The following is a 72,089-nucleotide window of genomic DNA, read 5'->3' as shown; positions in this document are numbered from 1 at the left end:
ATGTGTTAATGTTCTACCTTGGCTAGGTAAAAACAACTTCCATTGGTGTAAGGCTCTAGAACACCAACATCAATGTTTAGAACCTATGGTCTTAATGTCATTTAAGGCTATAGATTCCCTAAAGTAAAATGGACAATGGAAATAAATGACTAGGAATCTAATTATGATAACTAAAGGGAGATTACTTAGGATACGTGGAAGTGATGCACACATCTAGACATTGCACAAGTAGCTCCTTAGGAAGTTATAGGAAAGTATTCTAAGTTGTATGATTGTGATTATGTCTTTATGCATAACATTGTAGTATTTCTTTATTTGTCTTAAAGATGTGCATGGTATTAGTCTATGTGATTTGTTCTTATTCTTATATGCACTATGTGAGTCTTAATGACTATAAGATGAAGGTTGTTCACCTGAATGAGTTGTCTTCACATAATATGATTATGTATGAATTGAATGATAAGGTATTTTGTCTCAGGAAGGGTTTACAAAGTATGTGTGTTGCTATAGGGATTCACATGCACATTGAACTAGTGCACTAAGATTAGGGTCATGAACAAGGTCTTATAATGATTTATGTGAAGTGAAGTCATTATATAAGCAAATTGATATAGCTTATTGTAAGGCCAATAGAGCGTTAACATAAATGTGTCTTTGATAGGTTATACTGGTATATGTTGGCTTGTATAGGTTGTATGTATGGTTTTCCTTGTTGTATTAAGGTGATGCATTGCACCAAGTATTACTAGAGGGTTACTTGGGGGTTAATAAATAAAAGAAAGGAAAGCTCACTGTGAAGAACAAAATAGTTCAGTGTAAAGTGACCTCAAAATGACTTAAATTCTATATATGATATTCTATGATGTTGGGACTTTGAATATGTATATATGAAGTATGTGAATGACTTAAATGCAATTGTATAAAGGTTTTATGAATATTTACTCAAAAATCCATGAAGTATGACTCCAAGAAAATCTCCCTGTTAAATGCATGTGTGTCCATGGTTGCCACACTTAGTTCATTCTTGTACTTATACCATTCTTCTCTACGTTTTACACAAAGTGTAGGTTATGGAATCTTAATGTATGTCATAAATGGTGAGGATCTTGATAGATGATTGTCAAGCTCAGGGAAAGGAATCCTTAAGTTTCAAGGATCTGCTAAACAATGGTTTACTCTAAACTATATAAATTAGAATGATATTAATGTTATATGTTTTAAGGGTCCTGTCCCGAATATACTCTAATATTATTGAGTCTAAGATGGCAAAGAGACATAGAGTCTATGTATGTAATATGATATTTGATATATATATAAAGTGAAGTTTCTAGCATATGATATGCTATGAAATGTTTTAAATTTTCCACTAAATATACTATGACAAATGCGATGAATGATAACTATAGGCTTGTATAGGACCTCCGAGAGGTCAATTACACCCTATTACTTCTAGAGTTTGCTAGCCGGATGTGACAAACATAGTATCAAAGAAAGATTTTTAAAAGTGGTTTAGGGTCCAAGAAGTCTCATATTGCCACGTCTAGTAGAGTCTTAAATCATTGGTGGTGAGTTGTGACACATCAAATGGCGCGAGAGGCTATAGGACGATAGAGTTTCTTTTCTCCATCAGTCTCATTTCTTGCCATAGAACTTAACTCTATCAGATCTTTCTCTTATATTTTCTTGTCATGTGGTCTTTTAGATGTGATTACTTGGATGATATTGTTCTCTATGCTTGAGGGAGAAAAGATGAGTTTAAATGCTTATCTTGGTTTTATGGTTGAATGAGGATGTGAAAAGGTGAATTTTTGGCATGTTTTGACGATGTAATGCCAATTATGGCTATATGTGAAATTTATGTGAAATAGTAAGTTATATTGAGAAATGTATGACATGATATAGTTAAAGCATGTTATAAGTTGTTATGATTAAAATGAGTTCTTTAGGAATGATGTGTTCCTATATGGTTTTACATGATGGCAGCCTAACACTATGATTTGAACTTTAAATGCTTAGTGACTTCCTATAGAAGCATGCTACCATAAGAATATATGTTTAAATGTGTTAACTGTTGCCTTTGTTATATGTGGGAAACTTCATGATTGCTTTATGTGGATTGTAGTTCTTGGTATAGACTTGATCCTAGATGTGATGATTGTATGCTTGTCTTGGTAAAGGTTTGTATCTCATGTTGTCATGCTTTTCCCATCAATTGCCTATATGTTGCATTTTTTGAAATTTGAAGCATGTTTACTGTAATGCTTGGCCGCTTACTGTATGATTTTTGAGAAACTGAAAAAATTGTTCTTTGATTGGAAGTTGATGAAATGTGTATAAAATTGATACATATGAGCATGATAATGAATGTCAAAAGGAGATTTGCTATTTTGAATGAAGAATGAGAATCTTATAGCACGATGAGTCGTAGATTTGTTTCTAACTTTTTGTTGTGTTATGAGTTCCTTGATGTTGTGGAATTGATGTTTCCCCTCAAATTGAGGGTAGTATTCTTGGCTTTGTAGGGTGATGATGTGGTTTTTATTGACCTAGAAGTTACCTTACTTTAATGTTAAGAGAAAAGAAAGAGTCCTTATGGCTATGTCTCCTTGTTGTTTTCCCGTGATGATGTATGACCTTGGTATCTATTGTATTGTTGAAGACTTATGTTTTTAAATATTGTGCCCTAGCTTGATAATGGGGGGATAATTTTCCTAGAATGACTAGGTTTAGAATGCCTTTCAAGCCTTATGGTAAGTTATTTTAACCTCTTTGGGGGTGGAAAGTCTAAGATCCTTTTATGGTTGGTTAAGCTGCTCTTAATTGGGTTTAACCTAAGTGGGGGATGGTGATGGTGTAGTAAGGTTATATATATTTTCTACCTTGTCCTTCTATTTTTACTTGATCTTGAAATTAATGAATTCTTAATAAACTTTTTCATAAATAAAGTGTTGCATTAAAGTATGAAATGCATGACCTTTATATGTTTGGTATGTATTGATTGACATTACCTTAAAGATATTGTGAATATTCCAAAATGCATGAAAGAAAATTTTTGATAAAATCAATGATTTGTCATGTTGATTTGCATCTTTATATGCTAATTACGGATTGGACTTCATGATATAAGCTAAGAAACATTGTTCTAATCACTTGTGAGGTGTAACATTTATCCTTATAATAGAAAGTTGAGTCTCTTTAAAAGGAAAAGTGTCGAGACTCTTGAAAATTATGTGACTTTTATGATTTGGAAAGCATAAATTGTAGGTTCCCTCTTGGAAACTGAAAAGCATGATTAGCTAAGCGTTCATGTGTGTGTCTATGAGTTTTGTTATGTTTTTCTCAAATGATGCTTACTGTGAAGGCTATTGTTATTTTAGAAATTGACAAATTTGTGCAATGACTTCTGATTTGTTGTGATGTGCTTGGTGTGACCTACCATTTTAAATTCTCTAAGAAAGAAACATGAGCATGCCTTGGTTTAAAAGTTGAGAATCTCTCATTTTAAAAATAATTGACCTTGTGCTTTGCTTTGGTGTGAAATCATGATACTGTTAGTGTGTGAGGAGAAGGACATTCCTCCATGGATACCACTAAGCATGGTATGGTTTACTATGACCTTTATGGCACTAGGTCTAACTAATAATGATTTTTGTCGATTCAATTCACTCAAGTCTATGTGCATTGAAGTATGACTGCATAAATGACTATTGAGTACTGTTGGAATCTACCTAGTGTGACCATACATGATAAGCTTAAAGAATTGAAATATAATGACCATGTTATAAATAGGAGAAGGATGTTCCTCCTATAAACATTATCAGAGCCCTTGTGTTTTATACATTAAAAAGTGAGTGAATTAATGTTTTGCTTGCTTGTGTGCATTGAGTGCTAAAATGATTTGAATTTGTGTTCCTTGTCACTTTTCTGCATTAAATTATGTATGATGATGTTATGAATGTGATGAACTTCTCTATGATGCACTGAAGTCCTTGTTTTGATAAAAGTATTCTAAGTGTCATTCAAGGATAAATATTCCAAAGTGGGGGATAATGCAAGAGCCTCAATATGAGTTAGGGTGTCTAGAGCATAACATGTTCGTCATAAGGGTCTAAGTTCCTAAAGTAACTTATAATATTTTTTAGAGTAAGTGTGTAAAGTTTGAGATGATTTGGAAGTCAAACGTTAAGGGTCGACTAAAAAGTTTGATGACTAGTCACCTATGTGCCACTTATGTCTATACATGAATAAATTTGTATTTCATGAGATTATGAAGCATTAAAATGAGTTATAATGATGTTTATAGGAATCTTATGGAGTTTCGTGATGTTTGAAGGTCAAACGTCTAAGACGTTCGAAAGATAGCCGTTGAGACGTTCAAGTATATCTTGATAGGGCCTAGTCTGCTTGGACATATTTTATGTGTGCATTTTGGGTTAAACTTGAATGGAATGTAATTGACTTGTAAATTTACATATTTACATTGAAAACTCCTGGGTACCACTTCCCGAGGGTACCCCAAAAAGGACCTAAGGTCTGTAGACACATTGCCTTGGCAGTGTCAATCGACTTAACCAAACGGTGCCGAGTTGGTTGACCAATTGATCGTTGGTTAGGTCTCGTCGATTGATACTTATATAGGTCAAGGCTCAACCCATGAACAGGACAAGGTCAAATCGACTGAAGCCACTAACAGCCCGTCGATGGACCTACTGGCCGTCGATGGTGGTCCGTCGATGTAGTTTGGTGCCACTTCCTGCGCATTGTTTCATAAAAGGGGTGAATGGGCTATCACCCCACGTCCTAACCTTACCCTACTTGAATTATATTTTTTGGCGTATATAAGTAATCAAAAACGTGATCAACTCATTCCCAATCCCATACACATAAAATAGACTTTCCCTCCAATATCAATTCACCCTAGAAACCTCCATTGTTGGTGAAGCTCAAGAACATCTTGGAGCTTAGATTTACATGGATTAATCATCATGTTTTAGAGGTTCTCAACTAGAAAAATTTATGGTGATCATTAATCTCTAAGTAAAATTTTACTTTGGAGAGTTAATTTCAATATTTTTCAAAGAGATTTCATGACCAAACTTCTTCTTCTTTAATCTAGCCATGGGTTCTTTCTAAAAATGTTTTTAATGGCTTAATAATAATTAATTAATGTTAATGTATTTTTTTAACATGATTATCAATCTAATTTCATTATGAATCTATGTCCCTTCGCAAAATCAATTTAGCCATTCCATAGGCATAGTGATAATGACTTGTTAGTGGTTAAACTGTAATTCTCTTATGTCGAATTGTCTATATATACATTTATTTATTTGAATTTATGATGAAGGATCCATGTGGATCACTATATAAAGATTTTAGCATGCTTAGTCTAGTTATAAAGGAGATTGCTCTAATATTGGTCCTTAATTATATGTAAGTGGAATTCTATTATGTTGAGAGGCTTATAGCTACTTCCTAAGGTTAATATTATGAGTGAATTTTGAGTATAAATAGTGTATGATCAAAGTGACGAAGGATTAAAATGAGTTGATCTAAATTCTTCTAGTCTACAAAGTGGTAACTTGTGATCTTGACGTTAGGTAGGTTGTCTTGTGACTCAATCATGCTCAAATGTCCTGAGCTACTGCCTATATGTATAATGTGATGATAGATAGTTATAATTTATATAATATGAATATATAACCATTTAATTTGTAAAGATTGATTTAGATTCTTCTAGCCTATAAAGTGGATGTTGTAATGTTATAACATGATCTAAATGTTAGGGTAGATGAAACATTATTCGTTTGAGTACGGATATCTTTATCCACTACCCTACATGTGCATTGTTTATATATAGTTATAAATGATCACTGCAAACTAATTGATTTAAAGATCTATGTCTTTCTACTTTCTAGTATATATGTGATGTATTGTATTAGATTGTAATATGATCTTGTAGGGACTTGTACATGGTTTCTTTTAGGATTAATATTGGTAAGAATTTCTCTACTCTTCTACTTCTCTACTTCTTTATAGTAATGTTGATGAAGCCTTGTATGGAATTTATGTTATGGTCAACTTATGGTGACGGTGTTTACTTTATTTTAATTATATATGTGTTGACCATTGCCTTGAAGTCAAATTGATGAATATATGAATGAGTGGTTATGATGATCACCTTATGTGTAACTTGTGCCTAGTTATCTTTATTTGTTGTAAAACTAGGTTATGTTACTATTGTTATGAGCATGTAAATGGTTAGGTTAAACTCATGTGTAGGTGCTTCAATTAATGAAGTGTGAAATATTGGTGACCCCTACCCATGTACCCCTATGTGAAGGTATGGATAGCTAATGTTAGAAGTCTTAAAGTGTAATATGATGTTACCTTGCCTCCTATGCTATCTTGTATTGTGTGGTCTATGCTTGAATATGTATTTTGGTTCTCAGAGGGTGGCTGCCTCAATATGTTATTGATAGACATTATGTGATCATATTGACCATTGTACACACACCTTCACTTTACATGCATTCTTACAAGTAGTATAGGTCATGGTGTCTAAATGAAAGGTAGTTCTAATATTCACTAGTGTCTACTACTATGCAAGTTAAGATTATGTCTATGAAAGTATTCATATTTGTTTCCTTAACTATGATGACTTTATAGGTGTACTAGTATGTTCAAGTGTATGGGACCTTGCCTATGCATTGCACATGTGTGCCTTGATAAGAGAGTTCCTAGTTTTGGTTTTTATGTGCATGATTACGAATGTATGGTTATGCGTGGTTTTAACATGTTTACGTGAAAGGTTTGCTCATATATAAGCACACACACATGAATGGTTATCTAGTCAATGGAGGAGCTTTGAAAGGTGTGCTCAAGTGTATCCTAAACTAGATAGTGCTAACGATATAAGGTATGCCTATTTGAAAGGGTTTCTCACATGATTTAGGTTGATGAATTGTTATATATGACCAGCTAAGCGTATGAGGGTATGATTCTCCTAAGCCTATATTTTTTTATAAACAAATTATAAGAAAGGATTTTCTATTAAGGGAACTTCGCTTAGCGCCGATTGAACATGAATATGAGTGGTGTCCCTTTCCAATGTAGGAAGGAACATCTACCATAAATCTCATAAGGTTGATAAACACAATCCCTCAATAGTCATAAATAGGGTTTCTATGAATAAGTGAAAAACCATAATGACCCATCTTGGCATAAAGAGTGTTTTCACATGTACTTCCAAGTTCCATAACTATGCATTCCACATAGGATCTAGCAAGTGAATTCACTTAGTATGCTAGGATGTTTTAATGTTCTACCTTGGCTAGGTAAGAACACCTTCCACTGTTGTAAGGCTCTACAAAAACAAGTGCCATGTTTAGCACACATGGTATTAGTGTTGGTTAAGGCTATATTTTCCCTATATTAAAATTGATAATGGAAGTAAATGACTAGGACCCTAAATAGGATAACATAAGGGAGGTTACTTAGTACAAGTGGAAGTAATGAACCCATCTAGACATTGCACAAGTAGCTCCTTACGATGTTCTAGGAAGGTCTTCTATGGTGTATGATAATGATTATGTCTTTATGCATGGCAAGGTAGTATTTTTTTTTATTGAAATGAAGATGTGCATGGTATGAGTCTATGTGATATGGTCTTATTATTATATGCACTATGTGAGTCTTAATGTGTTTATGATGAAGGTTGTTGAGATGAATGAGGTTGTCTTCAGTTAATATGTTGATGTATGAATTGAATGATAATGTTTGTTTTCTCACTAAGGGTTTACTAAGTATGTGTGGGGTTATGGGGCTTGACATGTACATTGGACTAGTAGACTATGATTGGTGCCATGAACAAGGTCTTATAATGATTTATGTGAACTGTAATCATTATATGTAAAAATTGATGTAGCTTATTGTAAAGCCAAAATAGCCTTGACCTAAATGTGTCTTTGATATGTTATACTTGTATGACGGTATGTGTTGCTTGAATAGGTTGTATGTATAGGTGTCCTTGTGGCCTTAAGGTGATTCATTGCACCAAGTATCACTAGAGGGTTACTTGGGAGGTTAATCAATAAAAGAAAAGAATGGTTATTGTAAAGAAGGAAATAGTTCACTGTAAAAGTGACCTCAAAAATGACTTAAATTCTATATGTGATTTTCTATGATTTTTGGTCTTTGAATATGTCTATATGAAGTATGTGAATGATATAACTCAATTGTATAATGGTTTTATTAATATTTACTCAAAAATGCATGAAGTATTATTACAACAAAATCTCCCTTTTGATGCATATTTTGATATGGTTGTCATACTTAGTTATTCTTGTATAATCACATTGTTCTCTAATTTTTACACAAAGTGTAGGCTATGGAAGCTTAAAGGATGTATTAAATGTTGAGGAGCTTGATAGATGATTCCAAAACTCAAGGAAAGGAATCCTTAAGTTCCAAGGACTCCTAAACTATGGTTAACTGTACACCTTATTGATTAGTATGATATTAACGTTTTATGTTTTGATGGTCGTGTCCCTAATATACTTTAATGTTTTTGAGTTTATAATAGCAAACAAACTTAGAGTCTTAGTACGTAATATGTAATTTTATATATATGAAGTGAAGTTTCTAGCATATGATGTGCTTTGAAAAATTTTAAATTTTCTGCAAAATATACTATGACAAATGCGATGTATGGTAAATATGGACTTGTATAAGACTTCTGAGAGGTCAAGAACGCCATGTTACTTGTTAGGGGTGCTCCTCGAATGTGAGAAAGGCAAACTATAGCTTTGTCAATGTTTCTTGAGTAAATTTTGTGTTAAAATGAGTTATTTTGACGTTATTAGGCTGTGTGTGAAGTTTAGTTATGCTTGGATATCTAACGTCCAAGAACGTCGATGATTTTTGGCAGGTGTGTCTTAGAACGTGTTCATGTGTTTTGATGTGTTTGAGTAAGTTTACGTGTTTGTTTTAATTGAAATATATGTGGGATGTTACTAGAACTAGAATAATATGATTAGGGGTTTAACATTCGTGTACGACCCCACCTAGGACCCACAAGGGGCCCAAGAGAAGGACCCAAAACTGCCTTGGCAGTGTCCATCAACGAGGGCAAACGACGGCCAGTGGTCCAACCAACGGCCTTTAGACTTTCCCCATTGTTTGGACCATCTAGGTAGGCTATCCATGACCCTAATTAATATAAGTGTCCACCAACAAAAACCCACCAACGGACCGTTGATGGAAAGATGGTCCATTGGTTACAACCGTCGTTTAAAGCCTGCCAAAAAGTTGCCTTTCCTGTAATGACTTGGATTTTTTTGTAAATTCACCCCAATTCTTTTATGAACCTAGGAATCAATTTTTTTACGGTAATTTAGTTATAATAAAGAGTTCCAAACCTAAATACCTAACTTTCGACCTCATTTCCTAAAACCCAAAACCCCTCTCTTTTAAAACTCTTTCTCAAGTATCCATGGATGCAAGAAGTCTAGAAGGGATAGACGGGGTTGGTGGTGGTAATGTTCCTCATCACAAATAATTGGAGTTTATTCAATGTGAGGTACGTTTTTTTTAACTCTCTTCAATTCAAGGAGTACCTTCTAATCGTGTTTGAAAGGGGTTTTGAACCCTAGTTTCCTCTATATTCAACTCCAAATAAGGGTCTTGCATGAAAACGTTTTGAATGATTTTAAAATGATGCTTCTAAAGTTAGTGGATGATTTTAATGCTAAAACTTCAATGAAAACATTTTATATCTTTTTATCAAATTTTGTCTTAATGAATTGGTTAAATAAGCGTGAATTGGTCGTCTTTGAGCTTCGGTTTCATATGGTTGATATTTTTGTTTAATTACTTCCTTAAGGTCTATATTATGATGAAATGTTGAGTAAAATTTTATAGGTGATGAAGCTAGGATAAAAGGTATGTTTGTTATGTTGTTTAGCATTACTTTCGAAATTCTTTTGAGTGGTATGGTCCACCTTCTTGGTTGTAGTGCATAATTGAATTGTATAAATGTGAAGTTACTTGTTTATTGTGAATGAGGCCATGAAGAGTTGATAAGTGAATTAATATGATAATAATGCCATTCTTGTTAAATATTCTTTATGAAGCTATTATGTTAATTTGGCTAGAGAGTACGCTTATATGAATTAATATGATTATGTGAAGCATGTAAAGTGTGTGATTTGATGAATGAAGGTCTAAGCATGTATAGAGGTTAAATTTAAATGAAATGATGCTTACGTGAAAGGTGTGGTCACATGTACACACACTCACACTTGAATGGATTAATGAACTAAATTAAGTCAAAAAGGGGAGTTTTAGGGTGAACACGCTTCATAAGTTTAGATGAAGTGTTTAGTAGCAACCTTATTACTTCCTAAAAGATTTCTAAGATAGGCTGCAGGATGAATGCCCTTTGTGCATTTAGATGTGGTGTTCACTAGTTATCCTTAACCTATAGTTTATAATCTTGCGAATCCATGGGTATGTCTAGCACCGAGATGATATGATTAAGCGGTGGTTACACTTCGTGAGGTGAGAATTTGTATTCCAATAACCTTTTGAGATGAGTACTACTCGTTAGTAGAGAATGATTTACTTAGTAGTAATCTTCTTATCTCTTAACTATGAGCCCGCATACGTGTAGCTATTGGAAAAGCCATGTAAAATCTAAAAAGTATGACCTCACGCTTTGCAAGTTAGGAGACCCTTCTCGAATAAGGGAAGTATCGAGATTCCATGTTTACCTCTCATGGTCTATGTCTGTTAATCTAACCCCCATAAAGTAATGAGAATTCTAATTCTTCTAAAATAGTGTACTACTTAGGGTAGGTAGTGGAATGGGACGCTATTTATCCATTGCACTAGGTAGTAATTTCGAAAGGGGATGCTTAATGAGCCTTACATGAATTGAATGAACTAAGTCTCCTAAAATAACGTACTACTTCCTGTAGGTAGTGGAATGGGACTATATCTATCCATTGCACTATGTAGAGCTTCCGAAAAGGGAGTTTTTGTGTTAAGCCTTCTAAAAGAGTGTACTACTTAGGGTGGTTGATGGTAAAGGACGCTATCTAGTCATTTTGACTAAGTAGGCATTCCGAAAGAGAACTCTTGGTGTATTACTTGAGTGTTCATCTAATGTTTTGTTATTTATAGGGGCTTGTTGTCCCGAGGTGAATAAGCCGAAAAGGGGTAGTCTTGAGGATCACTTTGGTGTGTATTGAAGGAGGTATATGTGCACCTTCATCATGTCTTACCTCTGTGAGTCTTAGGATAGCCTTAGTTAGGGAAACGTCTACGGAAATGTGTTCGCTTCTTCTTTGCTTGACCTTGGAAGTTCACTCTTTTGGAATACGGATTAGTTTACTATAATGTAAAAAAAAGTTCATTATAATATGAAAAACTTACTGTAAATAGCTTCTTTGTGGTAAATTACGGACATTCTTATGATAGTGTTAGTGATGATTCTTACGATGATTAACTTCTATATCATGATGTTTTACCTATTGGCATGAAAATATGTTTTTACTAAAATGTCCTTTTTTCATGTTTTTGCATATGACATACTTAGATTATTTGTCCTAACACCATTCTTTTCTATACTCTATAGGTTTTGAACCAAGATTGATGTTTAGAAGGAAATCTTGGGATTTGATTCTCTCAAGACAAGGTATGTCCTCACTTATTCGAGGGCATAGTTCTTTAATATTTAAGTTTTGTATAAGTTCCTATTATATATTTCTTTTAAATGTAAAGGGTCGTGTCCCTTAGTTATTATCTCGTGTGTTTAAGATTGGCTTGTGACAATGAGACTTCTATAGTATTTTATGAAAAATGTTTCCTTTATTAAATTATTTGTGAAAAGATTTACCTCCGCACTACTTTTCTTGTCTTTTTTAATGAACAATGGTTAAAGAGCTTGTACAAGACAAAAAAGGGTCAAGTACGCCCGGTCATGACCCAAGGGTGCTCCCTAACTTCTAGGGGGTGCTTGCGGGAGGTGACATTGTATATATGAAGGTATAATGTGAGGATTTTTATGTGAAGTGTGATGATCATGTAGAAGGTGTTATAGTTTATGTGACTATGTAAGGTGAAGTATGATGTGGTAGATGTGTGATTTTGTATAATGTGAAGATATGATGTGAAGTAACAGTGTAATGCTGATGTGATCTTCTATGAGTGGTAATGTTATGTTTCTTGTTTAAGTGATGGTATATGGTGATGGAAGACTAAGAAGTGTCTTATGTGATAATGTTGTATATATATGTGTTAGGTGGAAGCATGTTGTCCTTTAAATAATAATGATATACGTTACTATGCTATACTATGATGAGTTTCTATCTATGTTGATGTTGTATCTCGTGTGGTAGACTTAGTATCCCTACTTGGTACATGAATAATATTGTATAAGTTATATGATGAATGATTTGTCTTGATTTGGTAGACCTATGTCCCTCTTCTTGATACATGAAAGTTATGTGAATATGTGATTTGTTGACTTAGTACTCTTAAGAACAGTCGTCACGTATGTGCATGCATGATTGATGTAACTTGAAAGTGTTCTATATGTGATTGTTGACTTGAATTTTGTCTTTTAAATTGTTATTACAATGTTTTTTATCAAAATGTTATGAAAGAATATTTATATACTAAATGTTTCTTTTTCATGGTTTTTACATGGCTTCCATACTTAGTGCATTCAATGTGCTAACCCCTTTTTTCCCTTTTTGACTAAAGTTTAGGGAATTGGAAGTCTTGATATGCCATGGATGATGGATAGGTTTCTAAGAGTTGAAGATGAAGTATTTGTGAGTCTCATAGATTCAAGCACAAGACCCACATGTTTCTATATCTTTACTCTTTGTTTTATGTCTTTTATGAGATTAGTCCCTATGTTTTACATTCACTGTATTAGATTGTTAAATGAGACATTGGAAAGGCAAATGGTTTTGAAGGTCTTCCGCTTTCTTATTAATGATGGTATTCTTAGTGTGTGAAGAATGTTTTAATTTCTTACTTATTTTTGAGACTATATTATTCTATGATTGATGTGAGGCTTGTGTGGGAATTTTAAGTGTCTCATACACCGGCCACTTCAAGGGGGTACTTTAAAGGTCGTTACACCTAAGTCGATCATTCAACTAAAGAAGGATACCATTACGATCTTTCACTTCAAGGTTTCTCTTTACCTTTTTTTCTATGTTCAAGGTTCTATGTTCTTGACGTTCTTTACATGTTCAATGTCATTAATTCATACACATACATGACAAAGGTTCTTAAGCCTACTAAGTCAAGAGTTCACATTCACATAGCTTCCATGAATGAAGTATTTACCAATGAAGACACAACTTCATTATATCACGTTTTCAATAACATTCAAGTACTATATAGGGACAACTAAGTCTACCTAACAAAATACCCTATCAACACATATATGAACTCATCATAGTCTACCATAGTCATATATAATCATTTATAAGATATCACACTTTAACCTCACACATATATATACACATTATCATCCTTCACCTTGATCATCTACACAAGCTATAACATGATAAGAGCATCATTCACAGAATAATGTCAACAACGCCATGTTCATGACAACTATAAAACATAAGCACCGCCACCATAAGTGGACCATATACCAATCAAAACAATTAAAAACAATTCTACATAATATAGAGACTTTACTTGAACTCACCACCTTCCCATCATCATCATCAACATTCTTTAGACTTTTAAATCAAATTACATTACAAAGTTTCTTACCAATACTTATCTATACAATACTAGGCCAACAACTAATCCATATCAATGATCCACAAACATACATTATTAATATCATCATTATAAGGCAGGTTATAGACAATTCTATCATGATATATACATAATTAAATAGTCCAATACACTCTACAGATGAATTCAATAAGATCAAGCCAAGATCAATTCACCTACATTAAAGACAAAAAACTGAATTCATGTAATGCATGGGTTTATAGAGTTTTTGATTTTAAAACATTAAATTACATCAATTATATCATAAAACATTGATTCAAATCCTTTCATGCAAGAATCCATGGTTATAATTAAAAATAGGAAATTCTATGTTTATGAACATGTTTGAAAAGCCTTTGAAATTGCCTCCATGAATGGAAGAATAATGTCAGATGAAACACCATACCTTTATTGAATAAAGCCTGCGAAATTGGGTTGAAAAACATGAAGAATTTGTCTTATCCCTTGGAACTTCAAAGCTTCATCAATGGAGGTTTTGGAGAAAAGGAATGTAGAGTTTTTTTTCTTGAGTTGAGGGTTTAGCTTTATTGTTGAATTTTTGGGGTTTAAAAAATTCCATAAACGTCAATAAATAATCCTCAAAGTAACCAGAAAAATCTTGTAGTTAATGGATTTTTAATGAATTCTAATTTGACTTCAAAATGACGCATCAAAAACTAGGAAGTTACTACTCGTCGCAGGGACACTTCCATTCTTGGTTCTGGATTCTAATTTGATTAAAATTTTTTTGCATTGGCTAGGCATCGAATGGCAAAATTTTCCCTTTAAGTGTTGCATGTGCGACACACAGACATCTTTTAAATGGGGCTGTCTGGCATCTTCCTTGTCACATGTTTGGATCCTCATTGGGGACCCTTAGGGTGGTCCCTGTAGAGTCGTATCAAACATTTTGAACCTTTACATTTCAGTCAATGTGTTTGAACAATAGATACTCAATTTCACCCTCATATCATACCACAATACTCCACTACAAAACCCTACTACACAATAGTTCATCTTAGACTAGTTTCCGGACGGCATGGTCGTTCTTTAACTTTTGACATCCAAACTCTACAAACTTACTTATAATGATAATATTATACATTTTAATGCCTTATTAACTCACAGCACTAATGATAATCTCTAGCTTAACCTAGTTCATTTTTAGCGTTGTTACATGTCACATCCGGGGAGCACCCTATAAGTAACACGGCACACATGACCTCTCGGAGGTATTATACAAGTCCATAGTTTTTATTTATCACATTTTCATAGATAAATTTAGTGTAAAATTCAAAACATTCCACAGCACATCATATGGTAGAAACTTCACTTCATAGATACATAAAAAATCATATTATATACTTAGTCTCTAAGTCTCTTTGTCATATTAGCCTCAACAACATTAGAGTACTTTAGGGACACAACCCTTAAAACATAGCACATTAAAATAATACTAACTTATACACTTTACAGTAAACCATATTTTAGGAGATCCTTGGAACTTAAGGATTCCTTTCCTTGATCTTTGGAATTATCTATCAAGATCCTCACCATTTAAGAAATCCTTTAAGAATCCATAACCTACACTTTGTATAAAAAGTAGAGAATAATGTCATTAGTACATGTATTCACAAAGTATGACAACCATGCAAAAACATGCATTCAAAAGGGACATTTTCTTGAAATTCATACATGATGCCATTTTGTTAAATCTTTATAAAACCTTAGTACATTAGCCTTTATATCATTCACATACCTCTTATATTCAAATTTAAAGGCCAAACATCATAGAAAATCATATATAGAATTTAAGTCATTTTTGAGGTCACTTTAAAGTGAGCTGTTTTACTTTACAGTGAATACTTTTCTTTTAGGTCATCAACATCCTGAGTAAGCCTTTAGTGAATACTTGTTTCAATGCATCACCTTAAGCCACAAATAAAGACAACATACAACCTATACAAGCCAACACATACCATCTTACGAGTAGAACCTACCAAAGACACATTAAAGTCAAGGATCTATTGGCTTTACAGTAAGCTACATCGACTTGCACATATATTGGCTTCACTTCACATAAATCATTATAAGACTTTCTTCATGACCCCAATCTTAGTCTACTAGTGTAATGTACATGTGAATACCGATAACCCCACACATACTTAGTAAACCCTTCATGAGATCACACCCATAACCCCACACATACCTAGTAAACCCTTAATGAGATCACAAGCCTTATCATTCAATTCATACATCAACATGTTAAGTTAAGAAAACCTCATTAATGTCAACAACATTCATCATATAGTCATTAAGACTCACATAGTGCATATGAGAATAAGACCTCATCAAATAGACTCATACCATGCACATCTTCACGACAAATAGACAAATATTACCATGCTATGCATAAACACATAATAATAATCATACACATTAGGACACCGTCCTATAACTTCCTAATGAGCTAAATCTGCAATGTATAGATGGTTCATTACTTCCACCTATCATAAGTAGCCTCCCATAAGTAATCCTAGTTAGGGTCTTTGTCATTTACTTACATTGTCCCTTTTTCTTTAGGGAAACAATAGTCATAACCAATACTAAGTCCATGTGAGCTAAACATGAAATTTGGCGTTGTAGAGCCTTACACCAACGGAAGGTGTTCTTGCCTAGCCAAGGTAGAACACTAAAACATGATAGCATTTTAGTTGATATCACGTTGCTATATCCTATATGGCAAGCATAATTTATGGAACTCGGGTGCATCATAGAAACATCAGTTTAACACCCTTTTGGGTCACGAGGCTATGCACCCCATGAGTTCTATGGTGATTAACTTAGTACAATGGGAAGGGACACCCCTCATCTTAAAGTTCACTTGGTGCTAAGCTAAGTTCCCCTTATTGAAAATCCATTGATACATTACTTTTATAAAATTAGGCTTTAGGAGATTGACTCCCTATATACATAGCTCATAGGTCATGATGAGAGTTCATCATCGTAAATTATTTGAGAAACCCCTTCACATGAACATAGCATATATCATAGCACTATTTAGTTTAGGATATGCTTGATCAGACATTTCAAGGCTTCTATAAGTACTAGATCATCATTTGTATGTGTATGTATACTTATTTTTGAGCAAAGTCTTCACATAACAAATTAAGGTCAAACATGTTCATACATTCATATTCATACACATCTAAACCAAAACAAGAAAATATCCTATCAAGGCACACATGTGCAAAGCATAGGCAAAGTTCCATAACCTTTCCCATACTAGTACTCCTATAAAGTCATCCTAGTTAAGGAAACACATATCATACTTTCATAACAATCATAGTAGTAGACACTAGTTAATGTTAGAAGTAGAAAAGTATAGAAATTAATACCAATCCCTTAGCCATTGGTCATCATTGAACATTTCTATTTTTTCATGAACAATTCAAATATAAGACAGTATCTAAAGTACCATAGTCATAAAATAAACCATGTATATGTTGATAGAAAATCATACTATAACCTAGTACAATGGATTACATGAACATTAGAAAGTATAGAGTCATAAATCACTTGCTAATATTCTTTACTTTTTTTACCATAATTAACCTTGACAAAATACAAGTAAAGCAAACCTAGGACTGTACATAAAGAATAATAATCATATATGAAGTTATGCATAAGCTAATACAAGGTTATGCTAAAAAATTAGTAGAACACCTCATTAATATGCTAGAATGTAGATGGACATAGACCATTAAAAAATTTTACTTGCATGGATTATAGATCATATTTCATCAATAATATCATGTAGGGAAGCAGCTAAAGAGATCATTACTCAAACGAAATCATTTTTTATCCACCCTAACATTCAGATCATGTCATATACACTACAACATTCACTTTACAAGCTAGGAGAATGTAAATCAATCTTTACCAATTTCATGGTTATCTATTAATATAAGATCAATTATACCTAATTATCATCAACATTGCATATATAGGCAGTAGCTAAGGACAATTAACCATAATGTACTTTTTGTTTCTAGTTTTGATAACATCTATGTATACACACACACATGAATGATGATCTAGTCAAAAGAAGAGCCTTGAATGGTGTGCTCAACTGTATCCTAAACTAGATAGTGCTAATACATATTCTATGTCCATGTTAAAGGATCTTCTCACATAATTTAGGTTGATGAACTTTCATCTATGACATATGAGCTAACAAAATAAAAGGATGACTCTCCTAAGCCTATATTTTACAAAGTAATGTTAATGAAGGCTTTCCAATAAAGGGAACTTAGCTTAGCACCGAGTGAACTTGAATATGAGTGTGTGTCCCTTCCGAATGTGGGAAGGTAGGTCACCATAAATCTCATGAGGTGGATAACCGCAATTCCTCAATAGGCATAAATAGGGTTTCCATAGCTGACCATAATGCACCATCATGGCATAAAAAGGGTTTTCACATGTACCTCCATGTTCAATAACTACACTTGCCACGTAGGATCTAGCAATGTCATATCACTTAATATGCTAGTATGTGTTAATGTTACACCTTAGCTAGGTAGGAACACCTTCCATTGCTGTAAGGCTTTACAACATCAAACTCCATGTTTAGCACCCATGGTCTTAGTGTCGGTTATGGCTATAGTTTCGCCAAAGTAAAATAGACAATGAAAGTGAATGAATAGTATCCTAACTAGGAGGACATAAGGTAAGTTACTTAGGATAGGTGGAAGTCATTAAAACATGTAGACATTGCACAAGTAGCTACTTAGGATGTCCTATGAAGGTAACCTAATGTTTATGTTTAAGCTTATGTCCATATGCATGGTATGATGGTATTTATATACTTATTAGGAAGATATGCATGGTATGAATACATTAGATGTGATATTATCCTTATATGCACTATGTTCGTCTTAATTACTATATGATGTAGGTCTTTTATTGAAATGAATGAAGTTTCCATCACTTACTTGTTGATGTATGAATTGAATGTTAAGGTTTGTGGTCTCGTGAAGTGTTTACTAAAAATCTTATGGGTTATGGGGCTCTATATGTTCATTGCACTAGTAAACTAAGATTGGGGTCATGAACAAGGTCTAATAATGATGTATATGCAAAGAAGTAAATGTATGTGTGACCTGATGTAGCTTACTGTATTGTTTATAAGGCCTTAACCAAAATGTGTCTTTGATAGGTTGTACTATGATGATATGTGATGACTTATGTATGTTGTATGTATGCTTTATTTGTGACATTAAGTTGATGCATTGCACCAAGTATCAATAGATGATTACTTGGGAAGTTAATAAAATAATAGGAAATAATTCTCACTATTAAGGGAAAAAGAGCTCATCGTATTGTTACTCAAAAATGTAATAAATTCAATGTGCGATCTTATGTACTGTTTGAACTTTGAATATGTTTATATGAAGTATACGAATCATATAAATGCTATTGTTTAAAGGTTTTATAATGATTTACTCAAAAAGGCTTGAAGGATGATTTCAAGATAATGTTCCTTTTAAATACATGGTTTTGCATGGTTACCATACTTAGTGCATTCTTGTACTAATCACATTCTTCACTTCTCTTTATACAAAGTATAGGTTATGGATTCACAACGGATGTCTATGACTGATGAGCATGATATGTGATTCCCAAGCTCAAGGAAAGGGGTCCTTATGTTACAAGGATTCTCTAGTCATGTCTTAAGGAAAGGGGTCCTTAAGTTCCAAGGATCAACTAATGTATTCTAAGGTTGTTGAGTCTAAGATTTCAATGAGAATTAGGGTCTAAATACATATTATGACTTATATTTTATTTATATATGAAGTGATATTACTAGAATATGATGTACTACGAAAAGTTCTAAATTCTTCGCTAAATTTACTATGTCAATGCGATGAATGATAACTATGGGCTTGTATAAGACCTTCAAAAGGTCAATTACGCCACACTACATCTTGGGTGTTCTCCTCGGTTGTGTCAAATGTGGAATCATATCAACAATTTTTAGAAGTGGTTTAGGGTCCAAGAAGTCTAATATTGCCACGTTTAGTAGAGTCTTGTATCATTGGTGGTGAGTCGCGACACATTAAATGGTACGAGATGATATAGTATGATAGAGTTTCCCTTCTTCATCATTCTCATTATCGTGCCGTAGAACTTAATACTATGAAATATCTCTCTTATATTTCTTGTACGGTGGTCTCTTAGATGTTATTGCTTGGATGAGATTTTTTTCTATTCTTGCGGGAGAAAAGGCGAGTTTAAATGATTTTTTTGTTTGATGAATTTATGTGAATGGGAATTTTGTTATGTTTTGATGATGTAATGCCATTTATGGCTATGTATGATACTTATGTGAAATAGCATGTTCTGTGGAGAAATGTATTTCATTGTATAGTTAAAGCATGTTAGAAGTTATTATGGTTAAAACGAGTCCCTTTTGGAATAATGTGCTACTATATGGTTGTGCATGATGGTAGCCTTATATTACGATTTGAACTTGAGACACTTAGTGACTACCTATAGAAGCATGCTACCCTAAGAATATGTGCGTAAAAGTGTTCAATATTTTCCATTTGTCGATGTGGTCTTTTATAAGTTTCCTAGTATGGAATGGAGTCCTTTGTTTAGACTTGGTCCTAGGTGTGATGATAGTATGCTTGCATTTGTAATGTTTTGTATCTCATATTGTCATGATTTGACCATCAATTGCCTAAGTGTTGCATTTTTAGAATGTTGAGCTATGATTACTGGAAATCTAGGCAGCTTACTGTAATATTTTTAGGAAACTAACTAAATAGTTCTTTGATTAGAAATTTTATGCATATGAACATGATATGAATATAAAAAACATATTTACTATTTGGAATAAAAAATGAGAGTCTTATGGCATGATGACTTGTAGAATAGTTTCTATTTTCTTAATGTGTTGTGAGTCCCTTGATGATTGCGGAATTCATGTTTCCCTAGAATTTAGGGTAGTACTCTTAGCTTTGTAAGTCGATAATGTGGGTTTGATTTACCTAGAAGTTACCTTACTTTAATGTTGAAAGAAAAGAAACAATCCTTAAGGCTAAGACTCCTCTATTGATTCCCCTAATGATGTATGACCTTGATATCCATTGTATTGTATGAAAACCTTATGTGGTTAAATAGTATGACCTAACTTCATAATTGCAGGATAATTTTCCTAAAATAATAGGTTTAGAATACCTTAGTGTGCCTATGTTAACTTACTATAAATTCCTTCTAAAGTTGTAATCATTTTTAAGTGGTGAAATGAAGGTTGTTTAGTTAAGATCCTCTTAAGGTTGGTTTAAGTTGCTCTTAATTGGGTCTACCTTAAGTGGGGGATGGTGATGGAGTAGTAAGGTTGTATATATTATTCCACCTTGACCTTCTATTTTATTTGTTCTTGAAACTAATAAATTTTAGTAACCTTGTTCATGAATAAGAGTTTTGCATAAAGTATAAATTGCATGACCTTATATGTTTGGTATGTGTTGATTGACATTACCTTAAAGATATTGTGAAGATTTCAAAATGCGCGAAAGAAATTTTTTTAATACTATCCATATTTTCTCTTGTTAAATTGCATCTTAAAGATATGCTAGTTGTGCATTTTACTTCATGAGATAGAAACATAGTAATAGTCACTTGTGAGGTGAAATGCTTAGCCTTATAATGAGAAGTTCACTCTGTTTAAAATGAAATATGTTGAATCTCTTGAAAACTATGTGACCTTTAGGATTTGGAATGGATGCTTGTAGTTTCACTTTTGATAGGCTAAAGCATGTTTAGCTAAGTGTTAATGTGTGTTCCTATGATTTGTGTTATTCTCCTCAAATGATGCTTACGGTGAAGGTGAGTACTATGTTATAAATTGATTTTTTGTGAAATTTCTTCCTAATTGATGTGGTTTACTTTGTGTGACTTACCATTTAGACTTCACTAGGAAGAAGACATGATTATACCTTGTTTAAAAAGTTGTGAATTTATCAATTTAGGAGGAAATTGTTCTTATACTTTCCTTAGGTCTGAACTCATGATACATGTAAGTGTGTTGAGGAGAAGGACATTTCTCCATGGACACCACTAAGCATGGTATGGTTGAGTATGTATTCATTTCACTAGGTCTTACTAATGAAGATCTTTGTGATTCAATTAACTCAAATATATTTGCATTGAGGTATGAGTGCCTAATTGCTTCTCGAGTGTTGTTGAAATCGTCCTAAGTGTGACATAAAGAATAGTTGCAACATGAATTCATAATGAATTGAGGTGTAATGATCATGTTATGATTAGGAGAAGGATGTTCCTCCAATGAACATGATAAAAGCCTATGTGCTTGATGCATTAAAGAGTAAGTGAGTAATGGTTTTGCTTGCTTGTGTGCATTGAATGACAAAATGATTTGATTATGTTATAAATGATATGAACTTGCTCTATGATGAATTGAAATCCTTGTGGTTATTAAAGTATTTTAAGTGTTATTCGAGGACGAATGTTCCCGATTGGGGGACATTGTAAGACCCCAAAATGAGTTAGAGTGTCTAGAGACTATCATATTTGTTTTATGGTTGTAATGTTTTCAAATGACTTATAATATGGTATAAAGGCAATGTGTAAAATTTGAAGTGATTTGGAAGTCGAACGTCAAGGGACGACCTAAACGATTGACGATTAGTCTCCTATGTGGCTCATGTATCTATACATGTTTATATATTGTATGTCATGATCTTATAAAGTTTTAAAATAATTATAATGATGTTTGAAGACGATGTATGGAATTTCGAGAATTTCGGATGAGTTGCGTGCATATGTTTTGGGTAAAACTCATTTGGGAGGTCTAAAACTTGTTAAGGGTTTTATTTATTTTGGTAACATCTGGGTACGACTTCTAAAGGGCCCCGTAAAAGGCCCCATAAGAAGGAGCCAAGGCTGGTCGAGACACTACCATGGCAGTGTCAATCGACATACAGAAGGACGACTAGTAGGTTAAGCAACGGCCCGCTGGCGAGGTATCCTTGATGGGCACTTATCTTGGTCGGGTATAAACCGAAAAATTGGTGAAGGACTAATCAATGTAAGCAAAAGTTTTGCAAGTCGATTGACCAACAACCAGTCGATTGGGTCCGACGATGGTGGCCCGTAACAAATGTTGCCTTGCGTCTGTTTTATTTAAAGAGTGAATGGGAAATTCACCCCAAGTCCTAACATAACAATAATAGGTTTATTTAGATACTTTTGGTTGTATATAAGTAATCTAATACGTGAAAAACCCATTCAAAAATCCCTCTACACGAATTAAACCTTTTCCTCATAAAATAATATCCCTAGAAACCACTATTGTTGGTGAATCTTAACAACTGCTTGGAGAATGGATTTATATGGATGAATCATCAAGTATTGAAGGTTTTCATGTAGAAAAATATATGGTGATCCTTCATCTCTAGTTATTATTCCTTCTACTGAGTTAATCTCAATGTTTTCAAAAAGAAAAACATGATCAAGTTCTTCTTCTTCTTCAATCTATCCATGGGTTCTTGCTCAAAACATTTTCAATGGTTAAATCATTATTAATTGATTTTAATTTATTGTTTTGAACATGATTTTAATCCAATTGCATGGTGACCCATGTTCCCTCCCTAAATCGATTTAGTCCTTGCATGGGCTTTGTGATCTTAACTTTTTATCGATTGAATTATGATATTATTAAGTTGAATTGCTTATACCTAATGTTATTCACGCGAATTAATGTTGAATTGTATGTAATGGATCCATGAGGATGAATGTGTGAAGATTTGAACATGCGTAGCCTAGTTTTCCATGATTCACTTTAACATTGGCGTTTTAATGAAAATAGTGGAATTCAATTAAGTTGTGGTTCTTGTAGTTAATGACTATGATGAAATGATATCATGAATTATAAATAAGTGATTCATGTTGATCTATGTCGATTAGCCTATGATTCTTCTACTTCCCATTGATGTCAAAAATAGCATGTTCACTGTGCTGTAGTGGATATAGAAATTGTAGTAGGATTTCGTGTAGATTATACTTTCCTTACCTACTGCCTTATATTGATGATATTAATGATTTGTTGGTATGAATTCCTGATAATCAAAGGAAAGGAGTCTTGGCATGAATTGATCTAGTTTCTTCTAGCCTACAATTTGAATGTTGTAATGAACATAATTTGATCTTAATTCAAGGGTAGATGAAGCATGTTTTAGATTTGATTTATATTTATTTTGCTACTGCCCTTAACTTTTATTATTAAAACATTATCATTGATGATCAAAACTAGGGAAGTTACTTGATAATCTATAACTCTCTACTTTCTACCATATATGTAATATAGTGCAATAGTTGTATCATGCTCTTGTGACGACTTGTACATGGTTTCATTCATTATTTAAGAACTTATATCTACTGCTATATAATGTATAAATGATGATAAAGGAGTATTGAACAAAGATGATCAAAGTTTGATTAATTGGTATGAATGTCTCATCCCTCTAATTTTTTATATCAATGTAGTTTATGAAGCCTTATATGGCATTGTGTGGTATGGTCTACTTATGGTGGAGGTGTTTAGTTTATTGTCATTATATATGTGTTGACCATGGACTTGAAGGAAAATTGATGAACATAAGGACATGTGCTTATGATGATACTATGAGAGGTTTATGCATACTTTCCTATTCTAGTTGTGATCTAGGTTGTATGGCTATTGTATAAGCATGTGTATATCAATGTTAGGGTAAAGTATGGGTTCTTCCATTGATGAGTTAAAATTTTTAATAATCCCTTACCTATGGGCCACTACGTCAATGCATGATTAGCACAAGTTAGGAGTCTTAAGTTTAAAATGAAGTTGGCTTGTGTAAATACTATTAGGTGTTGTGTGGTGTATGCTTGAAAGAGTATTATGGTCTAAGTGGGTGGCTTTCCTCAATATGTTGTTGATCACCATTATATGATAATGTTTATCAATTTGCGCACACATTCACTTTACATACATTTTACAAGTAGTATAGGTCATGGTGTATAAATGAAAGGTAGTTCTTATATTCACTAGTGTCTACTTCTATGAAAGTCACGACCCAAAAGTACCCCCTAGAAGTTAGAAGGAACCCTCATTTGGTGGCCGGGCGTACTTGACCCTTTGGGGTCTTGTACAAGCCCTTCAACTAGTATTCATTACATAAAACATGAAAAGTAGTGCGTAATTATAACTTTTCACGAAAATTTAATAAAAAGGAAATCTTTCATAAATACATAAGAAATTTTATCGTCACAAGCCAAACTTAAGAGAAGACATATAATATCTTAGAGACACAACCTTTTACATTTAAATAAAATACATAATAAGTCTTTTAAGAAAACTAAGAAAAGCACCATTCCCTCGAATATATGAGGACAGTGGCTTGGGAGAAACTTTCCCAAGCTCTTCCTTCTAGCCTAAAACCTTTAAAAGCTTTTAACCTATACTTATATAGTATAGAAAAGTATGGGGTAAGTACAAAACAATGTACTAAGTATGGCATATGCAAAAACATGTAAAAATGGACATTTTAGTAAAATAACTTTTCATGCAATTTAAGTAAAACATTCATGAATACAAAGGAAAAACATCACATTAACCATCATTGACAACTTAGATAAGAATTACCATAATTTTAAGCCAACAAAAAATATTTACAGTAAACTTGCAAAACATACAGTGTACAAACTTGACCTTTACAGTGAACTCCTTAAGCATTTACAGTAAACTTCCATGGCCATGTGAAAGAGAAAGTGAACTCATTTTCCTTAAGAGTTTCCCCTACCTAGGAATTATCCTATGACTCACTAAGGTAATATATGAAGGAAGAATTCATATGCCTCCTCCAATACACACCAAAGCCACCCTCAAGACTACCTCTTTCAGCTTATCAACTCAGGAGAAACAACCCCTCAATCAATGGCAAGACAATAAAAGACACCAAACAAACCACCAAAGAATCCCCTTTTGGAATTCCTACTTAGTGCAATGATTACATAGTGTTCCAAACCACCACCTACCCTAGGAAGTACATTCTTTTAGAAGGTTTGACACCAAGTCTTCCCTTTCGGAAGGTCCTACCTAGTGCAATGAGTAGATATCAACCCATACCACCGCCTACCCTAAGTAGTACGTTCATTTACAAGAATTAGTTCAATCAATTCTTTGTGGTGGATTATATTAACCGACATAGACAATGAGAACTAGACATGGAATCTCGATATTAACCCCTATAGTATGAGGGATCCTCACTTGTCTAGAGTAATATCATGCTTCTTAGCTTTCACATGGCTTTCTTAATAGTTACACCTATGTGGACACATAGTTAAGGGATAAGGAGATTTCTACTAAGTAACTCATTCTCTACTAACGAGGAGTACTCATCTCAAGAGGTACTTTAGAAATACAACATCTCAACTCACCAAGTGTAATCCACCTCTCCTTCATATCCTCTGGGTGCTAGGCATATCTCCCCATGGATTTCTTAACATTCAAACCTTGAGGTTAAGGATCCACATCTAAACTAACGAAGGGCATTCATTCTCCAACCTATATTTCAAAGCTCATTAGGAAAAACAGGGTTTCTACTAGACACATCATCTCAACTCATGAAGAGTTCCAACCCAATACTCACCTTTTCTCAACAAAGCATCGTACATTCTTTTATGTGTGAGTGTGTGTGTACATGTGAGAAAACCTTGCACATAAACATCAATTCATTCTTATTAAATTCAATACATTCTTCAGACCTTCATTAATCAATTCATACACCTTATATACTTTAAATATTCATGTACTTCACTTAGACATAGTTAAGGTCAAACTTACTATTCAACTTCACAAAACCCAAGACAAGACTCATCTTCAATATTAATCCATTTAATCTATTAGACATTCAAAACCACATTCACAATACATACTAAATAACATCAAAATAATCAAGTAAACACCGCCACCAAGAAGGTGGACCATACCACTCAAAATTAATTACAATGAGAACTATACATTGCAAGCAACTTGCCGCTTAACCATGCCATAACAGTCGATAATAATTTTATCAATATTACATTAAAATAATATCCTTAAGAAATAGCTAAATCATCACATTACCACATGAAAACACTGGTTTATACCTTACCTAAACATGCTCATATAACCCATTTTCCTTAAGCTAAAAGTTGAAATATGCATAAACATAAGTTCAATAGGTTTATAACATGAAAATAATAAATTCATACTAGAATAAACACATTTAAAACATTAGAACACATTTACAACAAGACCCATACTTAAAAATCAAAGATTGAAAAATTTTTGAGTTTGAGAACCCTTTTGGAAATCTTTTGGAAATGACTCCTTGAATGGAAGGGGCTTTAAGGATGGATAACATACCTCAAATAGAAACAAAACCACTAATTTTGGTGAATAAACACATCCAAATTAGCCCTTCTTGCACTCCTTGAGTCATAGCTTCAATGGTGACTTTGGAAGAGTTTTCTTTAGAGAGGGAGTTTGAATATTTGAAGTGAGGTGTCTTGTCTAGGTCTAGGGTTAAAAATCAATTTGATATAACCTAAAAACAATAAAATTATCAACATACTGTCTTAAAAGACTTGGGGTGTATTTACAAAAAACACCCCAAGTTGGCAGCAACTTCACAGACATGGCAGGCCCTCACAGACAAGACCTTCACCAACGAACCGTCTGTGCATCAACGGACCGTTGGTAGGGTCTTGTGGTTTGGTACTTAGCTCCAAATGGATCATGTACACCATGACCTTCTGGTAAAATCTATGCCCTTGTTCGAAAGACCGTTGATGGACTAATGGACCGTCCTTAGGTTATCGATGGCCACTACTTTTTGGAAGTTTTGCCAAAGTTTTGTGCCCTTCATCTAGGGCCCATCGTGGGTCCTAGGTGGGGTAATTCCCGTACCTTTAGCCTCTAAGCTATTCCATATAGGTCATAGGAACATCCAACCTTAGTTTCAAAGAAAACGAACATGTAAAACAAATCAAGACACACATGTACATTCTAAGAGACACCTTCCGAACGTCATGGACGTTCTTTGTCGATTGAACTCCAAACTTAACCAAAATTCACACACTTCCTAAGAACACTAGAGTAACTCATTTTATTATAAGTTCAAATCATGAAAGGATCAAGAGTCTCTAGTTCACCTTAATTCATTTTGGTGCATTACATTCTCCCCAGTTGGAATAACATTCTTCCTCGAATGACACTTAAACATTAAGAACAACAAGGACTAACTTATATTCAAATAACACACTTAAATCATGATAAAATACTAAAAAATTAAAGCATCAACTGACAAAGAGCATCCTTTCACACTTTCAAACACTTAGCAATTAAAACTCTTTAATTAAGACCTCAAGAAGTCAAAATTCACTATTAGTCTTCATTTATGGAGGAACTACCTTCACAAAAATTAAACATGATCATACACAATACTTTACACACATTGAAACTTCAATTCATGAAAATACAATTTTTCTCAAAAATCAAAATTCTTAGAGTGAATTTCACTGTGTTCATTTCCAAGTTTACCAAAATTTGTTAAAATTCATTCCTTAAGCAATTCATCAGCATGAAATGATCATATTAACTATAAAACAACATAAGCTCACTTAAAAAGCAATAATAACAGAGAGTTAAGACTTACAAAAACCATCAAATCCGAATTAATTATCCTTCGTAGCCCACATCCATAGGAAGGATTCTTCTTGGGATCATTAGGATCTAGGGAAGTTTGATTGACATCTTTTCCCCATGATATGAGTTTCATGTAGTACCTCATCTTGCGGCCCTTATAACCACTTGAAAAACAACCATCCATACCGGAAAGAAACTACCCTATGTTGCTTCCCACAAGTATGGCACCTTACCCTTTCATAAGTGTGGACACCACCTTGAGAATGTTGGTTTGGAGCCTTATTCTTGTCTCCCATAGAAAAATCTTTGTCATAGAACCTCTTCATAGGCATTTGGTGAGTAGAATCATATGAACTAGGCCTCTTACCCTCTTGTCTTTTGTCCCTAATTTTGGACTGGTCAATTTGTTGTGCATAGACCATGAGCCTAGAGATATACATGTCATTAAGAAGCATTGTCCTACAACACTCTTTCTCCACCAAGCTAGACACACCCATCACAAACTTTTTCATCCCAGCCCCAGGGTTGGATACAATGTTTGGGGCATACTTAGAGAGCTGGATGAATTTTAGAGAGTACTCTTGCACACTGATTCCCCCTTGATGAAGGTTCATGAATTCAACCATCTTCTCCTTCCTCCACTCTAAAAGAAATAACCTATAAATAAAATCCTCTTTGGTTCGTCCCAATTAACCAGACCTCTTTCTAAGGGTCTCTTAACCCTCCATTACATTTACCACACTTAAGCCACCTATTTAAGTTAATAAACGACTCACTCCGCTTTATCCCTACGGGTAACACCCATATCATCTAACACTTTGAAAACTTCATTTATGAAGCCTTGGGGATCTTCATCAACCTTAGTTCCATGGATAATACTAAGAGGGTTCATCCTCATGAAATACCGAATTCTAGAAGCGGGAGTACTAACATTAGGCTGGGGTCCAACTTCTTGGTTAGTTTGGGAAACAAAGTGATTGTTGACGACATGAGCTAGAGCCGTCATGAGTTGGGTTAAGTTCATTAGGGCATCCCTCAACTCCGCATTAGTCATATCTCTTTCAACAAAAGGAGCTTGATGCAGAGGAGGCACTTGAGGCTCCGCAGGAATTTGAGGTTCTTGAAGGGGAACCTTATAATTCTCTTCCTCTAGACCAATAATAGGAACTTGGTTAACATAGGGAGGGACCCTCTATTTAGCTACACCTCCCTTTTCACTTCTAGCGGCTGATCTCCTAATTTTCATGTCTTATAAACACAAAGAGAAGAGGTTAAGAGAAGACACCTTATATGACTCAACTCTATGGTACGATATTAGAATAAACAAGAAAGTTAAACTTCTATCATCCTATAGACTCTTGTACATGCATGTTTCGCGACTCATACAATTGAACAAGATACTACTAGATGTGGCTTGTTAGACTTTTAGAACTTAAACAATTTCCCCTAACCTTATGCCATGATACCAAGTCTATCACGACTCGAAAGTACCCCCTTGAAGTTACGAGGAACCCTCATTTTGTGGCCGGGTGTACTTTACCCTTTGGGGTCTGGTACAAGCCCTTCAACTAGAATTCATTACATAATATTGCAAAATTAATACTTTTCACGTATAATTTAATAAAAAAGAAATCTTACATAAATACTTAAAAAATATTATCGTCACAAGCCAAACATAAAACACGACATGTAATATCATAGGGACACGACCCTTTACATTGAAATCAAATACATAATAAGTCTTTTAAGAAAACTAAGAAAAGGACAATGCCCTAGAATATATGAGGACATACTTTGGCTTGAGAGAAAAATTCCAACGCTCTTCCTTCTAGATTTTAAACCTTCAAAAGCTTCCAACCTATACTTATATAGTATAGAAAAGTATGGGGTTAATACAAAACAATGCACGAAGTATGGCATATGCAAAAACATGTAAAAAGGGACATTATAGTAAAAATATTTTCATGCAATTTGAGTAAAATATTCATGAATACAAAGGCAAAATATCATACTAACCATCATTTACAACTTACATAAGAATTCCCATAATTTAAAGCCAACAAACAATATTTACAGTAAACTTGCAAAACCTTACAGTAAACAAACTTGACCTTAACAGTGAACTCCTTAAGCATTTACAGTAAATACATTTGAAAATTTAAAATGATTCATTTAAAGCATTAACAATAAAATAAACTTGAGCAATTATAATGAACTATCCTACACTAAATGAGTGAACTTCCAAGGCGAAGAGAAAGAGAAAGTGAACTCATTTTCCTTAAGAGTTTCTGTACCTCGGAATTATCCTAAGACTCACTAATGTAAGATATGAAGGAAGTATGCATATGGCTCCTCCAATATACACCAAAGAAACCCTCAAGACTACCCCGTTCGGCTTACTCAAATCGGGAGAAACGAGCCCCTCAATCAATGGCAAGACATTAAAAGACATCCACCAAACAACCAATGTCTTCCCTTTCATAATACCTACTTAGTGCAATGAGTAGATAGCGTCCCAAACCATCACCTATACTAAGTAGTATATTCTTTTTGAAGTTTTAGCACCATGTCTTCCTTTTCAGAAGGTCCTACAGAGTGCAATGAGTAGATAGCGTCGCATACCACCACCTACCCTAAGTATTACGTTCGTTTAGAAGAGTTAGTTCAATCAATTCTTTGTTAGGGATTAGCTTAACCGACATAAACCATTAGAGATAGACATGGAATGCCAATATAAACCATAATAGCTACACTTATGTGGACACATAGTTAAGGGATAAGGAGATTGCTACTAAGTAAATCATTTTGTACTAATGAGGAGTACTCATCTCAAGAGGTCACTCAGGAAGTGTAATCCATCTGCTGTTCATATCCTCTCGCTGCTAGGCATATCTCCCCACGAATTTCTCAACATTCAAACCTATAGGTTAAGGACTAGTGAACACCACATCTCAACTCAAAAAGGGCATTCATTCTACAATCTATATTGGAAATCTCATTAGGAATAACGGGGTTGTTATTAGACACATCATCTCAACTCAGGAAGAGTGTCAACTTTAATACTCCCCTTATTCAACTTAGCATCATACATTCTTCTAAGTGTGTATGTGTGTGTACATGTGAGAAAACCTTCCACATAAACATTAGTTCATTCTTATTAATTTCTAAAAATGTTTTATACCTTAGTTCATCAATCAAACTTCTTATAAACTTCACATATTCATGTACCAGACTTACACATAATACAAGTCAAACATGCTCTTCAACTTCACAAAACACAGACAAGACTCATCTTCAATATTAATCCATTTAATATATTAGACCTTCAAAACCACATTCACAGTACATACTAAATAACATCAAATTCATCAAGTAAACACCGCCACCAAGAAGGTGAGGATACAACTTAAAAGTAATTATAATGAAAACTATACATTGTAAGAAACTTCCCATATAACATAGACATAAGAATATATAAACGTTTTATAAGCATTTAATTAAATTAATATCCTTAGGAAGTAGCTAAATAATCATATTAACACAAGAAAACACAACTTCATACCTTACCTAAACATGCTCATATAACCCATTTTCCTTAAGCTAAAACTTGAAATATGCATAAACATAAGTTAATTAGGTTTTTAAATAAAAATGATCAATTAATAAAAGAATAAACATTAAAAACATTATAAGACTTTTACAAGAAGACCCATACTTAAAATCAAAGATAGAAGAATTTTGAGTTTGAAAACCCTTTTGGAAATCTTTTGGAAATGACTCCTTGAATAGAAGGGGGTTCAAGAATGGATACCTAACCTAAAAGAGAAAGAAACCCACTAATTTTGGTGAATACACATATCCAAAGCATCCCATATTTCCCTCCTTGAGTCTTTGCTTCAATGGTGACTTTGGGAGAGTTTTCTTTAGAGAGGGAGTTTTAATATTTGAAGTGAGGGGTCTTGTCTAGGTCTAGAATTTAAAAATAAATTAATCTAACCTAAAAAAATAAAATAAACCACCTAGGGTCTTAAAATACTTGAGGTGTATTCATATAAAAAACCCCAAGTTGGCAGCAACTTCACAGACTTGGCAGTCCCTTATAGACGAGACTTTCACCAACGGACCATGTGTGCATCAATGGACCGTTGGTAGGGTCTAATTCTTTCGGACATAGATACAATTGGATCCTGGCACAATTACCTTCTGGTCCAATCGCCTCCCTAGGTCTACGGCCAGTTTATGGACCAACGGACCGTACTTAGGGTGGTCGTCGTCAATGGCCACTGGCTTTTGGAAGTTTTGCCCAACTTTTGGTCCCTTCATCTAGGACCCTTGTGGGTCCTAGGTAGGGTTGTCCCAAGTCGTTAAACCCCTTAACTAAGCCGTGTAGGTCTTAGGAACATCCCACCTTAGTTTTATGGAAAACTAACACGTAAAACTCATCCAAACACATCAAGACGCACAAGTACATTTTAAGGCACACCTTCCCAACGTCATGGACGTTCTTGGTCGATTGAACTACAAACTTAACAAATATTCACACACTGGCTAAGAAACTAAAGTAACTCATTTTAACCTAAATTCAACTCAAGAAAGAATTACGAGCCTCTAGTCGACCTTAATTCATTTCGGAGAGTTACAATGCTTGTTAAGATGATGTTTATGAAAGTATGATATGTGTTTCCTTAAAAAGGATGACTTAAATGGTGTACTAGTATGGCCAAGGGTATGAGAATTTGCCTATGCATTGCACATGTGTACCTTGATAGGATAACTCTAATTTTGGTTTCTATATGTATGAATAACAATGTATGAACATGTGTGACTTAAGGTTTTAGTGAAAGTTTTGCTCACATATATGTATACACACACACATGAATGATGATCTAGTCAAGAGGAGCCTTGAGAGGTGTTCTCAAGTGTTTTCTATACTAGGTAGTGATAATACATATGTTGTGTCCATGTGAAAGAATCATCTCACATGATTCAGGTTGATGAACTTTCATCTATGACCTATGATCTAAACATATAGGGGATAACTCTCCTAAGCCTACATTTTATAATGTAATGTTGATGAAGGCTTTTAAAAAAAAGGAACTTATCTTAAAACCGAGTGAACTTGAATATGAGTGTGTGTCCCTTCCTAATGTGGGAAGGTAGATCACCATAAATCTCATGAGGTGGATAACCACAATGTCTCAATAGGCCTAAATAGGGGTTGCATAAGTGAATTACCTTAATTCCCCATCTTGGCATAAAGAGTTTTCTTACATGTACATCAAAGTTCCATAACTATGCTTGACACATAGGATTTAGCGATGTGATGTCACTTAGTATGCTAGCATGTGTTAATGTTCTACCTTTGCTAGGTAGGAACACCTTCTATTGGTGTAAGGCTCTAAAACACCAAATTTCATGTTTAGTACCCATGGTTTTAGAGTCGGTTATGGCTATAGTATTCCTAAAGTAAAATAGACAATGGAAGTAAATGAATAGGATCCTAACTAGGAGAACTTAAGGTAAGATACATAGGATAGGTGGAAGTAATGAACCAATCTAGACATTGCACTAGTAGCTCCTTAGGACGTTCTAGGAAGGTGACTTACTGTGTATCTTTATTCTTCATAATCATACACATTAGAACATCGTCCTTCAACTTCCTAAGGAGCTACTTGTGCAATGTCTAGATGGGTTCATTAATTCCACCTATACTAAGTAACTCACCTTAAGTGTTCCTAGTTAGGATCCTATTCATTTACTTCAATTGTCCATTTTACTTTAGGGAAACTATAACCATAACCGACACTAATACTATGGGGGCTAAACATGAAATTTGGTGTTGTAGAACCTTACACCAATGGAAGGTGTTCCTACCTAGCCAAGGTAGAACATTAACACATGCTAGCATACTAAATAATATCACACTGATAAATCCTCTGTGCCAAGAATAGTTATGGAACTTGGATGTACATTTGAAAACCCTCTTTATGCGAAGATGGGGCATTATGGTTATTCAGTTATAGAAACTCTATTTATGCCTATTGAGGTATTCTGGTTAGCCACCTCATGAGATTTATGGTGAAACACCTTACCACATTGGGAAGGTACACACACTCATATACAAGTTCACTCGGTGCTAAGATAAGTTCTCTTTATTGAAAATTCCTTCATTAACATTACTTTATAAAATATAGGCTTAGCAGAGTCATCTCCTCATATGCTTAGCTCATAGGTCATAGATTAAATTTCATCAACCTAAATCATGTGAGAGAAGATCATTTCACATGGACATAGCATATGTATTAGCACTATCTAATTTAGGATACACTTGAGCACACCTTTCACATAACACATTAAGGTCACGCATGTTCATAAATACATATTCATACACATAGAAACCAAAAAAAGAAACTATCCTATCAAGTCACACATGTGCAATGCATAGGCAAAGTCCCTTTCCCATACTAGTACACCTATCAAGTCATCCTAGTTAAGGAAACATATAACATACTTTCATAAGCATAAGCCTAACATTCATAATAGTTGACACTACTGAGTATGAGAACTACCTTTCATTTAGACACCATGACCTATACTCATTGCAAGCATGCATGATGTGTGAGTGTGTGTGCAATAAACATGATCACATAATGGATATCAACAACATATTGAAGAATCCACCAGGTTAGAGAACATTAATCATTCAAGCATAGACCACACAACACCATTTAGCTTAGGATGCAAGACAATCTTGACATTACATTCAAGACTCTTAACCTTACCTATTAACACATTCCCATAGGGATACATGGGTAGGGGTCATCAATCTTTAACACTTCATTAATTGTCGCACCTACATAAGATTTTAACCAAACCATTTACATGTTCATAACAATAATAGCATAATCTAGATTCACAACTAAAGTAGAAGACTAGGCATAAGTTACACCAAAGGTTATTATCGTAACAACTCATTCATATATTCATCAATTTGCCTTAAAGGCAATGTTCAACATTTATATAATGACAATAAAATAAAACCGCCACCATAAGTGGACCATACCGCACAAAGCCATAGAAGGCTTCATCAACATAGAGAAGTAGAAAAGTAGAAAAGTATAGCAATTTTTACCAATCCCTTAGCATTTGGTGATCACTGACCATTTCTATTCTTTCATCAACGATTCCAATATAAGGCAGTTTCTAAAGTACTATAGTCATAAAAGAAACCATGTACAAGTCGCTACAAGATCATACTATAACATAATACAAGACATTACATGAACATAAGAAAGTAGAGAGTCATAAATCACTTGCTAATATTCTTTACTTTGATTACCATGATTAAAATTCATAATATACCAATATAAACAAACCCAGGGGAGTACCTAAAGCATATTACCGTCTATGAAATCTTGCATAAGCTACTAAAATTTATGGTACTAACTTGTACAACACCTCATTAACATGGTAGAATGTAGAAGGACATAGACCATTAACCAATTTAAAATGTATGTAATATAGATCATATTTCATAAATAATATCATTTAGGGCAGTAGCTAAAGATATAACTACTCAAATGAAATCATGCTTCATCTACCCTAACATTTAGATCATGTCATATACACTATAACATTAACATTATAGGCTAGAAGAATCTAAATCAATCTTTACCAATTCCATGATTATCTATTCATATTAGATCAATTATAAGTAATTATCATCACATTAAAAATATACGCAGTCGCTAAGGGCAATTAACCTTGATCGAGTCACAAGTCAACCAACCTAACTTCAAGATCACTAGTTACCACTTGATAGACTAGAAGAACTAAGATCTACTCATATTAATCCTTTTTCACCTTGATCATACACGATTTATGATTACAATTCAATCGTAATACTAAATAATGTAGTAGCTACGAGCAAATAAACATAATCCAAAACATTAAAACAATTAACATGAAACCAAACTTACATTGAATATCCAGAAAGTAGGCTAGTTTTGTTTAAAATTCCATGTGTTGATCCACATGGATACTTCAAATATCAATTCATCATTAATTCATGTATATAACATTTGATATAGAGATTTCAACATAAGATAATAACAGTTCAACCACTAACAATCCATGATCACAATGCCCACGCAAGGGCTAAATCGATTTTGGGAAGGGACATGGGTTCATAATGCAATTGGATTGAAAATAACATTAAAACCAATAAATTATCATTAATTCGTCCTGATTAAGCCATTAAATTTTATTTGAAGGAACTCATGTCTAGATTGAAGAAGAAGAGATTTGATCATGAAACTTCATTGAAAAACATTGAGATTAACTCTCCAAGTGAAAGGTTAATTAGAGATGAAGGATTAAAATACCTTTATATTCATGAAAACAAAAAAAAACTTGATAAAGAAACCATAGGAATCCATGCTCCAACCTATTCTTGAGCTTCATCAACAATGGAGGTTTCTAGGGAGAAGATTTTTGGAGGGAAAGTCTATTTTGGGTAGAAGGGAATGAAAAAGGGTTATTCACGTGTTTGATCCGTTAAATACACCCAAAAATATCTAAATAAACCTATTAGGGTCAGGTAAGGACGTGGGATTATTTTACCGTTCACCCCTTTAATTAAAAAGTGTGTAGGCAATGATGCATTAACCTGCATCGACAGACCTAAAAATGGAGTGTTAGTCCATCGACGGGCCATTTAGTGCCCACCCTCGGTTGTGTGTTGGACCTTCATGTGGCCAAGAATTCCCCAGGATAAGTGCGCATCACCGCCTCCCCATAGAAAGGGCGTCAGTCAACAAATGGGGCATCATTTTGGCTTGTCGGTTGACACTGCCAAGGAAGTATCTCGACAACCCTTGGGTCTCTTCTTATGGGCCCTTTTGCGGGGCCTTAAGTCGTACCCTAATTTTTCCAACGTAAATATACACATGGACAAGTCAAGGACCTTCCATGTAAGTTTCACCCAAAATGCACACATAAAACACCTCAAAACATGCTAGGCCTATCAAGACATACTTGAACTTCTCAAGGGCTATCTATTGAACGTCTTAGATGTTCTTGGATGTTTGACCCCCAAACATCACGAAAATCCATATACTGCCTATAAGAATCATCATAACTCATTTAAGAATTCATAAGCTCATGAAACATTCAAAAATACATAAAATTATCTAAGTCCCCTTTTGCAACTAGTCGTCGAACGTCTTGGTTGTCCATTGATGTTTGACTTAAAAATTACCTCCAAATTTACACAATGCCTCTATACAATATTATAAGTCATTATAGGACCTTATAAGCTTGATTCAAATATGTTAGGCTCTAGATACCAAAACTCATTTTGGGGATCTTTCATTACATTCTCCCCCACTTCGATAACATTTGTCATTGAATAACACTAAACCTCTTTCAACACTTTCAACTGCTGAAATTCAAGACTATATGATCATAATCATAACACACCATACACAAAACACATAGAAAGGATGAAAATCCACTACACATAATCAAGAGACTCATAACACAACAATAAAGTAGGAACCACATATACAACATATCATGAAAGAAGACTCTAACTTTGTATTTCACATAGGATGAACTTCCTTCTCCACATAAGATCATCCTCATCTACATTTTTTCTAAACATAAAATACCAACTTCTCATGATTCACATCTGGAAGCACCTATTAGAAGTAACCTAAGTCGTCTACCTCGGAGAGAATTTAGACTATCCTCTTAGATTCGTCATAACATATCATAGAGCTTAAATTGCAAAAAATTTAAATAATTTCACACACACACACACACACACACACACACACACATATATATATACACACACACACACACACACACACATATATATATATATATATAATTAGATCTACATAGACCTCTATCTTACACGTCATGTATACATAGGGAGTTCACATAACCTCCTAACATAGGAAGCACTACATAGGATTCTACTTTATTTCAAATTCATAATATATAAAGATATTCTAATAGGAAATTGCCGCACATTCAAACAATCTAGATAGAGTACAACATTCGGGCATAGCCGTTCCTTCATTACAACAAAAGCCACATATAGTGATATACAATAATAGTCTTCAAATGTAACAGAATGAACTGAATTGTTTTTAAGACAAAAATAATATCCAATAGCTAGATAGTGGCATCATCCTTAGAAGGTGAGGACCTACCAAACATGTAGAATGAAAATTAAAGTTATCTTCAATGGACCTGTAAAAACTCAACGTTCGAAACCTACATAATAGTAGAAACATAGAAATATGGGTTAATATACACATGTACTATGGAAATATGCACGTAAAACATTTGACTTCATGCTAAAGCGGATGTTTGTTCAAAACTATGCTAAGTTACTTTGAAAAGCCTTATGAAAAACCAAGTACCCATATAAGCCAATTATCACATATTCATTAAGAGAAAACCATATACAACTCAACAACAACATCATCAATTTATAACCTGGTAAGCATGTATATTAGTGTACTTGAGTAAATAATAAAGCAAACTATAACATCATGTTATAACTACAAAGCGTGTATAAGAGTTCATAACATTGAAACATATGCAAGACCCTTACTCATAACCCACCATTAAGTATACAAGTGCAATGACCAAGTAAAGCCCCATATCCTTGCTCAACCAAGTAAACCCCACAAAGGATAACAACAAATGTCTAACCTTACATAACATAGCATCAAGAGTAACGATCACCATATTTAGCAATATAAACCAATAGCACGTTCATTCGTGAAACTAACCTCATATAGTATCATCAACATGAAATGTCAACATATACATAACATTTTCTTTATAGGACATATGAACAACCTTCTAGGACTTCCTTCAAGGACAACTAGTGCAATGTAGAGGTAGTTTCCCTTAACCCTACCTAGACTAAGTCCTTAAGTCACCCTGGTAAGTGTTCACTTCATTAGTTCATTTTACTTCAGACATAGACCACAACAGCTAACCTTGGAATCTGCTTTTATGAAACCCCAAACCGAAAGAAGGTGGATTACTGGCCAAGGTAGTACGAAAACAGGATCATAGCATTCTGGATTCACTAGCTAGTATTTCTATGGGGGAAATATAGTTTAATAACTAGGAAATATGCTTGGGTCCCATCTTAAGACTTTATTATTAATCATATCTTACATTAGGTAATAGGAGACTAACCCCATGTATATCATAGTAATTAGGTCAATAGGAATTGCATGAGAACATCCTTTCAATACAACCCTCATATTAGAGATCAACACATTATCATAATCAACTCATAACAAGTCCAATAGGTAATTCATAACCCGCCTTATATAATTACATATTAAACATAATCTCACACCTTCACATAATAAAGACATTTAAATTAGATCTTCATACCAACACCTACTTAATTAATTCAGAAGACATGCTTCAATTGAATTTCATCACCAAGTATAAGCCACGACAAATGAAGTAAATGTTCAAGATCACAATGTCTTACCAATTCTCCATGAAAAACAACCACCATTGGTCTTACAATCCACCAATCCAATTTCATCCATCAATAGGTATATTAACATAATATAATAGTGATTAACACAAGAATTAAGTCAATTGCATCAATACTAGTCAATTAAATAGGAGTTCATAACCTAGTGTTAGGTAATTTGGGTAAATTCACAATATATTCAACATACTTGGTTGAACATCAAGAAGTACAATAATTAAACAAATAATACATCATAATATAACCATAATAATCATTACAAATCAAGGACAATACACTTTAAAAGATCTATTTCGGATTGGGAAGAAACCCATTCCTTGAAGAAAACCCTAAGATTTGGGTAATTTGAAAATCAACTTTGAGAGGAACTCGTGCGGAAAGGAAACCCAAGAGTAAAGAACTAATGACTTAATGAAGCTTTATCCACGAAATTAAAGTGAAACCTTATAGAATTTGGTCTTCTTCTTCAAGTTTTCTTGTTCCTTCAATGGAGGTTGAATAGAGAGGCAAACTAAGAGATGTGGGAGCAATTTGGTTTTCAAATCGAGCTTCTGTTTTTTAGTGGAAATGAACGATTTTTGACCTAAAGTCAATATATAGTCCACCCCGAAAAAACCCAAACTACCCCTCAATATGTAGGACTTCCAAAAGTGAAGTCCAAGTAAACTTCACCGTGAGCCCCCATCCACCTTCACGCCCCACTTCATGGTCCATGAAGTGCATGATGGACCGTGGTGGTGTTCGTGGAGGTGAGGCATTAGATCCCTAAACAGGCCACCTCCCTTTTCATTTAAGTTATATTCACGAGCAAACTCTTCCTTCTGTAAAAATGCACCACGGACCGTTATGACGCTCGTGGTTCTCTTAGGCAGTAGTCTCCAAAGACTATACCCTTTCCCCGCAATATGTGTATGGAATTTTCACGGTAGCCTACCCCCTTAAGATAGGTGCACCACGAGTCGTGAAGGGGCTCATGGTGTCTTAGAGAGTAGCTAGCTCTCAAGACTTCTTTCCCACATGTCTTAAGTAATCTTCATGAGTTTCCCACCTTGTCTATTCTTATTACCACAAGCCGTGGTCATGCTCGTGAATAGTGACGCAGTAGCCTCCCTTCTTGGGCAACCTTGGTCTTTTTAGAGTGGCTTGCCCTTGAAGAATGACATTCCTCACTGGGCTTAGCTTCCATTTACCCCCTCTTAATCACCTATGTCCACTCTTATCACCTCACCATGATTAATCATTTAGACACCTCCTTAAAACCATCAAGACATCACACTAGTCCAAGTTACAAGTACACCGGACGTTGTGGACGTTCTTTGACGTTTTAACTCACTACCTCCTAAATATTTTATGTAAATTATTTTAGATTTTAAAAAACGCTACAAGTATTAGATCATCATGTGAGGATCTATGTTTGGTCATAGATTTTCGCAGTGTTACCTTATCTCCCATTAGGGACATTCATTCCCAAATGACACTAAAATGTTTTGTAAGGAAAGGATATACTCTATAATAGTAGCCCAACCAACAACAACAAATCAAAGCATGAGTTACAACTAATTAAATATAACTACGTGGCATTTACACATACCAACTCAAAACACCAATTACCACATATGAGAGCTCAACATCACTACATGAGGAATTTCCTTCTAAACAACAACATGATGTCAACACAATACAAAGAGTCACTTATGCAAAAAATTCATTTAAAAAATAAATCCACATGCTAAATATAAGTTTATTAAGGGAATAACATACAAAATACACAATTTTGTCCAAATCAATCAAAAGAACATTTTTCATGAAAATTCATTTTTGCATAAACTTTTACCTTAATTATTTATATCTTTTAAAAACAAGTCAAAACTAATTAACTGATTATCTTAATTATTAATAGGAACAATTAACCTTAATTAGAAAAGAGATTAGGATAAAGGGTCTTCATGTTGGCCTCGGCCTCCTATGTTGCTCGCTCAACTAGGTGGTTCCTACATAATAGGTTTACGGAGGCCACCTTCTTGTTCCTTAACTTCTTCACTTGACGATCAAGGATTTCCACCGCAACCTCACAATAGGAGAGGTTCTCGTCCACACTCAGACCCTCAATAGGAAGAATGGACTCAGGGATGTGTAATGCAGTTCTTAAGAATGGAGACATGGAAAACTGAGTGAACCAAAGCTAGCTCACTAGGTAGTCTCAACTCGTATGCAACCTTACCAACCCTTTGTAAAATTTTATAGGGACCTACTTAGTGAGGACTTGACTTCCCTTACTTTCCAAATATCACCACGCCTTTCATGGGTGAAATTTTCAAATAATTGTTGTCACCTTCTTAAAACTCTAACTCTTTTCTTCTATTGTGGATATAAAATATTTGCTGGCTATAAGTTGTTTTAAATCGGTTACTTATCACATCAACTTTCTCTAAAGTCTTATAGATCAATTTAAGACGAAAGAGTGAGTCTAGCAAACTTCAAACCAACCAACCGGAGATCTACATATCCTACCATATAAAGCTTCAAAAGTAGCCATGTATATAGTCGAATAGTAACTATTATTATAAGATACCTCAACCAAATGAAAGTGTTCATACCAACTTCCCTTAAAATCAATTACACCAGCTCTAAGCATATCCTCAACGGTTTGAATAGCACGCTCTGCTTGACCATCCGTTTGTGGATGACAACTAGTGCTTAACTTCACTTGAGTACCCAATCCTTTTTGGAATGACATCCAAAATTGAGAAGTAAATTCAGCACCTCTATCCTAAATAATGGATAAAAGGATCGAAGAAAACTAACAATCGCCTTGATAAATATCTTTTCATACTCTTCTACTAAATAAGTAGGATTAACGGGGATAATGTTATCCGATTTCGTCAACCTATCGACAACAACCCATAAAGAGTCATTTTGTCTTCGTGTTTGAGACAAACCCACTATGAAGTCTATATTAATGTCTTCCCATTTCAAAGTGCGAACTTGTATTTCTTGAAGTAACCCACTCGGCTTTTGGTGCTCGTCTTTCACTTGTTTGAAATTTTGACACTTAGCAACAAATTCCGCTATGTACCTTATCAATTTATCCCAAGAAAATACTTCTCTAAGGTCATGATACATCATAGAAGAACCCAGATGAATTAAATAACGAGAACCATGAACTTTCTCTAGGATCTGGTAGGTCAAATTATCCACGTTAGGCATACACAACATCCCTTGGTACCTCAAACACCCCCGTACTGAGAATAACTCATTAAGCTTACCAAGAACTGATTCCTTTCACTCCATCAATGATGGATAAAGGTGTTGCTTAAACTTCACCTCAACTACGAAAGACCACTAAGGGTTATGATGGACCATAAAATCACCATTAGTAGAATCTTCCTATCGTACACCTAAATAAGCGAACCTATGGCCATATCTCACTAGGTCTTTCTTGCCCTCTTCAACATGAGACACACTACCCACCGTCATACGATTAGAGGAACCGAAACCACGTTTGCCTTGTCGGGATGGTAGAGAACAACCATTGTCACATCCGGGTTTACCTACTAGACGTCACCAGCATCGTCATCCTCTTCGAGGACTAAGACTAGACTCTTGGTCTCATGTCATTGCATTGATAGGTTGAAAAATGCAGAAAAATTTAAAACTTTCATTACATCTACTTAGAGGTTTACATAGACCTCTACATACACATAATATATAGTCGTATCGAGTTTAGATAGACCCTTTGAATAGGAAGGTTAAATAGCATTCTACTTTTATTGAAGATACATATATTAGAATATAAAAACAGTCTTAAATGTGAAGAAGCCACATATAGTTTTATCCAAATATACACAATGAATGTGCAATGAACATAAAAGTCTTAAAAAAAATAAAGAAACTTTATATGAAAGATTTTGGCATTGACCTCGGAAAGTGAGGACCTACCAACTTGGATAATAGAGAATATCAAAGCCTTCTTCAAGTCGTCTCGAATAAGACTTCAACGACCGGAACCTGAAATATTTGGGAAAAGGGAAGAAAATGGGGTTAGTGCTCCATATGTAATAAGTATGAGACATATGCACATATAATATCAAAATATGCTAAAAAGGGACATTTAGTAAAAACATGCAATTTTATACTTTTAAAAGTCTAATGCGAAGTGAAGCAAATCATACCAACCAACCAAACAAGCTTACTAACTCAAAGAAGTACTATGTATTCCAACATACTTGTACCCATGATTTACTACAACCTTACAATAAAGGAATACCTTCACAAGAATTAATAAGAGTCCATTATACCATAATAAGAAAGACAACTACTCATTAATCCTTATCAAGTCAAAAAGTCAAATGACCACGCAAAGCCACATAAAGTTACTCAATCAAGTATCCTCAACAAGAAGCCATAACCAATGTTTAATTTCATATAATATAACATTTAGATATACATTTCATGTTATGTGAACAATATAACCCAATACATACTCTGAAGTTTACTATCCAACATATAGTATCAACAATGTGCAAGTTCATGATGTACATATCATATATCATCATAACATAAACATGTATAATAATATCCTCCTAAGACTGCCCTCAAGTCTAACTAGTGAAATGCTTATGTAGAGCCCCATACCCCTACCTAGACTAAGCTAGACCCCTTAGGTTATCCAAGTTAGAGTTCAAGTCCTTTAATTAATTTTACCTTTTTGGAACATCTTGACCTATCAAACATAGACCACATGAGCTAGTATGGAATCAGGCGTCATAAAACCCTACATCGAAAGAAGGCGGACTACTTGCCAAGGTAGTACAAAAATATGAAACATAGCAACTACGTGGATCCACTAGTTAGTATTCCAATGGAGGCAACATAGTTAAAGAACTAGGAGATATAGTTGGGACCCTTATTATGCACCTTGTATTATAGTCTCCAATCTCAAGAGTTATGTAGTTCTCCTACATTCCCTATGTGGGAAGGAACACTCCTCAATCTAGTTCACTCGGTTCTACGGTAGAGTCCCCTTTTGTAAATGTCTTTAGGCCTTCAATTATAAACCATTGCTTAGATTAGGTCATTAAGCTTTATATAATCATCATCATCAATAGCTAAATAAGAATTGTATGAGTATAAGTCCATTCATCACAATTCATATAAGTGAGGTTAACACATTACTTATCATTCCATAATAAGGAATATTGGCATACATTACCACCATTATAACCTTTACATCATAACAACCTCACAACCATAGTCAAGACATTTCAATTCAACAGCATACAACCCTATTAATCCTAATACAATGCATACTCCAATATAACATCATGACTTAACCCTCATTAATTACAATTGGAAGTAAAGGTAGAGATTGAAAGACATACCATGTCTCCATCATAGTTCATCATCAAATCCTTACCATAATCCCTCAATTTAATCTAATTCAGATGCTCAAAATCATAATTCAATATTCATAATGATAGCAAGACTAGAATAAACACTATAACACAGTTGAATACTGGATCATAACTTAAAAAAAGATGCCTAGGTCAACTCACCTTCTAACCTAGATCATATTCTCAAAAATAGCATGAAATACTAAAATTTACTCCAATTTGTTCATTATCATTGTAACTACATCATTTCATAGTGATGTAACCCATAAGCAAGACAATTGAATCAATCACAACCCAATTTACATAAAGATCAAACTTAGGGTTAGGGGTTAAAGATCACATTCTTCAATTTGAACCAACGAATTACAATTAATCATAATCAAGTTCAATTACATGTTAATATATTCATTATGTCCTAAAGATACCATAAAAAACTCAATTCACAACATCAATTTCATAATTGGATGAAACTCACATGAAAACTCAACTTTTGAAATCTATTTTGAAAGAACCATGTGAAGAAAGAGTATCAAAGGTGAATTAGATCCCATACCTTAATGTTTGATGAAAGTGATGGTGAATTCTTCCGTTTCAAGACCCGAAATCTAATTCCTTGCTAGTCGTCAATGGTGAGTTCAAGTAGAGAGAGAAAGAAGAGAGAAGAAAGAGAGTTTGTATTTGAGAGTTATAATTAGATTAGTTGGGGTTGGGATATTTATATGGGAGTTAAATTTGTTAATTAGTACTCCATTAATCCCTAACTAAAAAGTAAACCACATAATTAATTAAATAAACTTAATTAATAATGTGCCGGAAACTCAAGACCCTAACAGATGGAACCCCTCCAATTGGCCATCTGTGAGTCAACAGAGTACGCCCCTCCCCCTCCGTCCTGCTCTTCGTAGGTAACTTCATAGATTGTGCAAGCGAGGGGCTTCCTTAAATTGGCTATGTTTTGGAGAACGGTTGCATCAACGCGTTGTTAGTCCACACACAGAGTGTAGCCTGTGGCGTCGATGCGCTGCTCAGGCAGTGTTGCCTCAAATTATTGGACGTTTTGGTTCTAAAACTTCCTAAATGACCTATATTCATTAAAATTTCTTTAAACACAGTACATAGACCTCATGAAACCTATGTTAGGTTTTACGACACGTCATGGATTTTAAAGTGTTATATTATTCCCCCCTTAGGAACATTCGTCCTCGAATGACACTAAAATTTTTTGAAGGGAAGAATAGATTCAATACTAGGAACCCAAACAATAAACAATATCAAATCAACATAAATCATATCATTTCAACAAGGTAATTTTAAATTCCTTACCACACTTAACACTCAAAACACTTCATCATGAGGTATTTCCTTCTCACAACACACAAGATCTCAACATACATTACGTGTGTCAATTAGGACAAGTTCAACTAATCAACATGCTATAAATAATTTCATAAAGACTCACCATATAAAAATGCATAACATAACTCAAAACAAGAAAAAGCAAAATTTCAAGTCCAATGGCATTATTCACATTAAGTGCACTGTGAAGTATTCAAAAATGCATATTTGGCAAAAGTTCACCTAGAATCAAGAAACATCAATACTTAGTCAAATTTATATTATTAAAAAAAATTACAAACCTAATTATTAAAAAGATAAGGATAACAGGACTTAATATCATCCTCGGAATCCCATGTAGCACCCTCAACTAAATGATTTTTCCATACCAATTTTACGAAAACCACATGTTCATTATTAACCTCTTGACTTGACAATCAAGAATTTGAACTGGAACTTCCTCATAAGAGATATTATCCTTGCAACCAAGACCTTCAATCGGAAGAATGGACTCAAGATCACCGATACAGTTCTTCAACATAGAAACATGGAAAACCGAATGAACCTAAGCCAATTCATAAGGAAGTTTCAATTCATAGGCAACCTTACCAAACCTTTGCCAGATTTCTTAGGGAGCCACATAACCAGGATTCAAATTCCCTTTCTTGCCAAATCTAACCACCCCTTTCATTGGTGAGATTTTCAAATACACCTTATCACCTTCTTCAAACTCCAAATCGATTTTCCTATGATTTGCATAAGACTTTTACCGTCTATAGTACGCTTGCAACTGGTTTCTTATGATATGAACCTTTTTCAAAGTCTTATAGACAAAATTTTGATCAAGAACAGAAGTCTCACCCACTTCACACCATCCAATAGGAGACCTACACCTCCTACCATACAAGGCTTCGTAGGGATCCATGGAGTAGGATGAATGAAAACTATTATTATAAACAAACTCTACCAAAGAAAAATGCTTATCCTAATTCTCTTTAAAGTCAATAATACAAGCCAGAAGCATATCCTCAAGGGTTTGAATAGTGCATTCCGCTTGACCATCTGTTTGGGAATGAAAAGCAATACTCAACATCATCTTTGTACCCAATCCTTTTTGGAATTATCTTCAAAAAACCTAGATGTAAATTGTGCAACCCGATCCTATATGATGGATAAAGTAATACCATGGCGACACACAATCTCATCTATGAAGATCCTTGCATAATATACTGTCGAGTAGACTTGACGGGAATAAAGCGAGCGGAGTTAGTCTATCTACCAAAACCATCCATATGGAATCATATGACCTTTGAGTCTGACGTAAACGCACTACAAAGTCCATATTGATTTCATCCCACTTGAAAGTAGGAATTTGGATCTCTTGTAGTAAGCCACCCGGCTTTTGATGTTCGGCCTTTACTTGTTGGCAATTTGGACACTTAGTGACAAACTCCGCTATGTCCCTTTTCAAACCTTCCAACCAATATATTTCCCTTAAGTCATGTAAATTTTTGTCGAACCCAGATGAATGGAGTAGCGGAACTGATGGGTTTATTCAAGGATCTGGTCCCTCAACCCATCCACATTAGGAACACATAGTCTCCCTTGGCAAATCAAAATACCATACACCCAGGGGAAAATGTTTTATTAATCTTGCCGAGGATAGATTCTATGAACTCCATCAATGATTTGTCGAGGTGTTGTTTGGACTTCAGCTCCACTACTAATGATGACTCGGAGAATATTCCAACCTCACTCCCATCCTAGACAACCTATGTACCTCCTTCGCTAGGTCCTTTTTTGCTTCGTCAATGTGGGATACACTACACATAGTCATAAGACTTAGGGCATGTTCCACCACATTAGCCTTGCCGGGGTGATTGAGGACACTCATATCATAATCATTCAACAACTCTAACAACCTCCTTTATCGAAGGTTCAACTCTTTTTGGGTAAACACATATTGGAGACTCTTATGGTAGGTAAAGACATCAACATGAACCCCATAGAAGTAATGCCTCCATATCTTCAAAGCAAACACCACGGCCACTTATTCAAGTTTATGAGTGGGATAGTTTTTCTAGTGTATCTTAAGTTGCCTACAAGCATAAGCTACCACCTTCCCATTTTGCATTAGCACACATCCTAAACCCACACGGGATGCATCACAACACACAACAAACCCCTTTGTACCCTTCGGTAAGGTAAACACCGTAGCGGAATTAAGCCTATCTTTCAATAATTAGAAGGTTTTCTCACATGCCTCCGTCCACTCAAACTTCTTATTCTTTTGTGTCAAAGTAGTCAATGGAGATGCAATGGACGCAAAGCAATCCATGAACCTCCGATAATAACTTGCTAAACTTATGAAACTGCTAATGTTGGTAGGATTCAAAGAAAACATCATGTCCGCTAATTCAAGTTCACACTTTTGATATCTGGTAAAAAATTAATGTTCTTTAAGGGTTTGCAATACCACCCTCAAATGACCCATGTGATCACACTTTTTTTTGTATATACTAAGATGTCGTCAATGAAGACAATGAAAAATGAATGTAGGTAATTTTGAAACCCCATATTCATTAGGTCCATAAATGCCGCCGAGAATTAGTGATACCAAAAGACATTACCAAGAAATCATATTGCCCATACCTAGTCCGGAAGGCTGTATTTGCTACATCATCACCTCTCACCCTAAGTTTGTTATACCCCGATCTAAAGTAAATTTTATAAAAGTAACTCGCCCCTTGGAGTTCATCAAACAAGTTGTCAATCCGCGGGAGATGGTACTTATTCTTATTGGTGACCTTCTAGAGTTGGAGGTAATCAATATACATGCTAAATGACCTATCCTTATTCTTTACAAATAAAACTGGAGCATCCTAAGGAGAAATACTAGGCCTTATAAAAACCTTATTTAGTAATTCCGTGAGTTGACCTTAAACTCCTTCAATTAAGTCGGAGCCATCCGATAGGTAAGAATTGCAATGGGATTTGTATCCTCTAGTAAATCGATGTGAAAGTCAATTTCCCTTTCTGGAGGAATAACGGGTAGGTCATTAGGAAAACCTCCGAAAACTCACTCAACAAGCGGACTGACTGAATGGAAGGAATTTCGGAGTCTAGATCTTGGTCCCTCACAATACGATATAAAAAAACTTTTGAGATCATTTTGCATGCTTTTAGACAAGAGATGATACGACCTGTAGGAATAAAGTTTCCCCCCTTCCACTCAACAATGGGTTCATTTGGAAAGTTAAACCTCACCACACTTGTCCTACAATCAATGGAGGCAAAACATGCATGCAACCAATCCATACCCAATATAATATCGAAATCAAACATATCAAGTTCTACTTGGTAAAAAGAAAATCTATTGGGCAACATATTAGGACAACTTTTGTATAATCTTTTTTCAAAAACCGACTCACCCACTGGAGTAAACACTATAAAAGGTTCATGCAAATGTCGGGTAAAATTAAAAATTATTTAGCTACAATAGGTTTAACTTGATATGCTCAAATTTATTTCTCAAAAAGAAGTATAGGGGTCGTATCAAGTAAAGAACCCAACTTTGAGGTTGGGGTCGATCCCACGAGGAAATGATTTAGAATTAACTTAACCTATTATTATTTATATTTAGTCAAGTCCTTTCCAAAAATAAATAACAAAAAGGGGGTTTTAAGTAACGAATGTAATTAGTTATATCGAAGTAAACAAGTGAAAAGTTCAAAGATTTGATTTTTATCAAGTAATGAAAGTAACTAGGGCTTAAGTGTTCCCTACACGTTCATAACGCGGTAATTCTAGGTATAACAATCCTTTCCTAATATCTTTCATGGAAAGTGATATGTTATGTATCCTTAATTCCTTGGTCCGGCAACTAGGTAATTTCACTCCGCACCTTGGTCCGGCTACGCGTGTCTTCTTTACTAAATCTTACCTTTACCTCATATTAAGAATCATAATCGATGTATGGCTTATTGTTTACTTCGCACCAAATAGACCCTAGCTTATTAGATAGTATACACTAAATCTACGTTGATAATTCTTTTCTTATTATCTACCTCCTTGGTGTGGCATGTAGCATTAAGGCAAGTTCTATCCTGTGCACTTGTTAAAAAGACTTCTAATAAAAGAACGGAAAAAGGCCTAAAATACCCTTGAAGTATTGAAAATGGTACAAAATTACCCTTCATCCACCAATTGGCTCCAAAATGCTCTTTTCATCCACCTATTGACTCCAAAATAACCTTGTCATCCACCTTTGGATTCAAATTTGACCACTTTTTTAATTGTTTTAAAATTAAACTCCTAAAATATTTTTTAAAATATTTGATGTTCAACTATTGGTTATAATTTAATTTATTAATATAATTTATAAACAAACCCACTACCCACTAGATACTAACTAAACCTCACCCAATTAACAATCCAATTATAATATCAAATCATCATAAACACCACTAAAACACGATGAAATTATAGGTTCCTGAAAATAACATTCAAAATTATTCGAGTCCGAATCGAAGCCCTATTTAAATTTAGGTTGAGCCGCTTATTTGGGAGGACACTTTCTTTCAAGATTGAATGAGAAATTTATGATTAAAGATAAAGAAGTATTACGTCCCGAATTAATTCATGCATTTTTTTAAAATATAATTTTATAAATATTTATTATTTGTTTCAAAACCTTTATTTTCAAAAAAAGTTACCTATGAAGTAATATCACATAATTGAGATTTAAGAATAATTAAAATAAACATAGTCAGACTTTTATGTTTATCGGTAATTTTATTTAGACACTTGAATGTATGATAATTTACTTCTATAGATATTTTCGCCTCAAATTTTTAAAAGCAGTCAATTGGTAGTAGCTAATCTGTTGTTGCATTAATAATGTGACGAATTTATTAATTTAGAGGGGTTTAATTAGTAATGTATGGGTAGTGGATTGATTAATAAATTATATTAATATGTTAAATTATAACAAATAGTTGAGCGCCACGTATTTAAAAAAATATTTAAATAGTTTAAATTTAAAACTGTTAAATAAGTGATCAATTTTGACCCAAAAGGTGGATGACAAGGGTATATTGGACGCAATAGGTGGGTGGGAAGGGTATTTTGGAGCCAATAGATGGATGGAGGGTAATTTTGTACCATTTCCAATACTTTGAGGGTATTTTAGGCCCTTTTCCGATAAAAGAGTTATTAATACATGCAAGACAATATTCTATGATTATTATTTTATCTAGTTGTAACCTTCTTAATTACCCATGCTTCCCACAACCCTAGCTATGGATTTAGTTACCCATGTTAATAATCACACAATTCATATTAGTTTGATAAAAATTCATGTACTTACTTTGATGAGATTGATGAAAATCCACAAAATGACTTGAATTAATCAATACTCTTGCAACAAAGGATTTTCGATAAGTAGAATAATTTCCTTAAAATCACAAGTTCAACAACTAAAACAATAAAATTGAAAAATATCCAAGAGACTAACCTAAAAAATAAGGTTTTTACAAGTATTTATAATTAAGAAGTCTTAACATAAAAAGGAAATCTATTTAAGGAAAATCTTCCAAATATGCGTCTAAGTCGACGACCGGACTTACGGACCGTCAAGGCGATGACGAACCGTCGAGGCCCCCCGTCGATCCACACATAGCTTCTATTTCAGCAACTTTCTTCTCCAACTCACTGTTACCATTGACGGACAGGGATGACTGTCTGTTGAGAGCACGACAGTCCATCGATGACCTCCGTTTCTCCACACTTAGTACTTTTCAAGTCGGGTACTTGAGCTATTTTCTGTTAACGATGACTAATGTGTAAGACGGTTCGTCATGGAGGTGACGGTCCACCGATAGCCTCCGTAGCCCCACACATTGATAGAATTCTCCGATCTTCCTTCACCAGCATTCCTTTCATACGATTGTGGCCACCTACGGACCGTCGAGGGCTCTGTAGGTCGGCACTTCTGCAATTTTAGCACAATTCTTCCACTTTTTCATCCTGCACATATTTCCTCCAAACAATGAGAAAAAAAGATTAAAACTAATACAAAAAGGTCTTGGACGCACACTAAACTTAAGGAAAAAATCATTGAGAGTACCGTGAAGCGACGGTACATCAACACCCTCAACATAAATTCGTTGTTTGTCCTCAAGCGACGCACTATTACTCAGAACAAAATCTTTGAACAAGAGTATCCTTATTTATCTTTCACAATCATCTGGCTATCAATCCCAATTATTTTCATTATGTTTATGAATGCTATGACTATAAGTCTCTGTCATGCGGATCAGACATTGACACAGACTCACCAGACACCGACACCTATCCTCTTTGACCTCTCACTAAGGTACCAATTTTTCTGGTATTGCAACTAGTGTACTCACTTAAAAAAAACATCCTCATTTTTTACACAATTATATCACTTTGATTGTAAGGATTATTTTTCAACACTTTATCTCAAAACAACTTCACACCTTATTTATACTTATTGCCATAGGCCTTCCCTTATTTTCACTGCTTAAAGTTCATGATAAAGCATTCTTAACTTGTAACATAGTCTCGGGGTCATGTAGGATACATTTAGATGTATTTTAGTGACTTATACCTCCTTCACATAACGTCTAAGTGTCCAACCTTTTCATCGTTTTTCTTCTGCTCTATTTCTTAATTTTCTTGTATTCTTTCACCTTGCTATTCTCCCTTCTCTCTCCTTTCGTGTAAGTGACTCTTCTCTTTTCTTACTTGTATTTTAAAATTTTCAAATTTTTCACTTTACTTTCAACTTTTCTTGTGTAATTTTTCTTTTGTTCTTTCTCTATCTTTATTCTTTCAACCCCACTTTCTGGAGCTTTCCTCATAATAGCCACCCTAAAATCATGGCTTTGCTATGAGTCAAGATACAGAATACCCAAGGTTTGGTCAGCGCTACAACATGTTTTTTTTCCTACGTTAGCCACCCTCAACTTATGGTTTTGGCATAAGTTGAGGTGCATATGTCGAAGGAGGGACCAGGGCCAACACATTGTTCTCAGAAAATATCAGTTGGGGTTAAAAAGAAATGTCTATTTTAGGCTCAAATCATTTGGATCAAGAAGGGATTAATTTCATTTGGTTTTCTTTTATTTAGACGAAAGATTAGCTATCTTCAACAACGGTCTATGATCCTTTCCTAACTGTCTATCATAGCTTACTTTTAGCAGGACTAACAAGGAAAGTTCTAGCTTAGAACCAATGGTGGACTATCATATTTTCCTCACACTCACTTGACATCTCATTACTTTACCAGATTATCACACACCTCGTTCGAGTTTTAGATTTAGGGTCATGTCGTGGTGTATCTCTATGTCATTCTTGGAGACATACATTCAGTAAGTACTATGCCTAGTCGTGCAACATTTTCTTTAAATCAGGATATCATTTTGTTTAGCCATCATGCTTCAGGTTCAATTTCTATACTATGTACAGAAGATACCAAAATGCCGGTTCAACAATAAAACAACTAGTCTCTTATGGAAAAAGATTACAAGCAAGAAAACCCCAACAAAGGATGGTGAGTTGGTCTACATGGAGGTTTACATAGTAGTGGAAAGAAAATAAAAGTCTTACAAAAACAATGAAATTTCATAGGCAAGCTATTGGAATCTCCCTCGTACAGTGAGGACCTGCCCATATGGACGATAGAGACTATCCAAGCCTTTTTCAAGTCTTCCCGAATGAGCGTACAACGACCGGAACCTAAAATGTTTGGGAAAAGGGAAAAATGGGTTAGTACTCCACATGTACTAAGTTTGAGACCATGTGCACATATAATATCAAAATATGTTAAAAAGGGACATTTAGTCAAAACATGCCATTTTACCCTTTAAAAAGTCTAATGCGAAGTCAAACAAATTATAATAACTAACCGAACATGCATACAAAATAAAAAAATTACTATGTATTCCAACAAACTTGAACCCATGACTTTCTGCAACCTTATCATCAAGGAATAACTTCACAAGAATGAATAAGAGTCGATTATACCATAATAAGCAAGACAACTACTCATTAATCCTTATCAACTCAACAAGTCAAATGACCACGCAAAGCCACATAAAGTTACTCAATCAAGTATCCTCAACAAGAAGCCAAAACCAATGTTTAATTTCACATAATATAACATTTAGATATACATTTCATGTTATGTTAACAACATAACCCAATACATACTCAGAAGTTTACTATCCAACATATAGTATCAACAATGTGCAAGTTCATGATGTACATATCATATATCATCATAACATAAACATGTATAATAACATCCTCCTAAGACTGCCCTCAAGTCTAACTAGTGAAATGCTTATGTAGAGCCCCATACCCCTACCTAGACTAAGCTAGACCCCTTAGGTTATCCAAGTTAGAGTTCAAGTCCTTTAATTAATTTTACCTTTTGGGAACATCTTGACCTAACAAACATAGACCACATGAGCTAGTATGGAATCAGGCGTCATAAAACCCTACATCGAAAGAAGGAGGACTACTTGCCAAGGTAGTACAAAAATATGAAACATAGCAACTACGTGGATCCACTAGTTAGTATTCCAATGGAGGCAACATAGTTAAAGAACTAGGAGATATAGTTGGGACCCTGATTATGCTTCGTGTATTATAGTCTCCAATCTCAAGAGTTATGTAGTTCTCCTACATTCCCTATGTGGGAAAGAACACTCCTCAATCTAGTTCACTCGGTTCTATGCTAGAGTCCCCTTTTGTAAATGTCTTTAGGCCTTTAATTATAAACCATTGCTTAGATTAGGTCATTAAGCTTTGTATAATCATCATCATCAATAGCTAAATAAGAATTGTATGAGTATAAGTCCATTCATCACAGTTCATATAAGTGAGGTTAACACATTACATATCATTCCATAATAAGGAATATTGGCATACATTACCACCATAATAACCTTTACATCTTAACAACCTCACAACCATAGTCAAGACATTTCAATTCAACAGCATACAACCCTATTAATCCTAATACAATACATACTCCAATATAACATCATGACTAAACCTTCATTAATGACAATTGGAAGTAAAGGTAGAGATTCAAAGACTTACCAAGTCTCCATCATAGTTCATCATCAAATCCTTACCATAATCCCTCAATTTAATCTAATTCAGATGCTCAAAATCATTATTCAACATGATAGAAAGACTAGAATAAACACTATAACACAGTTGAATACTGGATCATAACTTAAAACAAGATGCCTAGGTCAACTCACCTTCTAACCTAGATCATATTCTCAAAAATATCATGAAATACTAAAATTTACTCCAATTTGTTCATTATCATTGTAACTACATCATTTCATAGTGATGTAACCCATAAGCAAGACAATTGAATCAATCACAACCCAATTTACATAAAGATCAAACTTAGGGTTAGGGGTTAAAGATCACATTCTTCAATTTGAACCAATGAATTACAATTAATCATAATCAAGTTCAATTACATGTTAATATATTCATTATGTCCTAAATATAACATAAAAAACTCAATTCACAACATCAATTTTATAATTGGATGAAACTCAAATGAAAACTCAACTTTTGAAATCTATTTTGAAGGAACCATGTGAAGAAAGAGTCTCAAAGGTGAATTAGATCCCATACCTTAATGTTTGATGAAAGTGATGGTGAATTCTTCCGTTTCCAGCCCCGGAATCTAATTCCTTGCTAGTCTTCAATGGTGAGTTCAAGTAGAGAGAGAAAGAAGAGAGAAGAAAGAGAGTTTGTATTTGAGAGTTATAATTAGATTAGTTGGGGTTGGGATATTTATATGTGAGTTAAATTAGTTAATTAGTCCTCCATTAATCCCTAACTAAAAAGTAAACCACATAATTAATTAAATGAACTTAATAAAAAATGTGCCGGAAACTCAAGACCCTCACAGATGGAACCCCACCAATTGGCCGTCTGTGAGTCAACAGAGTACTCCCCCCCCCCTCCGTCCTGCTCTTCGTAGGTAACTTCATATATTGTGCAAGCGAGGGGCTTACTTAAATTGGCTATGTTTTGGAGAACGGTTGCATCAACGCCTTGTTAGTCCACACACAGAGTGTAGCCTGTGGCGTCGATGCGCTGCTCAGGCAGTGTTGCCTTAAATTACAGGACGTCATGGACGTTATTGGACTTTTTGGTTCTAAAACTTCCTAAATGACCTATATTCATTAAAATTTCTTTAAACACAGTACATAGACCTCATGAAACCTATGTTAGGTTTTACGACACGTCATGGATTTTAAAGTGTTACATTATTCCCCCCTTAGGAACATTCGTCCCCGAATGACACTAAAATTTTTTGAAGGGAAGAATAGATTCAATACTAGCAACCCAAACAACAAACAATATCAAATCAACATAAATCATATCATTTCAACAAGGTAATTTTAAATTCCTTACCACACATAACACTAAAAACACTTCATCATGAGGTATTTCCTTCTCACAACACACAAGAGCTCAACGTACATTACGTGTGTCAATTAGGACAAGTTCAACTAATCAACATGCTATATATAATTTCATAAAGACTCACCATATCAAAATGCAAAACATAACTCAAAACAAGAAAAAGCAAAATTTTAAGTGCAATGGCATTATTCACTTTAACTGCACTGTGAAGTATTCAAAAATGCATATTTGGCAAAAGTTCACCCAGAATCAAGAAACATCAATACTTAGTCAAATTTATATTATTAAAAAAAATTACTAACCTTAATTATTAAAAAGATAAGGATAACAGGACTTAATAACATCCTCGGAATCCCATGTAGCACCCTCAACTACATGATTTTTCCATACCAATTTTACGGAAACCACATGTTCATTATTAACCTCTTGACTTGCCATTCAAGAATTTGAACTGGAACTTCCTCATATGAGATATTATCCTTGAATCCAAGACCTTCAATCGGAAGAATGTACTCAGGATCACCGATACAGTTCTTCAACATAGAAACATGGAAAACCGAATGAACCTAAGCCAATTCATAAGGAAGTTTCAATTCATAGGCAACCTTACCAAACCTTTGCCAGATTTCAAAGAGAGCCATATAACCAGGACTCAACTTCCCTTTCATGCCAAATCTAACCACCCCTTTCATTGGTGAGATTTTCAAATACACCTTATCACCTTCTTCCAACTCCAAATCGATTTTCCTATGATTTGCATAAGACTTTTACCGTCTATAGGACGCTTGCAACTGGTTTCTTATGATATGAACCTTTTTCAAAGTCTTATAGACAAAATTTTGATCAAGAACCGCAGTCTCACCCACTTCACACTATCCAATAGGAGACCTACACCTCCTACCATACAAGGCTTCGTAGGGATCCATGGAGAAGGATGAATGAAAACTATAATTATAAACAAACTCTACAAAAGAAAAATGCTTATCCTAATTCTCTTTAAAGTCAATAATACAAGCCCTAAGCATATCCTCAAGGGTTTGAATAGTGCATTCCGCTTGACCATCTGTCTGGGAATGAAAACCAATACTCAACATCATCTTTGTACCCAATCCTTTTTGGAATTATCTTCAAAAAACCTAGATGTAAATTGTGCAACCCGATCCTATATGATGGATAAAGTAATACCATGGCGACACACAATCTCATCTATGAAGATCCTTGCATAATATACTGCCGAATAAGTAGACTTGGGGGGAATAAAGCGAGCGGAGTTAGTCTATCTACCACAACCATCCATATGGAATCATATGACCTTTGAGTCCGACGTAAACGCACTAAAAAGTCCATATTGATTTCATCCCACTTGCAAGTAGGAATTTGGATCTCTTGTAGTAAGCCACCCAGCTTTTGATGTTCGGCCTTTACTTGTTGGCAATTTGGACACTTAGTGACAAACTCCGCTATGTCCCTTTTCAAACCTTCCAACCAATATATTTCCCTTAAGTCATGTAAATTTCTGTCGAACCCAGATGAATGGAGTAGCGGAACTGATGGGTTTATTCAAGGATCTGGTCCCTCAAAGCATCCACATTAGGAACACGTAGTCTCCCTTGGCACATCATTAATACCATACACCCAGGGGAAAATGTTTTATTAAGCTTGCCGAGGATAGATTCTATGAACTCCATCAATGATTTGTCGAGGTGTTGTTTGGACTTCAGCTCCACTACTAATGATGACTCGGAGTTTTTACCAACCATGAAACCACTATCCGAAGAATATTCCAACCTCACTCCCAACCTAGACAACCTATGTACTTCCTTCGCTAGGTCCTTTTTTGCTTCGTCAATGTGGGATACACTACACATAGTCATAAGACTTAGGGCATGTTCCACCACATTAGCCTTGCGGGGGTGATTGAGGACACTCATATCATAATCATTCAACAACTCTAACAACCTCCTTTATCAAAGGTTCAACTCTTTTTGGGTAAACACATATTGGAGACTCTTATGGTAGGTAAAGACATCAACATGAACCCCATAGAAGTAATGCCTCCATATTTTCAAAGCAAACACCGCGGCCACTTATTCAAGTTTATGAGTGGGATAGTTTTTCTAGTGTACCTTAAGTTGCCTAGAAGCATAGGCTACCACCTTACCATGTTGCATTAGAACACATCCTAAACCCACAAGGGATGCATCACAACACACAACAAACCCCTTTGTACCCTTCGGTAAGGTAAACACCGTAGCGGAATTAAGCCTATCTTTCAATAATTAGAAGCTTTTCTCACATGCCTCCGACCACTCAAACTTCTTATTCTTTTGTGTCAAAGTAGTCAATGGAGATGCAATGGACGCAAAGCAATCCATGAACCTCCGATAATAACTTGCTAAACTTATGAAATTGCTAATGTTGGTAGGATTCAAAGAAAACACCATGTCCGCTAATTCAAGTTCACACTTTTGATATCGGGTAAAAAATTGATGTTCTTTAAGGGTTTGCAATACCACCCTCAAATGACCCATGTGATCACACTTTTTTTTGTATATACTAAGATGTCGTCAATGAAGACTATGAAAAATGAATGTAGGTAATTTTGAAACACCCTATTCATTAGGTCCATAAATGCCGCCGAGAATTAGTGATACCAAAAGACATTACCAAGAAATCATATTGCCCATACCTAGTCCGGAAGGCTGTATTTGCTACATCATCACCTCTCACCCTAAGTTTGTTATACCCCGATCTAAAGTCAATTTTATAAAAGTAACTCGCCCCTTGGAGTTGATCAAACAAGTTGTCAATCCGCGGGAGATGGTGCTTATTCTTATTGGTGACCTTCTAGAGTTGGAGGTAATCAATATACATGCTAAATGACCAATCCTTCTTCTTTACAAATAAAACTGGAGCATCCTAAGGAGAAATACTAGGCCTTATAAAAACCTTATTTAGTAATTCCGTGAGTTGACCTTAAACTCCTTCAATTAAGTCGGAGCCATCCGATAGGTAAGAATTGCAATGGGATTTGTATCCGCTAGTAAATCGATGTGAAAGTTAATTTCCCTTTCGGGAGGACTAACGGGTAGGTCATTAGGAAAGAACTCCGGAAACTCACTCAACAAGCGGACTGACTCAATGGAAGGAATTTCGGAGTCTAGATCTTGGTCTCTCACAATACGATATAAAAAACCTTTTGAGATCATTTTGCATGCTTTTAGACAAGAGATGATACGACCTGTAGGAATAAAGTTTCCCCCCTTCCACTCAACAATGGGTTCATTTGGAAAGTTAAACCTCACCACACTAGTCCTACAATCAATGGAGGCAAAACATGCATGCAACCAGTCCATACCCAATATAATATCGAAATCAAACATATCAAGTTCTACTTGGTAAAAAGAAAATCTATTGGGCAACATATTAGGACATCTTTTGTATAATCTTTTTTCAAAAACTGACTCACCCACTGGAGTAAACACTATAAAAGGTTCATGCAAATGTCGGGTAAAATTAAAAACTATTTAGCTACAATAGGTTTAACTTGATATGGTCAAATTTATTTCTCAAAAAGAAGTATAGGGGTCGTATCAGGTAAAGAACCCAACTTTGAGGTTGGGGTCGATCCCACGGTAAAATGATTTAGAATTAACTTAACCTATTATTACTTATATTTAGTCAAGTCCTTTCCAAAATTAAATAACAAAAAGGGGGTTTTAAGTAACGAATGTAATTAGTTATATCTAAGTAAACAAGTGACAAGTTCAAAGATTTGATTTTTATCAAGTAATGGAAGTAACTATGGCTTAAGTGTTCCCTACACGTTCATAACGCGGTAATTCTACCTATAACAATCCATTCCTAATATCTTTCATGGAAAGTGGTAAGTTATGTATCCTTAATTCCTTGGTCCGGCAACTAGGTAATTTCACTCCGCACCTTGGTCCGGCTACGCGTGTCTTCTTTACTAAATCTTACCTGTACCTCATATTAAGAATCATAATCGATGTATGGCTTATTGTTTACTTCGCACCAAATAGACCCTAGCTTATTAGATAGTATACACTAAATCTACGTTTATAATTCTTTTCTTATTATCTACCTCCTTGGTGTGGCATGTATCATTAAGGCAAGTTCTATCCTGTGCACACGTTAAAAAGACTTCTAATAAAAGAACGGAAAAAGGTTTAAAATACCCTTGAAGTATTTAAAATGGTACAAAATTACCCTTCATCCACCTATTGGCTCCAAAATGCCCTTTTCATCCACCTATTGACTCCAAAATACCCTTGTCATCCACCTTTGGATTCAAATTTGACCACTTTTTTAATTGTTTTAAAATTAAACTCTTTAAATATTTTTAAAAATATTTGATGTTCAACTATTGGTTATAATTTAATTTATTAATATAATTTATAAACCAACCCACTACCCACTAAATACTAACTAAACCTCACCCAATTAATAATCCAATTTTAATATCAAAATCATCATAAACACTACTAAAACACCATGAAATTATAGGTTCCTGAAAATAACAGTCAAAATTATTTGAGTCTGAATCGAAGTCCCATTTAAATTTAGGTTGAGCCGCTTATTTGGGAGGACACTTTCTTTCAAGATTGAATGAGAAATTTATGATTAAAGGTAAAGAAGTAATACGTCCCGAATTAATTCATGCATTTTTTTAAAATATAATTTTATAAATATTTATTATTTGTTTCAAAACCTTTAATATATTATTTTCAAAAAAAGTTACCTATGAAGTAATATCACAAAATTGAGATTTAAGAATAATTAAGATAAGCATAGTCAGACTTTTATGTTTATCGGTAATTTTATTTAGACACTTGAATGTATGATAATTTACTTCTATAGATATTTTCTCCTCAAATTTTTAAAAACAGTCAATTGGTAGTAGCTTATCTGTTGTTGCATTAATAATGTGACGAATTTATTAATTTAGAGGTGTTTAATTAGTAATGTATGGGTAGTGGATTAATAAATAAATTATATTAATATGTTAAATTATAACAAATAGTTGAGCGCCACGTATTTAAAAAAATATTTAAAAAGTTTAAATTTAAAACTGTTAAATAAGTGATCAATTTTGAACCAAAAGGTGGATGACAAGGGTATTTTGGACCCAATAGGTGGGTGGGAAGGGTATTTTGGAGCCAATAGATGGATGGAGGGTAATTTTGTACCATTTCCAATACTTTGAGGGTATTTTAGGCCCTTTTCCGATAAAAGAGTTATCAATACATGCAAGACAATATTCTATGATTATTATTTTATCTAGTTGTTACCTTGTTAATTACCCATGGTTCCCACAACCCTAGCTATGGATTTAGTTACCCTTGTTAATAATCACACAATTCATATTAGTTTGATAAAAATTCATGTACTTACTTTGATGAGATTGATGAAAATCAACAAAATAACTTGAATTAATCAATACTCTTGCAACAAAGGATTTTCGATATGTAGAATAATTTCCTCAAAATCACAAGTTCAACAACTAAAACAATAAAATTGAAAAATATCCAAGAGACTAACCTCAAAAACAAGGTTTTTACAAGTATTTATAATTAAGAAGTCTTAACATAAAAAGGAAGTCTATTTAAGGAAAATCTTCCAAAAATGCGTCTAAGTCGACGACCGGACTTACGGACCGTCAAGGCCATGACGGACCGTCGAGGCCCCCCGTCGATCCACACATAGCTTCTATTTCAGCTACTTTCTTCTCCAACTCACTGTTACCATTGACGGACAGGGATGACTGTCTGTTGAGAGCAGGACAGTCCATCGATGACCTCCGTTTCTCCACACTTAGTACTTTTCAAGTCGGGTACTTGAGCTATTTTCTGTTAACGATGACTAATGTGTAAGACAGTCCGTCATGGAGGTGACGGTCCACCGATAGCCTCCGTAGCCCCACACATTGATATAATTCTCCGATCTTCCTTCACCAGCATTCCTTTCATACGATGGTGGCAACCTACGGACCGTCGAGGGCTCCGTAGGTCGGCACTTCTGCAATTTTAGCACAATTCTTCCACTTTTTCATCCTGCACAGATTTCCTCCAAACAACGAGAAAAAAAGATTAAAACTAATACAAAAAGGTCTTGGACGCACACTAAACTTAAGGAAAAAATCATTGAAAGTACCGTGAAACGATGGTACATCAACACCTTCAACATAAATTCGTTGTTTGTCCTCAAGCGACGCACTATTACTCAGAACAAAATCTTTGAACAAGAGTATCCTTATTTATCTTTCACAATCATCTGGCTATCAATCCCAAATATTTTCATTATGTTTATGCATGCTATGACTATAAGTCTCTGTCATGCGGATAAGACATTGACACAGACTCACCACACACCGACACCTATCCTCTTTGACCTCTCACTAAGGTACCAATTTTTCTGGTATTGCAACTAGTGTACTCACTTAAAAAAAACATCCTCATTTTTTACACAATTATTTCACTTTGAGTATAAGGATTATTTTTCATCACTTTATCTCAAAACAACTTCACACCTTATTTATACTTATTGCCATAGGCCTTCCCTTATTTTCACTGCTTAAAGTTCATGATAAAGCATTCTTAACATGTAACATAGTCTCGGGGTCATGTAGGATACAATTAGATGTATTTTAGTGACTTATACCTCCTTGACATAACGGCTAAGTGTCCTACCTTTTCATCGTTTTTCTTCTGCTCTATTTCTTAATTTTCTTGTATTCTTTCACCTTGCTATTCTCCCTTCTCTCTCCTTTCGTGTAAGTGACTCTTCTCTTTTCTTACTTGTATTTCAAATTTTCAAATTTTTCACTTTAGTTTCAACTTTTCTTGTGTAATTTTTCTTTTGTTCTTTCTCTATCTTTATTCTTTCAACCCCACTTTCTGGAGCTTTCATCATAATAGCCACCCTAAAATCATGGCTTTGCTATGAGTCAAGATACAGAATACCCAAGGTTTGGTCAGCGCTACAACATGTGTTTTTCCTACGTTAGCCACCCTCAACTTATGGTTTTAGCATAAGTTGAGGTGCATATGTCGAAGGAGGGACCGGGGCCAACAAATTGTTCTAAGAAAATATCAGTTGGGGTTAAAAAGAAATGTCTATTTTAGGCTCAAATCAGTTGGATCAAGAAGGGATTAATTTAATTTGGTTTTCTTTTATTTAGACGAAAGATTGGCTATCTTCAACAACGGTCTATGATCCTTTCCTAACTGTCTATCATAGCTTACTTTTAGCAGGACTAACCAGGAAAGTTCTAGCTTAGAACCAATGGTGGACTATTAATATTTTCCTCACACTCACTCGACATCTCATTAATTTACCAGATTATCACACACCTTGTTCGAGTTTTAGATTTAGGGTCATGTCGTGGTGTATCTCTATGTCATTCTTAGAGACATATATTCAGTAAGTACTATGCCTAGTCGTGCAACATTTTCTTTAAATCAGGATATCATTTTTTTGGGCATCATGCTTCAGGTTCCATTTCTATACTATGTACAAAAGATACCAACATGCCGGTTCAACAATAAAATAACTAGTCTCTTAGGGAAAAAGATTACATGCAAGAAAACCCCAACAAAGGATCGTGAGTTGGTCTACATGGAGGTTTACATAGTAGACCTCTACATACACATAATATATAGTCGTATCGAGTATATATAGACCCTTCATATATGAAGGTTACATAGCCTTCTACTTTTATTGCACATACATATATATAAGATAGAAAAATAGTCTCAAAGATTGTCTAATATCATACAATCTAAACGATTATAAAAATATGGGCATAGCCCTACATCAAATGTAAAAAAGCCACATATAGACTATAACAACTGGTACACAATTAAAGTGGAAAGAAAATAAAAGTCTTACAAAAACAATGAAATTTCATAGGCAAGCTATTGGAATCTCCCTCGTACAGTGAGAACCTGCCCACATGGACGATAGAGACTATCCAAGCCTTTTTCAATTCTTCCCCAATGAGCGTACAACGAGCGGAACCTAAAATCTTTGGGAGAAGGGAAAAATGGGTTAGTACTCCACATGTACAAAGTTTGAGACCATATGCACATATAATATCAAAATATGTTAAAAAGGGACATTTAGTCAAAACATGCCATTTTACCCTTTAAAAAGTTTAAGGCGAAGTCAAACAAATTATACTAACTAACCGAACATGCATACAAAATAAAAAAATTACTATGTATTCCAACATACTTGAACCCATGACTTACTGCAACCTTATGATCAAGGAATAACATCACAAGAATGAATAAGAGTCGATTATACCATAATAATCAAGACAACTACTCATGAATCCTTATAAGTAAACAAGTTCAAAGACCAAGCAAAGCCCCACAACCTTACTCAATCAAGTAGCGTTAAAAAGAAACCATAACCAATGTCTAATTTCACATAATATAATATTTAGATATACATTTCATCTTATGTTAACAATATAACCCAATACATATTCATAAATAAACTAACTAACATATAGTATCAACAATATGCAAGTTCATCATGCACAAATCATATATCATCATAACATAAACATATATAAGAACATCCTTCTAAGATTGCCCTCAAGTCTAACTAGTGCAATCATTAGCTAGAGCCCCATACCACTACCTAGACTAAGCTACACCACTTAGGTTATCCATGTTAGAGTTCAAGTTCTTTAATTCATTTTACCTTTAGAGAACATCTTTACCTAACTGACATTGACAACATGAGCTAGTGTGGAATCTGTTGTTATAAAACCCTACACCGAAAGAAGGCGGACTACTTGCCAAGGTAGTACAAAAACATGAAACCTAACAACTACGTGGATCCACTGGCTCGTATTACTACGGGAGCAACTTAGTAGAGGACTAGGAGATATAGTTGGGACCCTTTTTATGGAGCATGCATTATAATCTCCAATCTCAAGAGTAATGTAGTGCTCCCACCTTCTCTATGTGGGAAGGGACACTCCTCAATGTAGTTTAATCGGTGTTCAGCTAGATTCTCTTTTAGTAATGTCTTTAAGACTTTAATTATCAATCATAGCTTAGTTTAGGTCATATGGTCTACCCCTTGTATAATCATCATCATCAATAGATCAATAATAATTGTATGTGTATAGGTACTTTTATCACAAATCATATAAGTGAGGCTAACAAATTATATATAATTTCATAATGAGGCACACTGGTATACACCACCACCCTTATAACGTTTACATCTTAACAACCTCACAACCATAGTCAAGACATTTCAATTCAACATCATACCAAACTATGAATTCTAATACAAGGCATATGACAATATAATATAATGACTTAACCACAATTAATCACAATTGTAAGTAAAGATAGAGATTCTATGACTTACCAAGTCTCATTCATAGATGATCATCAAGGTCTTACCATAATCACTCAATCCAATCCAATTTAGACGTTCAATATCATAATTCAATATTGAACATGATAACAAGACTAGAATAAACACTATAGCACAATTCAATACTACATCATTAGTTAAAATTTAGATGCCTAGGTCAACTCACCTTCTAACCTAGATCATCTTCTCAAAACTAGCACGAAAGACTACAAGTCACTCCAATTTACTAATCATTATTATAACTACATTATTTAATAGTGATATAACCCATAAGAAAGACAATTTAATCAATCAAAACAATATTTACATCAAGATAAAACTTAGGGTTAGGGGTTAAAGATCACATTCGTCAATTTGATCCAAAACATTACAAATAATCATAATCTAGTTCAATTACATGTTAATATATTCATTATATCATAAAGAAACCATGAACAATTCAATTCACAACATCAATTTCGTAATTGGATGAAACCCACATCAAAACTGAAGTTTTTAAATCCATTTTGAAGGAACCCTTTGAGGAAAGAGTCTCAAAGGTGAATTAGATCACATACCTTAATGTTTGATGAAAAATTGATGGTGAATTTGTATTTGAGAGTTATAATTACATTAATTGGGGTTAGGACCTTTATGTGGGAGTGAAGTTAGTTAATTAGTCTAACCTTAATCCATAACTAACGACTAAACCACTTAATTAATTAAATGAACTTAATTAAAAATGTGCAAGAAACTCAAGACCCTTATAGATGGAACCCCGACAACGGGCCATCTGTCCGTCAACGGACCGCGCCCCTCCTTTGTCCTGCAATTCGTAGGTAAGTTCAGGGACTGTGCAGGCGAGGGGCTTCCTCAAATTGGCTAAGTGTGGGACAATGCTGGCATCAACGCCAGTTCAGTGCACACACGGTGCGTAACCTGTGGTGCCGATGCACACTGCTCAGGCAGTGTTGCCTTAAACTTCATAGGTCTTTCTCAAGGGCACTTGGTTGTTCCTTGGGGAGTCGTACCCGGACATTTCGACCATGAAAAGAATCAAACACATATTAGCTACCCTTTTACCACTTTTCAAAAATTTCCGACTCCTTAAAGCTAGTCAAATTGGCTAAGGCTTAATAGTATCTCTTTCAACCAACTTCTGGACGTTCTTGGATGTTTTGGTTCTTAAACTTCCTAAACAACCTACATTCATCACACCTATGTTAGGATTTACAAATTTACAACACACCTTAGATTTTCAAAGTGTTCCCCCTTTAGAACATTCGTCCCTGAATGACACTAAAATACTTTTTAGGGGAGGAATAGACTCAAGACTAGCAGCGCAACCAATTAACAATATCAAATCATATCATTACAATAAGGCAATTCTAAAACTCCAATTACTACACAAAAGGCTCAAAACACTTGTTCATGGGGTATTTCTTTCCCACAACACACACGAGCTCAACTTATCAACATGCTACGTAAAATTTCTTAAAAAGCCTCCATATCAAAATGCACAACGTAACTCAAAACAAGAAAAAGAAAATTTTCATGTCCAAAGGCATTATTCACTGTAACTTCACTGTGAATTATTCAAAAATGCATATTTTGCAAAACTTCGATCAAAATCAAGAAACTTCAATTTTTAGTCATATTTATATTATTAAAAAGAATGACTAACCTTAACTATCAAAAAAGATGAGTGTAAGGGGACTTCATATCAGCCTGAGGCTCCTATGTAGCACCCTCAACAAAGTTATTTTTCCATAACATTTTTACGGAAACCACCTCTTTATTCCTTAACTCCTTTACTTGCCTATGAAGAATTTGAACTTGAACTTCCTCATAAGAGAGGTTATCCTTGACACCAAGACCCTCAATAGGAAGAATGGACTAAGGATCACCGATACACTTCTTCAACATAGAAACGTGGAAAATTGGATGAACTTAAGACAACTCACCAGGAAGATTCAATTCATATGCAACCTTACCAACCCTTTGCAGGATTTCATAGGGACCCACATAACGAGGACTCAACTTCCCTTTCTTGCCAAATCTAACCACCCCTTTCATTGGGGAGATTTTCAAATACACCTTATCACCTTTGAAAACTCCAAATCCCTTCCCCTATGATAGCCGTAAGACTTTTGCCGACTATAGGTAGTTTGCAATAGGTTCCTTATGATATGAACCTTTTCCAAAATCTCATAGACCTAATCGGGACCAAGAAGCGAAAGCTCAGCCATTTCAAACAATCCAATAGGAGACCTACACCTAATACCATAAAGGGCTTCATAGGGATCCATGGAGATCGATGAATGAAAACTATTATTATAATCAAACTCCACAAAAGGCAAATGTTTATCCGAATTCCCTTTAAAGTCAATAATGCAAGCCATAAGCATATCCTCAAGGGTCTTAATAGTGCGTTCCACTTGACCATTCGCTTGGGGATAAAAAGCAGTACTGAACTTCATCTTAGTACCCAACTCTTTTTGGAATGATCTTCAAAATCTAGATGTGAATGGTGCACCCCGATCCGATATGATAGATAACAGAATACCATGGCGATGCACAATCTCATCTTGAAGAGCCTTGCATAATCTTCCGCCGAATAAGTAGACTTAACGGGAATAAAGCAAGCGGACTTAGTCAACCTATCCATCACCACCCATATGGAATTATATGACCTTGGAGTCCGAGATAAACCCACTACAATGTCCATAATGATGTCTTCCCTCTTTCAAGTAGGAATTTTTATCACTTGTAGTAAGCCACCTGGCTTTTGATGTTCCACATTTACTTGTTGGCAATTTTGACACTTAACGACACACTCCGCTATGTCCCTTTTTAAACCTTCACACCAATATATTTCCCTAAGGTCGTGATACATTTTTGTCATACCCAGATGAATGGAGTAGCGGGACCCCTGGGCTTATTCAAGGATATGGTCCCTCAAACCATTCACATTGGGTAACACAGTCTCCCTTGCAACCTAAAAATACCATCTCCCCCAGGAAGAATATCTCATTAAGCTTTCTGAGGACCGATTGTTTTAACTCTATCAACGATTTGTCGAGGTGTTGTTTGGACTTCCCCTCCACTACTTATTATTACTCGGAGTTGTTACAAAGCATGAAACCACCATCCGAATAATCTTCCAACCTCACCCCAACCTAGCCAACCTATGTACTTTCTTCCCTAGGTCTTTCTTTGCTTCGTCAATGTGAGAAACACTACGTATAGTCATACGACTTTGCCGGAGGTTCAACTCTTTGTGGGTAAACACATATTTGAGAATCTTATGGTCGGTACAGACATCAAGATGAAACCCATAGAAGTAATGCCTCCAAATATTCAAAGCAAACACCAAGGCCGCTAATTCAAGGTCATGACTGGGATAGTTTCTCATATGTACCTTATGTTGCCTAGAAGAATAGGCTATCACCTTCCCATGTTGCATAAGCACACATCCTAAACCCACACGGGATGCATCACAATACACAACTAACCCTTTGTACCCTCCGGTAAGGTCAACACTAGAGTGGAAGTAAGCCTATCTTTCAACAATTGGAAGATTTTCTCACATGCCTCCGACAACTCAAACTTCTTACTCTTTTGGGTCAAAGTAGTCAAGGGGGATTCAATGGACGCAATTTCATCCACGAAAATCAAATAATAACCCGCTAAACCCAAGAAACTCCTAATTTCAGTTGGAGTCAATAATCTCGGCCAATTCTTCACCACTTCCATTTTCCTTGGGTCTACCTCAACTCCCTAACTAGAGACTACGTGGCCAAGAAATATCAACGAACTCAACCAAAACTCGCACTTTCTATATTTGGCAAACAATTAATGTTCTCTAAGGGTTTGCTGTACCACTATCAAATGATGTCACATCCTAAAAACACACCCTAGAAGCTAGAGGCAATCTCGGATTGCAATCTGCATACTTGACGTCTCGGAGGTATTGAACAAGCCCTTACATATCATTAATCACATAAACAGTGAAAAGTAGTGCGGAATTAGAACTTTTCACTAAACATATCATAGTCTTTAAAAACTCTTTCACATAAAGCAATAGGAAATACTAAGTCACAATCTCAATATCTTAAGACACAAGAATACTTGGGACACGACCCATACTTCAAAATATGAATATAGAAAATACTTAGTCTATACAAAACTTTGAATGGAAAAAATAAAATACATATATGCCCTCGAATAAAATGAGGACATACTTCACTTCTCTTGAATGATGCTACGGTCCAACTCTTCACCACCCAAATCTTCTCACTTATAAAGAACTATATAGATAGATAAAAACATGGATTTAGTACAACAAAATATACTAAGTATAGCATTATGCATAAAAATCATGAAAATGGACTTTTATTGGAAATATGCATCTTTCCATATAGAAATAATATTATAATAATTAGAACAACATTTATCAACTTAAAAACACATAAGATAACATTTTAAATAAAATATAATAATTTTAGAACCCATCTTAGAGTGAGTTCGATTCATTGTAGAATGAAGTCTCTTCACTGTACAGTGAATTTCTTAAACTTCACTTTAGACACCCTTTATCATGTAATTATCCCACTCAAAGGTATCCTAAGATTCACTTAAGTCACACAAAGAGAGACCACCCATACAACCTCTCTAGATGTGCGTAAACGACCCTAAAGGTTACTTATAATGAGTCACGTACAAACTTCAAGACATCAAACATATTTTCACATTTACACTATGACATTTCCTCATCAAAGCCTATGGAAATACTTACATAAGAACATCAAGAAGATAATGTCCATGATTGACTTATTCAAGACTACCTAAATAATTATTATGACTTCCTCTGTTTGGATCATGGCCACATAATTAACATCTTCCCTAACTAGGGTCATTCCTAAAACTCATCTAGGTAAGATACGAAATGACCATTCCTATGCTCCCTTCACACCTTAACTAGAAAACCCTTAACTACTCTAGATAGGTACTTATTTCATTTACATACTTCATAACACAAGTCATTAGTTCATTAGTTTATTAAGGCTCATACATCACATAAATGACATTCATGTAATGGTCTTAGACAAGACCTAGGTATTCTAAGTAACACCTTCAAAGCCTATTGTGCAATGTCTATATAGCATCCCATACAACCACCTAAACTTAATAGAACTTCTCTAGTAGTAGTATGTATCCCACACGATGAGAATAGGCAATAACCTACATAAACCATGATGGCTAGACATGGAATCCGTTGTTGTAACCTACTCCGATGAGGGTGTTCTACTTGCAAAGGGTAGAACTAGGACACGTCGCATGTGGGTACATGCATAAG

This window comes from Solanum pennellii, chromosome 5 (assembly GCF_001406875.1).
Source record: "Solanum pennellii chromosome 5, SPENNV200".
In the NCBI taxonomy this organism is placed as follows: domain Eukaryota; kingdom Viridiplantae; phylum Streptophyta; class Magnoliopsida; order Solanales; family Solanaceae; genus Solanum; species Solanum pennellii.
Note: the sequence above shows the minus strand (reverse complement) of the source record.